Below are 72,089 nucleotides of genomic sequence, written 5' to 3' on the forward strand. Positions count from 1 at the left end.
CACATCCCTACTTCTTCTTAGACCCTGCAAATCAGAACAAATGTGAAAACCACATCATGTATCAAGGACCCAAGAAATAGCATGTGATGAGTTGTTATATTGAATAGTATAAATACCTGCGAAGGACGGCTTTCTTCCCATCCTTGATGTCCTGCAGATACTTCGGGCAGCTTCGTTTCCAATGCCCTTTGTCGTGACAGTAGAAGCACGCTGCTTCTTTTGGGTTGGAAGAGGGGGCAGCAGAACCAACTTTGGTCCCACTAGAAGAGGATCCATCATGGGGTTTACCCTTGTGGATCTTAGAAGGAGCCTTCTTCTTCTTTCCTTTCCCTTACCCAATAGCCAAGACAGGGGCAACAACAGTAGGAGTAGATGCAGTAGATTTGCCTTTCAGACAACTCTCTGCAGTCCTTGAAGCTTGCTCAAAGTGACCTACTCCTTGTTCATATGACAAGTCATACGAAACTGGTCGTAACAAGGAGGCAACGAGTGAAGAATGATATCTATGGCCAACTCCTCATCGAAGTTGACATTCAACTTCAGCAAGCGGTCCACGAATCTCTGCATTTTCTGCAAGTGGGTCGTGATGGACTCTCCATCCTTCATTTCGGTAGTGATCATCGAGGCGATGATCTCATACCTCTCCTGCCTGGAACTTTGATGGTAACGTTCCATCCAATATTGGTGCATCTCGTAGGGATAGTAGTCCTCGTAGGACTTTTGGAGTTCAGCAGTCATTGTTGCGAGCATGATGTAATGAACCTTCGTAGCATCTCGCTCATGAGTTTCTTACGCAACAATTTCTTCAGGAGTAGCAGTGTTCACATTGACTTCCTTCAACTCCTTGTCGAGAACATACTCTTTGTCCTCGTAGCGGGTGACCATGCGAATGTTGCGGATCCAATCATTGAAATTGGTCCCATCAAATATCACCCTCCCACATAAGTTCATGAGTGAGAATGCGCCAGAAGGGGTCGAGCCAGAAGCGTTGTTGTTTTGAGTAGACATCTGAAATAGAAAAGGAACAAAGTTTAGATTAGATAATAATCCCCAATTAAACACCCAAATGAGAAATTAGGGCTAGGATCCAACATGATTATTTACAAGTCAGAAAGAGGGATGTCGTAATCTAATTGCAAATAATATGAAGGTAGGTAAATGACGATTTACCAATTTACACCATGAAAAACGAAAAAGGACTTTAAGTTTTAAATGAATTGAAATTCCTAGACTCTTTTGAGATTCATTGAACTTTTCAATGGCATGTTTAAATCTCAATTATGCCCTTCAAGTTTGTGACTGTGATACCGAGGATCACAAACAAGGTGTGAATAACCATGCAAATGTACTTGACACTCTCGATGTCATTTACCACCTAATCAATGTGCCGGTTAGCCACACACGCTCCATTGATCTATGATAAACATCAAGTTACCCTTTGCCACCTTTGCTAGTCCCAAATTAGTGTGCCAGTTAACCACACACGCTCCACTAACGACTTGGCAGGGTGCTAAGTGTAATTTCATGGAATAACATACATTTTCACATTTTTCCTAAAGTAACTAAGATTGGGAATTTATAAAAACATTTAGTTACTTTATATAATCATTATAATTATTAATGAGGAATTAGTTGCCCTATCGTACCCATTTGGCTAACGACCCTCCACCAATCAAGGAAGCGGTGGGTGAGAGTGGACACCCATTAAACTGTCATTTTATAGGCAGCAACCTTATACCCCCCCCTTTATAGATCGGCTTCGTGAATGGGGCCTACTAACGGTAAGACTAGCTTTATCTTATACATACATACATATATATATATATATATATATATATATTATTACTCTTTTAATATTATAATAATATAAGGGTTGAATTTTAACTTTTAAAACTCTAGGGTTTAGAATTTAAATATTTCAAAATTAAAACTATTAATCAAAAATTTAAATTCCAAAACTTGAGGGAAAGTTTTGAAACTTTTCAAAACATCTTTTTAAATTAAATTTGAAAAGTAATTAATTAATCATATTATTAATCTTTATCACATAATTTGACCTAATCTAATTACTTGACAAGATAATTCAAATCAAAATACAAATAATCAATCTTTATCATATAAAACAAGTAATTATCTTATTTATGACAATTATCTTTGAATTGCATTAGAATAATCAATACCTTATTAAAAAAATCGGATTTTATTAGTCAAAAACGTTTTTGGTAATTATCCTGATTCAATTTCAGTCAAAATCCCGAAAAATCAGCCACCAGACGACCCGACTCGCCGAGTCACTAATTGGACTCGTCGAGTTCATCTGACTCGTCAAGTTCATTAGGTGACTCGATGAGTTCATCAGTCAGAGGCTCAATTTTTTCGATTTTCAAGCTTTGAACAGATTAGCAATGCATCAAATACAAAAGAAAAACGATCTAGGCTCTGATACCACTGTTGGGTTATGAGCATTACATCAATCATATGGTGCACATGCAAACCCTAATGCTTGGATCTAGTTTTTCTAATTGTACATGCAATAATGTCCAAGACTTGCAAACCCTAATCTAGCATACTACAAAAGTCGAAATCAACATAAATAACTAGTAAGAATGTTACCTTTCAATTGAAGCTTGAAGATCTTGAGCTTTTGAGAACTTAGCACCTCAAATACGATGCCTCTAATGAATCACAAACACCAAAGCAATTGGATGATCTTGGAGAGAGAGAGAGAGAGGGGAAAGTCTCAAAATCGGCTCTATGATCTCTAGGGTTCAAGTGGCCGGTTTTGGGATGCTAAAGGGGTCCTTATATAGCTGAAGAATTAGGGTTTCAGTCAAAGACCTCATCCGGTTGCTTAGGCTCTAAGCAGCCCACAAGAATCTTCCAGAACCTTAGCCCTTGGACGAAATCCTTATGGGCTTCCATAAGATTTCGTCCAACCCCTTTCTAAAGGGTTCTTCAGCCCATTATGCAATTATCTTATAATTATAACTTCAGTACCTTTAATTCAATTAACCTCTTTTGACTACAAAATTAATTCTAAAGTAATTCTTGACAAATGTTAATTAAATAATATGATTTCTCTTTTAATATATTATTCAAATAATATATTAATAAACCATAATAACCTCTTTCTCCATTATTCATCCAGTCAAGTTGCTTTGGTGAAGGCAACCCAAAAGGACCATGCTACAACCGAGTTAAGTACATACCAAATATAGTTATGGATTAGACACCTAATCTAACACTTAGTGGCAGACTTAGTTAATCCTCCGACTACCTGATCTCCAGAAGATATAAATCGAACATCAAGAGCTCATATTGCTACCTTTTCTCTAACGAAGTGAAAGTATACTTCTATATGTTTTGTGTGAGCATGGAATACCGGATTTGCTATTAAATATGTTGCACCTAGATTATCACACCACATAACCGGAGGTCTCGACTGTCGAATACCTAACTCTTTTATTAGAGTCTGCAGCCATATTGCTTCTGTTGTACCATTTACAAGTGCCTTGTACTCAGCCTCTGTACTTGACCTTGACACCGTAGGTTACTTGCGTGAACTCCAAGAAATCAGATTAGGTCCAAGAAATATTGCATATCCACATGTAGATCGACGATAGTCCAAACACCCTGCCCAATCTACATCTGTGAAGATACTTAAGAGTGTTGAATTTGAATGCCTAAATCTGATTCCTGTATTTACTGTTCCCTTTACATATCTTAGAATTCTTTTGACTGCCTCCCAATGAATGTTCGTTGGTTTTGATAGATATTGTCATACTTTATTCATCGTAAAGGAAATGTCTGGTCTTGTCAACGTAAGATATTGAAGACCTCTAACAATACTTCTATATTTGAATGCCTCTTCATCATTTAGTTGTTTTCCATGATCTCGATAAAGTTTTTCCGTTACTAACATCGGGGTTGAAATGCTTTTACAATTCTCTATATGAGTATGATGTAAAAGATCAGTGGCATACTTGTGTTGCATAAGAGTGATTCCCCCTGAATTGTGAAGAACTTCAATCCTGAGAAAATAACTTAACCGGCCAAGATCTTTGATTGGAAAAGAAGCGGATAAGACATGAACGAGTTTGTTAACCACGGAAAGGAGACGACCATGTGATGACGATATCATCAACATACACAAGTATGTATATATATATATATATATATATATATATATATATATATATATATATATATTGATATTGTGAAAAAACAAATAATGAAGTGTCCGCTTTGGAAGACCGGAAACCAAGGTGGAGCAACTTAGCACCGAGCCGAGAGAACCAAGCACGGGGAGACTGCTTGAGTCCATAAATGGATTTTTGCAATTTACACACATAATGAGGCCATTGGAAATCTTCAAAACTAGGGGGTTGCTGCATATAGACCTCCTCATGTAGAAAACCATGAAGGAATGCATTATCGACGTTAATTTGTCGAAGTGGCCAATGTCGTGAAATAGTTAAGGCAAGTATCAAACGCACCATAGTTGGTTTAACCACAGGGCTGAATGTGTCCAAATAATACACACCATATTGTTGTGTAAAGCCCCGAGCCACCAGACGAGCTTTATGTTTGTCGATGGTGCCATCAAGGTGTTGTTTTACTTTAAAATTCCATTTGCAACTGACTATATTAACACTAGGTGGTCGAGCAACTAATAACCATGTTTGATTGTGTTGCAAAGCAACAAATTCGGCTTCCATAGCTTGTTTCCAAGTTGGATCAAATAGAGCTTTGTGGTGTAAAGTAAGAGCAGCTAGAAAAGCTCGTTTGTAAGGATCATAGATAATCGTTCCATCTGTAAATTTGTGTGGGAAGGATTTACCGGCACGACCCCGTGTTTGAACGCCTCGTGGAGGCGAGGGAGGAGATGCATCGACAGGAGAAGTAGAAACAGGACTATTAACCTGAGGCTGGGCTACACCGGTGTCTAGGCTACCCGGATTGGGTTGGTTCACATTTGCGAGATGGCTATCGGTACTTGGTTGGGCCTCACTAGTTGTTGATGAAAATGGTGGGGGAATGGTATTGTGAGATTGATAAGAGACCGGTAATAATGTTGATGTCAGGGCTGTAGCTACATCATAATTGTTAGAAAAAAGCATGGATAAATCATATCTATTCATATGGTCATTTAGAATTTCCGGTTCATTTTGTGGGAAGGACACAATTGAAGCTGAAAGCATGGGTGTGGTAGCGTCAGAACCCGCAAATGGAAAACGAGATTCATCATAGATGACATCTCGAGAAATAGAGATACGTCATGTAATCCGATCTAGACTTTTGTAGCCTTTATGGATAGAGCTGTGACCAATAAATATGCACATTTTGGAACGAAACTCAAGTTTTCGTGAGTTGTACTTGCGAAAACTTGGCCAACAAGCACATCTAAAGCTACGACGAAACGAGTAATCAGGTTTGAGTCTGAGAAGATGGGTAATAGGTGACACATTGTTGGTTATACGACTGGGTAGCCGATTGATAATATAGCAAGCTGTGAGAAAAGCTCCGTCCTAAAAACGAAGAGGAATGGATGAGCGAGCTAACAAAGCTAATCCTATTTCAACTATATGACGATGCTTGCATTTAGAAATACCATTATGTTGAGAGGTGTGAGGACATGACACACGATGGGATATTCCTATATGTTGAAAATATTGTTGAAGTTTGTGATACTCTCCTCCACAGTCAGATTGAAAAGTTCAGATTTTTGCATTCAAAAGACGTTCAACATGATTTTAAAAAGTATAAAAAATTTGCTCACCGTCAGACTTATTTTTAATGAGATAAATCCAAGTGTAACGACTATAATCATCCAAGAAACTGACATAATATTTAAAACCACCACTCGATACTTGAGTTGGTCCCCAAACATCCGTGTGGACAAGCTCAAGGGGAGATCAAGTAATATGAATAGAAATTTTGTAAGGTAATTGATGACACTTAGCACGTTGACATGCATCACACACAGAACACTTAATATCAAAAGAACAACCTAACTTATTTGACTGTAAAATAGACTTGGCTATTGTAGAAGTGGGATGACCAAGAAGTTGATGCCATTGGGAAGAGAAGACTCTAACACCAGATGATGCATGGTGATGAGTTCTACTAAGTGGCACCGGGTAAAGTCCACATCTTCTTCTATCGAATAGAAGAGTTCTCTTCGTGACCTTGTCCTTGACAAAAAATCATGTTGGTGAATTTCTATGAAAACACCATTATCAGACACAAGTTTGTAAGAAGAAAGTAAATGCTTGTTAATATGTGGAACATGGAGAATATTTTTGAGATTAAGAGATGTGCCTAAACCAGAAAATTTTGTATGACCAATATGAGAAATAGGCAAACCTGCTCCGTTTGCAACTTGAACTTGGTCCTTGCCCTGATATATTTTTTGATTGATTGTGATTTGATCAAGATCACTAGTGAGGTGGTCTATATCACCGGTATCAACGTACCAAACTGGGTCACTATTGTAGTTACCGATTATGACATTGTTTCCTCTACGATACTCTTCAGATTGATATGCATGATTGAACCTGTTTATGAATTTAGTGTTGTGTGACCCGAGATTCCACATACTTGACACCTTGGTCCTCCATTACTTCTGCCACGGCCACGGTTGCTGCCATTACCCATATAGTATGATCTTTGATTATTGTTGTGATTGTTGTTGTAGTTTATACGAGGAGGGTTTGAGTCCTGTTGGGTTGCATTGTTTGCTGAAGATGCAAACTCCTTGATGTTGTTGGTTACACTAGCTTATATCTCATGAGCGATTAGGTAAGAGTAGAATTCAGGAAGGGTAACAGTTTGTTGATTGCTCAGAACAATGATTGTTGTAAACAAGTCACCGTGACCAGGACCCAAACCGGCTAGGATATAGCCAATCACTTCTTCGTCTGTCATGGGGTGTCCTATGTTTGCCATGGTGTCTATATATCCAGTCATCTTCTGGTAGTACTCTGATATCGTGAGATCTCCTTTCTTAGTGATGGACAATTGAGTTCGAATCTAGATGGTGTTTCCCTTGTGTTGGGCATAAAACATCATGTGGAGCGATGTCCATAATTCTTGGGATGTATTGGTGCAGAGTAAGTTGGGCGATTACATCTTCAGTCGTGGAGGATAAGAGAGCTCCACTGATAGCTTGATCCTGAATAACCAACGTATTGTACAGTGGGTTATCGACTTCTCTTGCTTCAACACTGGCTCCGGTGATGACCTTGGTGGCAGGAGCAGCTGTTTTTCCGTCAATGATCCAAACAGTTGAACACCTTTCAGAATTGGGATGACTTGAGCCTTCCACAATAGGAAATTTGTTCCGTTTAATTTGCAAGAGATGGCTATAGCGATTTTGGAAGAGTTGATATGGGAAGACATGATGAAGGCGTAACTGAAAGAGAGATCAGATAGCCGAAGAAGAAGAGAAAACTCAGAAGCCCTACGATTGGCTCTGATACCAAGTTGAAAGGGATAATTGCCGCAGGAAACCCTTTGGGTATTGATCTATATTTATACATTCACAATACAAGATAAGAGATAACAATACATCTAACAAACTAGATCCCATATTTACAACAAATACATATTCAAACTATTCTATCTCTTATCTACTATGGAACATGTTTACAATATATCTCTTGCCAAGTTTTTGAGAGCTACCTACCATATTAAATAACAAGTAAAACCTAGACATAATATTAGATGTTGTGTATTTATTTGAAAGCATTTATTTGAAAATAAGTATTAAGTTTATTTTATGAGAATTTAAATATCTTCCTACCCATCTTCCTATCACTTTTATATAATGACAAGTGTAAAAAAAAATTATTAATTTTATTAAATATGACAAATGTCACAATCTTAAATGTGTAGGAATATGGTAGAAGAAAAAAGCAGGAGGATATTTGATTTCTTATAGATAAAGTCGGAAAAGTCAAACCTACACAAGATATTATAGGATAATATATCACTGAATTTTTTTATTGAAAGATATGTCAATTATAGAAAAATAATGGAAAGAAAAATTGTGTTGGTTCATATATGTGCATGTGAGACAGTCAATAGTTGTGATTAGAAGGACGTTGTCAAATGCAAGGAAGAGAGGACGCCAGAAAAAGAAGTAAGGGAGGGTGTGATATTAGACTTGAAAAAGATAACTCTTAGTAAGGACGTGACCTCAAATATGAGGGTGTAGAGGATTAAAATAAATGTATGATATTGTATATGAGCAGTTAAGATACTCATTTCATTTAAATTGTCTGTTTGTCTTACAGTTTTTACGTTCTTGTCTAAACTTTTACTTTCATCTTTAAACTATGTGTGAGACCCGTGTATTACACGAGTTTATTAGAAGGGTCAAACGTAACTGTGTGAGCAAAAAAATATCATTCACGTAAGTTTTGGTAACCATAAGGACCATGTTCATAAAAAAAAAATAAGTAACGACTGAGTTTATAACCTTTGGTAAACTACATGGACCATTCATGTAATTCGGTCTTAATTAATCTATACTAATAAAATTTATTAATATGAATTTACAAATAAAATGTATTATCTACATTAATATACATATACATTAATTAATATATTAATGGAAAGAGAAATTCACAAATAAAAAGTTATTATGTGCATTAATTAATCTATTAATAAAATTAATTAATATGAGGTGACATTTAATAGGTGGAATTTGAATAAAAAAAAACTATAAAAATGACAAATGGATATTAAATAATTCAAAAAATCTAGAAAATAACAAGTGTTAAAATGAAGAAGAATAAAACATGTGGCAAAATCATTCTTATTTATTAAGGTAGTATCTACCTCATGTTGTATTGCTAACATCTGTTTTTAATTTTTGTAATATCCTAAAGTATTTACATGTCTATTCATGCCATCTTTTTACTTTAATCTTTGTTACTTATATTTTCATTAATAAGACCCTGATGTTTATTTTTTACATTATGGGGTGATGTGTCACAAGCAAGAAATCATCCAATATGGTATCTTGCTTTTCTTATATATGAGATCATTATTGGGAGTTAGCTTTCTATCTTGGGGATATAGGTTCGATTATTATATCTTACCTCCTTTCATCTACAAACTACACGTGTGAGATGTGAATATTGTTTTTATTAGCTAAAAAAGGGAATGAGTTAAATGGATTAACTCGATTATAAATAATTAAAGTATAATTAAATTTATTTAAAAAATGATTATAATTTTATTTTTTCATAATCATATTTTTATATTAATTAACTTATAATTTTTAAAGTCAATGAAATTGAAAGCCAATAACCTAGCCCGGTCCATCCAGTCCATCATATCTTAAACCAATTCAAGATCATTCATTTTGATATCAACAAGTTTTATATCATCCATGGTGTTTTCAGTCTACTTATTTTACCACTGCTTATTCAAGTACAAAAACAAATGAAAAAACTTGAAATCTAATAATACTCGATCGGGCAATTGGGCTACTTAGGCACTAAGAGTTGAATGACTGTGGGCCAATTGCACAATAACTTATTAATTAATTCTTTATGTAGGGGCCGCCCGTACATAGGCCCAATAGTACGTACAATTAATCTGGGACTCTGGTTGATGATTTCGATTGTGGTTTAATTTCATTTAATTGAAGAATCTCTCAGTCGTGTCGGTTGTTTGTTTAATTTCATTATTATGTATGGACCCTTTTAATTCAAATAATATTGCTATCCTCTTAAATAAATAGCATGAGCAGGTGATTGTAAAATCTTATGGTTCAAAAGAAATAAAATGTTTAATTAGTATTATAAATTGATGAAATATTGTTAAATTCATAAAATATTTGATTAAAATAATATAAAATAATTTTTTGAACTGATTATTATTTATTTGTTTTCAAATGATGATAAGTAATAAAAAATAGCAAGTAAAATGAACTGTTACTATAGTTTCGTATGCCTAGAAATATGGATGCGCAATCCAAACCATTTCTAGAACCCGAACCGATATTGTAACATAGCCAAAAGGAATATAGTATCGGTTCCAATGATTCTTCATTTTCAGTATTCGATACTTTCAGTCTTGTCTCTGTTTTTTTCCCGAAATACCCGAAACTAAAATGTATTCCATAAGTTTCCTAAGTCATGTGTAGGGATGGGATTTAAAACCGGAAAACCGAACCGGAACCAGAACCGTTAAAACTAGAATATATAAAACCGGTTCCGGTTCCAGGTTTAAAGAATGGCTTTATCTGGGTTCCGGCTATTCCGAGTTTGGGTCCACCGGGTCCGGGTAAACCGGGTTTAAGAACCAAAACCGGTGTTAGGAACCGGAACCACTTTTAGGGGTCAGAACCAGTTTCTGTGAAAAGTTTAAAACATGCATATCTGATTCGTTTCAAATCGGATTGATGCGGTTTTTTCCAACGTGTAGTTTAGAGTCTGTACATGATTTTAGACTATAAATATGTCATTTTTAGTTTTATATTCATTGACTTGCAATCCCCCAAAGTCGAGATATCAAAACTGGAAGTTTTTAGTTTTTTAGCTTTTTTGTATTATGTGAAAATTTTAAAACATGCATATCTAATTCGTTTGAAGTCGGATTGACATGCGTTTTTTTTTTCTAACTTGTAGTTTAGAGTTTGTACATGAGTTTAGACTATAATTTTGTCATTTTTGGTTTAATATTCAATGACTTACAATCCTCCGAAGTCGGGATATGAAAGCTGAAAAATTTCAACTTTTCAGTTATTTGTTTTTGTACTTTGTATTCTGTGAAAATGTTAAAACATATACATCTCATTTGTTTAAAGTCGGATTGATATGAGATTTTTTCAGAGTGAGTTTAGATTTTGTACATGATATTAAACTATAATTTTGTCAATTTTTGTTTCATATTCAATGATGACTTACAGTCCCCAAAATCAGGATATCAATATGAAAATTTTCAAAGTTCAACCAGTAAGTAATTATCAAAAACTTTTTGTTTCGGGTTTTCCAGTTCTAAACTCACTTTACCCAGTTCCACTTTATCCACTTTGATGTTTCCGGGTTTTCCGGTTCTAGACTCACTTTACCCGGAACCGAACCAGAACCAATTCATATATACCAATCCGGTTCTCGGTTTTACAAAATCCCGTTAACCGATTCAGGATTTTCCGGGTTCGGGTCCATCCCGTCCGGATTTGGACTCACTTTCATCCCTAATCATGTGTTATACTTTGCTTGATGTCAAAGTTCCATTAATGATTTATTAATCTCCAAATGACATAATTTCCTAATTTATAGGATAGAGGATTGTATAAAAATCTTAGAACCGATCCAGTAAAACCACGATCGAGGGAGGATGAAAAAGGTGATATTTGTTTTTTTTTTTCTTGTTAATCAATACGTAATACATAGTATCTTCATGTTTCAGCCATGTTTTTTCTTTGAGACCTCCATGGACAAATTTCAAGTAAGTTATACGCCTCTATAATCCTTCTTCCGAATTCTTCCTATGTCAACATAAGCTCAATATATTATGTATATAGACAGTTCTTCATGTGTGCATTCATGTACATTTAATTTTACTTTATGGAGTAAGAAATGAGGCAAGATGGTCGGTAGTCATAACCGTATGGTTGGAGAAACTGCATTTGTATAAAACATTAAAACCTCACAAAACAAAAATAAACAAATACAAATGAGTATATAAAATAAAAATAAAATTATAATCACGTCCACCCGAGTTGAAAAATAGATTACAGGGAAGGCAGGATGGTCGACAACCATAACCGTAGGGTTGGAAAAACTGCATATGTATAAGGCCTCACAAAACAAAATAAACAAATACAAAATAAGTATATATAATAAAAAAATTGTAATCACATCCACCCGAGATGAAAAAATTATATGGTGTGTTGGAGACAAGATATTGAAAAATGAAATAATACTTTAGGCGATAAGTGCTACACATGTTGATTGCTGAAAGTGAATAACAAAACAAGAAAAAGTAGGAAGATATAATCCGACAAGCACATACATGATAGGGATATAGACCTTGTACTACACAAATATGACTATGATACTCTGATTCTAAGCATTCACACTCTTATATTTGAGGTCATCTCTTTGGTAAGTGTTAACTCTTTCAAATTTAAGCTAATGTTATCTTATATTTTTTTATCAGCTGACGTCTCATTCTCACAACGTAAACAATAATCATTTCCACTACCCTAACAATAGTAGTCGTTTATCTCCTATGTACATGTCCAAACCACCGTAATCTTTCTTCCATCAATATATATATATATATATATATATATATATATATATATATATATATATATATATATATATATATAGGGAAATGATCAAATGAGAACACCTAAAAGGTTAAGAATGCGAGAACAAGTATATTCATTTGTGATTCCATATATTCATTTGTGGAGAAATGATAAATTTTTACACACAATCAACATGAATATGCTTTTTCTCTTCAGTTGAAATTAAAGGCGTAAAAATTTATCATTTCTCCACAAATGAATACATGGAATCACACATGAATATACTTTGTCATCGCGTTCTCAACCTTTATGGTGTTCTCATTTGATCCTACTCCTATATATATATATATATATATATATATATATATATATATATATATATATATATATATATATATATATATATATATATATATATATATATATGGAGGTTCAAAAGAGAACCAATATGGGTCTAGGAACCAAGGAACTTATTAAGATTAGGAATGGCAACGGGGCGGGTTCGGGGCGGGGCGTGGTTTCCCAAACCCGCCCCGATATCTTTCGGGTATCTTATCGGGGCGCCCCGTTGGGTTCGGGTTTTCCCGTCGGGTTTCGGGTATCTTATCGGGTTTACAGCAATTCATAACGAAATCTTTATTTTGTTTTAAGGTAACCCGATGTCTTATAAAATATATGTGTTCTAGCCTCCCTTTAAATTTAAAACATGATTAATCACTTTAATAAAATTAACTCGACATTGTATTAAAAATTATTTGATTTAATTTTAATGTAATACGTCAAAACATAAAAAATGATCATTCACACCAGATTGTTAATAACGAAAAAGATTGTCCACAGTAAGTATTTTATATTTGAATGTGTGCAATTAACATCAAAAGGATTCAAATATCTATATATATATATATATATATATATATATATATATATATATATATATATATATATATATATATATATATATATATAATCGGGGCGGGTCGGGTCGCGGCGAGGATAACCCACTCCCTGCCCCGAACCCGATAAAAAACCCGATAACGACCTGTTACCCGACCCGAAATAATCGGGTTTCGGGTTTCCCTATCGGGTTCGGGTTTTTTTGCCATCCCTAATTAAGATGGTTGGATCAAAAATATAATAACCATTGGATTTGAGTTGTAAAAGTGTGAAAAACAATAATGTGCAACTGATTATAACCACACACGGAACTTAAGGGGGCATTTTCGTAAAGCTGAAACTTATTAACGATCATGGTGAATTAACGTCGTTTGTGTTCAACAGTATCATCTCAGTGAAATCTATTTTATCCTCTCATTGAAAGCAATCTTTTACTTCACCGACGAACATCGATTTCAACGCATCGCCGACAATGATTCAGTCGATATCAACCGTGAATCTTGCCCGAAAGTTCGTAAAAGTGAATCTAGTAGGTATATTCAACTGCTATTCATTTCTGATTATCTCATTTAATTCATTTTAAACATCATATTTTCCGATTTATAAATTTCAAAACCTAACATCTAGTTTATCTGTTACATTATGTATTCGATGAATCTGTGAATACAATTTTATTAACAAAATTGTTTTACACTAATTTGAAACCCTCAGATGATGAACTTTTGATAATTTGTATAAATACCGAAAACCTAATGATTTAAATTTCTTCAAATCGATACAGAAATTATGAATATATAAATTACAAACCGTAATTTCCTAAATCTTTGTGAATCTAACTCGTGTACCAGTTTATTCATTAAACCGAAACCCTAATTTCATGAACTTTTGATAATTTGTATACATACCGAAAACCTAATGATTTAAATTTATTCAAATCGATACAGAAACCATGAATATCTAAATTATAAATCATAATTTCCTAAAACTTTGTGAATCTAACTCGTTTCTGTGTTTATTCATTACATTGAAAAACTAATTTCACATTGTGAATCAATGTTTGTGAGTATAACATTTTTTTGACAATTCACAAAGTGAATCAGGATTACATATCAATTTAACATAACATTGATTCATATTGTGAATTTACAATGCGTTTTATGATTTACATTTGTTTCTTTCATCATATGCAAATTCACACTATGCATCTGTGCTTGATTGATCTTGTCTCTCTTATTTTGCTTCACATTGTGAATTTGTAAAGAGTTGCATTGGTAATGTTTTGATTCACAATGAATTCACAATGTGAATCAATCTTATGTTAAAGTGATTTGTAATCCTGATTTACATTGTGAACTGCATTCTGAATTATATGTGTAAATCATAACTTTCATACCATGAAACTCATGTTTGACTTATTTTGTTAATAAAAAACAATAAATGAAGAAAAGAAGAACGAAAAAAAAGGATAATAAGAAAAAAAATGAAAATGACAAGAAATGTAAACAATGTTCAACCTTCAACTACAAGTGAAAAAATTGAAGATATGCAATATAAAAAACAGGTTAGAACATTCATATTGAGATTAAAAAAAACTAATTTATCTAACCATATACTACACAAATATTGAAATTCACTTGTTGAACCATAACCCCTTTTGGTATGAAATGCAAAAATTCACATTGTGAATCTGTAAGGTCACACCTTATGATCTGATGAGTTAAACACTCTACATCATCTGTCAGCGTCAACATCAACTACATCGACAACGCCAATGTATCAATCTTATCAGCATCATCGTATAGCGTAGTTATTCTATGTAATCTTTTGTATATTAGGTAATGATATAGATAAGTATAGAATAGATCACAAATCCGGTATATTTTTGATAAGATCGGTTCTTAGTATAGATTAGATACAGTACCTTGAATCATGGGATTGATATGTATAGATTAGTATATATACAACATTAGGGTAAACCAAAATGTTCTACAACACGGCTTGGTGTCATGACCGTCTTTGTGACAAACCGTCTTCTTGGTGAAGACAAAACCCTTTCTTGGTGAAAGAACAATTTGGAGAACTTTCTGTGTCATTTAATTTTTGTTCTTTATTTTCTTAGATTAAGTTTTACTTTTGTATTTATACTTGAAGTGTATCCGATCAATACAAACATTCAATTAGTATTAGAGCAGGTTTGTGATACACTCAAATAACCACGTCGAATCTCAAATCCTTTGGCCTCAACAAAATTCCTCATTTTGATGAACATAATTTCTCTATGTGGAAGACAAAATCCATGGTTGCTCTTGAAACCATTGACTATGAGATGAGAAATATTGTTGAAAAGGGCCCCATGTTTCTATGTACCAACCCATGGTCAACAACGCTCCCGTTGCCCCCTGAAGCAAAAGCCAGGAAAAAGTTATGATGACGGTGACAAGAGACTGCTCAGCCTTGATGTGAAAGCCAGGGCTGCTATTAGAAACTCTCTTCCCTACCACATGTATCGTCTCATATAAAATTATGAGTAAGCACAAGAGATGATGGATACGCTGACAATGGCTTATGAAGGAACCGTAGAAGTCCAGGCTATGACCATCAACAACCTTAATCGAAGATACGAGCATTTATTTGCTCAACAAGGTGAGTCTCTTACCCAAACCTTCAATAGGTTTAACTGCTTGGTTAGTGATATACGTAGGTTGGGAATCGTCAAAAGTTCATCTCAATTGGTTCTGAAATTTCTCGATTCTCTTGGAAAAAGCTGGGAACATCACACTGATGTTCTTAAGAATGGTGAAAAGATCCATACCGTGGATCTGAATTCTTTGTTCGGTAATCTGTGAAATTATGAAGAGACCAAAGCTCTTCGTAAAGAAATCATGAAGGACTCGAACAAGGAAAATTCTGTTACATTGGTGTCTCGAAAGGAAACAATGAAGCACATCAGCGACTCAGATTACTCAGATAAGGGTGAAGAGAGTGATGAAGATCTCACCGATGAGCTTGTTGCAAGTGTTGCACTTACCGTCAAGAGTTACAAAGAAAGCAGAGCAAACGGGGTTAGAATAGCTCAATTCAAGGGAAGCAATTCAACAAGGAGATCCACTTCCGAGAAAAGAAAATCATGTAATTGCTTTAATTGTGGAATCCCTGACCATTTTTCCAGGGATTGCAAGGAGAAGAAAGAAGCCCACAGCCCAGATAACTATGAAGTCTTGTACAAGAAGGTGGTGGCTCACATTAAGAAGAAAAACATCTCTCCGCCGAAAGCTTTCATTGTAAAACAAGAGGATCATAAGAATGGATAGAAGAAGAGGAGACTTCTGAAGATGAGGGATGAATGTCAAGGGTCTTATGGATCTTATAAATGATTCCCCTGATGGCATATGTGACGCTGATAGTTCTCACGCTGTCAAAGGATCAAGTTCAAATCTAGGACAAACTTGGTACCTAGACAGTGGAGGCTCTAGACACTTGACCGGTTACAAGTCCTTCTTAACAGATTTTACAGAGAAGGATGGTCCAATGGTAACCTTTGGTGACAATAATGGAATAGCTGTTACAGGCGTTGGAACTTTTGAATGCAGGGCGATTAAGTTTGAGGACGTGTTTTATGTAGAAGGTTTGAAAGGAAACTTCATCTCCATCAGTAAACTTTGTGATGTTGGTTACAAAGTTCTTTTCAACCGTCATGAGGGAAAATTATTTGATTCTGAAAACAAAATCGTGCTTTCTGCTTTCAGGGAGAACGATATTTATATGGTTTGATTTATTGGTTTAGACGCTGATACTTTATTTTTGTTTTACGCTTTGCTACTTTTAAAATTTTTGAACATAAGCTACTATTTTTATTTACTATATATTTTTGTGCATTAAAATTTTCTTTTGTTTTACCAAAGGAGTATACATTGTAAATACACATTTTGCTACTAACATTGCCAATGTTCGTTCTTATCTTTCCTCTCTATGTGTCAGGACCTTCCGTCTCCATCTCGACAATGATCTTAACTGATAAGATTAGTGTGTCATTACTTGAATGAATCACCTTTCTTGTAAGAGCTAGTTGACGCTGACTCTACATCTTTTCTTCAGCACCAACTACCCTCTCACCGATGCTGACGCACATGCTGATTGACATGTTGCTTCATGTTGATGAGACCAGATGGGGGATAACTATGCCACCAGGTGTTCTTCTGGGCATATATCTCTTATGTATTAAAAAGCCTATTTCGGTTGAAATAAGATGAAGTGGAGTTTCGTGACTTGACACGCCTAATTTGCAGAGACGCTGTCACCGCAACTCCATCACCTCAAAGATCCAAAGGCGTCTTCAACAAGACAGTGATCCCACTTTCTCCTCCTTCATGGATCATAATGAATGAAACCTTCAAGTATTATCTTGGTGACTCTCATAACTCGAAGGTTACAAAGATTGGATCCTTCTAACTCATTGGTTACAAAGACCGGTTCATGTTCTTTTTTTGTTCTTGGTGAACATGAAGCTTGGAATCAATCTGCAGAATCTCAACGATTAAAGGCATTCTCTTTCTTTGTTTATTATGAATTGTGTTGTTTTTGTGTGATATGGTTGATCTTGTTTGTTCACTTTTATAGCTAAAAACTCAAGGGGTAGATATCATGGAAAATGGAAAAGCATTTATAACCATTCAATTCCAAAGATTTGATGGAACGAGTCTTTATCACAATTTTGAAAAAGTTGCACATACTTCCATGTTTAAACTATTTTCTTGTTTGACTAAATCTTTTGTTTGTATTCTTATATTGTTTATTCTTTTGTACCATTTTTTAAAGGAATCTGACGGTGACAACTTTAAGCCTAGTATGCAACTTTTGACACATCATCGTCCCTAGAAGCATGCTTCTGTATGTGACAAAATCTCTCTAGTTTCTCATCAGCGAGACCATCTGTTGAGAACATTGAGTCACCCCATCATGTTGACTGTCTCGCATTGTCTAAACTTTCTAAGTAAGATTTCCTAGTCCAAATAAAAAATCGATATAAAGGCTGGGGTGTTTATTTTTGTAATTAATCATTTCACCTGACCTTGTCCCTGGAAGCATGTTTACCGTATGCATCAAGTCTCATGTTCTGCTGAAACATTGAGCAAAACCCAATGGTTTACCCTGATTGCATAGTCATCAACATAAGAGATACTTGTCTAGTCCTTAAATGACAAAGGGTTACTCATGTCACTGATCTCCTAGTCTGAGGTATACATGGTACCATTATGATTTAACAATGAATATTTGATTCTAGATTGCAACTTACTCTATGATACAGAAGTCTAAACCACTTCTTGTTGATGAGTCAAACTGTTAATGATTCATGCTGATTTTACCTCATCGTGACTAAAACAATACATTCTCTCCACAAGTATTCTAATATCGAACGTGATGATTCACTATGTAAAACCACACACTGAAAAGAAGTTTTCTCAAACATCAAAAATTCATACCCCTTCTAAAGATTATTCAAAATATGTCAAAAGAATGTTGTCAACAAAAGTGGGTTTTCACAAAAAATGAATGTTGTTCAAAATTCGAATGAGAAAAAGAATGTTAAAGGTTCAAATCATGTTCAGAAAAATGTTCAAAAGACGAATGGTTTTCAAAATGATAAAATGCAACCACAAAATCGTTTTCAGAACAATGGAAAAAGGAGTTTCTCACAAAATCAGAAAAATTTTCAAATGGATTCTCATTTTGGTTATCAACATCGATACCAAAATCGTTTTCAACAACGACCAAAAAAGTCATCATCTCAAATGAATTTTATGAAAATGTCAAATGTTGCAAAGAAAAATGTACCATTCAAACCTGATGGTCCACGATTTCCAAATCCTGATTTAAAGCAAAATTCGAATGTATATTTTATCAAAGGAAAAAATTACATGAAAGATCTTAATCGTTGGTTGGAGGGAAAAGGAAGACAATTTCAATCAAAAAAGTATACTCAAGAACAAGTCCAACAGGCTTATGGGAATTACTTGAATAAATTCTTGAATGGAAGCACCTCTTCTCAAGAATCAATGTCAAATGTGTCAAAATGGAAAGAAGTTAAAACGAAGAAAGTTGATGTTTCTCAAAGAAAGGTTGAAAAAGAGAAAGTCAAAGTTGAAACTTCGCCATTAAATGATTACATATCAATGCCTAAAACCGACGAAGTTGACTTAATCGACAAAATCAAGACCAAAGTTTGTAGTTGGATCTTTAGTTATGCATTGCTCACTACTTTTCACAGTAATATCCAAGGACCCAAAAGGTATTAGGAACCTAAATCTCTCTAATTAATTACATGTACTATGTGACGAGCAGTATGCCAACAACTAATATATCGATAGTAGTTCCTCACATCACATGACTGAAAGAAATGAGAATTTGAGAGATTTTTGTAAGTTAGAGAATGTTGGAGTAGTGAAGTTTGGGAATAATCATAAGTGAAAGTTCAAGGGATATGGAAAGGTGACAAATGGAAAGCTCATAGTGAAAATATTCGCTTATGTCAAAGGGTTAAAGCACAACCTAATTAGCGTACCTCAACTTTATGTTTGGAACTGGGAACCAAGTTCTTTTTGATGAAGAAGGAAGTGTAATTTCCAACAAAGAAACAAAAGAAGGCTACATATGACCTCAACTCGCTTTGACATCGAAGACTTTCTCATCTCAACTTCAAAAGTTTAAATAAACTTGTCTTAAATGATATTGCTCGTGGTTTACCTGTTTTGAAATTTAACAACGATTCATTATGTGCAGTGTGTAAACAGGGTAAACAACATCGTCAAGGTTATCCAATCACAACTGATTCAAAGATTATTGAACTGTTGGAACTTCTACACATTGACTTGTGTGGTCCTTCGACTGTTGAGTTTCTCAATAAGAAGAAGTATATACTTGTTATTGTTGATGATTTTTCACGATTTACTTGGGTTTTCTTTCTTAGACAAAAATTGAAAACAACTCAAGTGATGATTGATTTTATCAAAAACAGAAAATTAAGTTTAAAGAAGAAAGTTCACAAGATCAAGAGCAACAATGGAACTGAGTTTAAGACTCAAATTCTAGATTCATTTTTGACAAATTAAGTAATTTCTCATAACTTTTCATCTCCTTACACACCACAGTAAAACGGTGTTGTCGAAAGGAGGAATCATTCATTGTGCGAAGCGGCTAGGACAATGCTCATATATGCGAATTTACCTCAATACTTTTGGACATAAGCAGTTTCGACAGCTTGTTTTACGCAAAATCATTCATCCATCCATCGTCGTTTTAACATCACACATTATGAAATAATTAACAAAATGAAACCTAATGTGAAATTTTCCATGTGTTTGGTTGCAGATGTTTTATAATGAATCTCAAAGATAATCTTTCTAAATTTTAGACGAAATCTGATGAAGGATTTTTCTTGGGATATTCACATAACTCTGTCACATATAGGGTGTTCAAAAAGTAGACACGAAAAGTTGAAGAAACATTCAATCTCACATTTTACGATTACTATGTCAATATTGTTGAACACGAATTTTCAAAGACACTCATTCTTTCTGAGAAAAATGAGGAATCTGAGTAGATGCTTACTTTCGATGTTGATTTTGATTTACACTTTGGTATACCTGACATGGAAATTGACGCTGAGGTTAATATCGAAGATAATCAAGTACCGGAAGCCTCAAAGCACTCAGATGATTCGACAATCACTAATGAAGAAAATGAAGCACATTCGTCATCATCCTCAAGAGTCAATGTTGAAGGAGAACAAAATTCAACACATGGTCAAGTGGAGGGGGAGCACATGATTTCTCCACCTCATGTCGAAGGGGAGAATTTTACTTCTCAATCCCAGGTTGAGGGGGAGTTGTTGACTTCGCAAGCAGATGTTGAGGGGATTTATTGACTTCACAAGCTGGTGTTAAGGGAGATCACCATACAACAAATCCATTGGTTGAGGGGGATCCAAGTGGAAATAATGATGATGATGATGATAATGATGCTCTTGGTAATGAATTTCATGATATTAATGATAATAATTCCATTACAGATGAATTGTCTGAAGCCGAAGAGACATTTGAGGATGCACATTTGGAGTTTGATCCTGAATTTCCTCCTACGGAGAAATGGATAAAGGATCATCCCAAAGAACAAATTCTTGGTGATCCTAGTTCTTGTGTTTTAACACGAGCACATATTCGAGCTAGGAATGAGATTCTTAATATTCACCAAGAATACTGTATGTTCAATGTTTTTATTTAAAAAATCGAACCGAAAACAGTCAAGAATGCATTAGAATATCTCGATTGGGTTGTTGCGATGCAATCGGAGTTGGATGAATTCGAAAGAAACACAGTTTGGAGGTTAATTCCCAAACCTGATAATGTTTCGATTGTTGGTCTAAAATGGGCTTTTAAAATAAAATGGACAAAGAAGGTAATGTGGTTGACAATAAAGTTAGATTAGTCATAAAAGGTTATTCTCAACAAGAGAGAATTGATTACGAAGAAACCTTTACCCCTGTCAAGACTCGAGGCTGTACAAATTTTTATTGCTTATGCAGCTCACAAGAATTTCGATGTCTATCAAATGGATGTAAAGTGTGACAACCATCAAATTTCGGTCAAGTCAAAGTCAAACAAAGTCAACTAGTCAAACCGGTCAACTCCATTAACCATTGTATGATAGGGTTTACGTTATGTAATCACTGTACAATTCGCTATTTTAATGAGAAAACATCATTTGGAAAGTTCATGTGTTTGATTTTCCTTAGCCTTAACAGTGCTAAACAATGAACCAAATCGATAAAACACTATTGCACAATCATCGGGATTGTGTAGGACACTAAATCATGGCTTAACGGGGTCTATGGACCTTGCGTTGCGAAGCCGGACACTCAAAAAGATCACAAACGAAACCTCTCGCAATCTCATTCAAACCCTACTCAAGATTACTTGACGCTAATAGGATCGAAACTCATACACTACGATATAAATTGACGTTAATAGCAACATAGTATAGTACAACGTTATAACTATAATCAAATTAAATTATGATACCATATTAAAATCAAATCAAAGTATAATGCTCTAATTAAATTTAAAAGAATCAAACTTGAATGCTATAATTAAACTTCAAATCAAAGTAGATTGTTATAATCAAATAATACCTCATCTTTTATAAAACTCCATTTTATAAACTTTACATTAAATTTTATAAAACTCTATTTTTATAAACTTTACATTAAATTTTATAGAACTCTTATATTAATTATGTAAAAGATGCTTGTGTTAGTGGGAAATTATGAAGACCACCAAAAGCAAAAAGATTATTCCCATGGTCTCCCACTCACACCTCCCATCCACTTTCCTTTCCTTTTTCTCCCAACACATTATTCTCTTCACCACTTAAACCTTCTCTATTCTTTCTCTCACTCTCAATCTCGAAATTTCCTCCAAGAATACTCATATTCCATCCAAGAACAATCTATTATACTCAAATCTTCATCCCTCTTGAAACATTCATCAAGGTATGTTGTTAAAAGTTTCATATTCATACAAGAAACAAATTAAATCCACCAAAATATCTAAAACTCATTTTATGCATAAACCTGATTTTTCTCAGAATCCCATCAATAAAATAAGAAGTTCTGGAAATTTTCAGAAAATAATTTATTTTTATTGAATTACTATAATTATTGCAATAAAGTAGGGCAATAATTCACATAAAATACTTTTTGCATTCAATAAATTCTGAGAAAATTCTGGGATGACCTGTATACTGATTAAACATGATATATGAAGTTTCATGCATTTATATTACTTTTTACTATTATTTATGATTTTATTGATTAATTAATAATGAAATATATAAAAAATACTTCCCATAGTCACAAATATCTGAAACTTATACACTGAGCTCTACATCATGTTATAAAAGTATGGTTAATTTTACAGATTTTTTGAGAATCATTTACTACTTTTCCCGAATTTTGTGTTGTTTAATCATTAAAATATTAAATAAATACTAAAACAATTCAGAAAAATATACAAATTTTACAGTAATTCATATTGTATGAAATAATGATTTCCTAAAAATTTCATAATTTTTCAATACTGTTTACTATTTAAAACTATTTTCCTAAGTATTTAAGCATGTAAAAATGCATTTTAATGATTATTTCATATAAATAATTGTTAAAATCTGTAAATAATTATAATTGAGCAAGTTATTATTTTAATAAGAAATTATTAAAATCTGGCCTAAATTGAAAATATAAATTAATTATGCAAAGTAAGTAATTCAATTTAAAATTCATTTAACAAATAAATACCTTAATATTATAATCAAAATGAATTATTGTTAATTCATCTAATATAAGAATATGTGTCTAATTATTTGTATTAATACTCCATTCTCGTTTAGCAGTTCCTAAACCAAAACTATTAATTATATTAGGTTCTACGCCATTTTGACCCGAATCGTCTATCGTACGACACACGTATTTCATTTTGGGACTAATGTGAGTAATCTACCCCATATTTTATAATTTTCAATACTTTTGGGGTGTATCATGTGGTTCTAATATGTTCCAACTTCATTTTATTGTTTTATCACAATTGAGACATTGTTGGGACATTTATACGTCATTAATTGTATAACTATTGTTTGTTTACGCTACATGTACTTGTAGTGCATTACCATTTTTAGTCTAATCTCCATGACTATGCCCGTATTCTTGAGGTACGTTATGGACAATAATAGCGCTATTGGGTTGACCACCCCGCCTTGGGACGCTAAGGTGATTGATCGCACGTGGTTGAGTGTGTATGATGATTAGATGCTCCATCCTATATATATTATATATATATATATATATATATATATATATATATATATATATATATATATATATATATATACATATGTATATATAGGGTGATGACTTATTGTTGTTGTTATCATTTGTTAATCAATTTTTGATTTATAAACCGTTATCTCAAATACAATTGTTTGCCGACTTCAAAAGAAAACAAATTTCCAATTATAAAGGTTTCAACTTCACAATTTTCTCCACTAAAATTAGATTACTCACCAACTCTCGTAGTTGACCTGTTTTTACCCATGATGCAGATTTGAAGAATGAAGTTGATGAAAAATAGGTTGTGCCTTAGAAATCCACAAGACTATTTAAATTTGATGTAATAAATGTTGTTCATATTTGGATTTGTATTTGTATGTTGTGGATCTTGTTTGCATACTTAGTACTTAATTGAATCTAATCATATTATAACATAGTTGTCATGAGACTTTGAACAATATATCACGCCTCGATCGATTCCGCGAGGATCGGGGTGTGACAGATTGGTATCAGAGCCCTTGACTATAGGGAATTAGGTTAATTGCCTTGACCTAGTCTATAGCCTCTAGGGTCCTCTCGTATGCTAGTTTATAAAATGCACACACAACTGCATGCAATTCGCACTTAGAAAATCCTAGGAATACCTTTGTGTGTTAATTGCTCCCTTATGTGCATACGTATTACCCCTGACACTTATATGTATGCATACACTTGTGAATATTCTCCACTTTCTCTGAAAATCACACACATACTCAAGTTGTTTAACAAAATGTATATACATATATGTATTCCTTAGAGCTCATAGGAAATTCAAAGTCATCCACTCTAGTTGGGTAGGATCATAGTAATGGACGCGTAGTAACTGGAATGGGGAGGTGCCGGTAGCCCGAAAGTCCTGACTAGGTAAGCATTCGTATACATCCCAATCAACCGAGGGACCAGTTTGCTTATCTAGGGACCAAAGGCGAGAGTTCCCAAACCTATAGGCCAAAGCGCGTCATTCACATTACTTTTGAGCCATCAAAATACCCGACCTTATCAAACGTATCCAAAAGGATACACTCCAAAATGGCCAACTCATTGGACTATTAAGTTCCCTAATGGGCCTAGAAGTGGGAAAGAAATGTGAAAACTTAGTTTTGTGGGGGCCCACGCAAGTGCTACATGTTTCACATTTAGTAACCATGGAAAGCCCAAAAGGTGCCCAACACTCCTAACCATGGCCCAACAAGTGTTTTACAATTATTTTACCCAACAATGTCTAAAAAAAAAAACTTTATTTCCATAATCAATTTACAAATAACTCACAAGTCCATATGCGTGTTTCTCATAGTTGACATGTTCCTTGTTTGGTTGTGGACTTAGGTAGACTCATTAGGATCAACAGTCTAATAAAATTTTAATTACACATAACTGGGGGCATGTCGAGTGAATCTTAGGAGTGGATCAGACATGGAACAAATCATAAGATTATAATCAAGTTATTCCTACTAAATTCATAAGTCTATTTATATAGACCTCTGGTATAGAGTCGTCAGCGTAGTCATGTCGGCAATCTAGAATATAGCTAAATACATAATACAAACTATAATACCCAAATTATACAAAATTTTCTGCATTAAAAATCAATAGACAAACACAATGAAACTAAAAAGGGTATCAATCTATCAAGAGAAAAACACATACAATGTAGATTAAAATCCACTAATTATAACAAAATGGCTAAAAGAAAAGGTAAGGACTAAGGATTGTTAATTCCTCTCTTCTTATAAATAGCTTTGAAGCAAGCTTGCCTAAGCTTCTTTGTTCTTTCTGTCAATTCCATACCTGGCAATTTCTCCATCATCTTCTTGTGCCCTGCTAACGTCTCTACCTCCTCCTTTAATCCCAACTCCTAGTTTTTTTAGGTAGATGCAATATATTTTTCGTGTGAGTTGATAAAATTTACAATGAGTTAAGTTTATGTAAATATAAATCAGAAATCGTAGTAAAACAATTGATTCGATGTGGCATATGCCTAGGGCCTATGTTTATGTTATAAAGAAACTAATAATTAAAATTTTAGAAAATACCAAAACTACTTTGGTTACCAAGTGCATGCATACATGCATGAGTAATGTATAGAAGGTTATTATCGTAGTTTACCTTGGCATTTTGAATGAGGGATTGAAGGCTCTTAAGTTTTCTATGAGGCCATCTGTTTATGTTTAGCTCTCTGCATCTTTTCTTCAACAATGTTGACCCTATCCCTAGTTCCTTTGCTGCCATGATTATCGGCATCTCAAAGTACTTCGCTATCTCTTCAAACTCCAATGGTCTCAATCTATTTGCCACCTTCCGGTCACCGTAATCAGTGGTGGCAGCACTAGAACTACCTGTAGCCTCACCACCGGATTTACAGTCTTCACTGAAACTAACCAATGGTAAATTACCATCCTCCCAACAATCCCATAAGCTTATGTCTTTAAGGGGATCCAAATCGTGAAACTCATTTCTAGAAATGATGTTTTGATCTTTGTTAAGTATTGTGGAAACGTTCTGATCGAGCACTTCATGCAATTTTTCCGACAACTCGTAATCATGATGGTCGAGCATGTCACCACTGCAAAAATCCAAAAAAAAAAAAAAACTCAAGATAATCAAATCCAACATGATGAAAGACTCTTTTTGATCACTACAAATCCAAACCATGTTTTGATCAATATAGACAAAATCACTTTTCTGTGCGAAAGATTGGGTAATGAGTGACGTTTATATATACCTGAAAAGATCTTGATGATCAAAGTACGGAAACCAATCGAGGTCATATATGGGGTTTTGATGATCTGCAGGTGGATCCATTTGAGAGGGAGAAGTTAAAAGTTGCGGTAAGAATGTGATGATTTATATAAGTGAAGTGGGAGAAGTAATTAATAACAAATAAAGAGGAAATGAATATATATGGTCTTTGAGCTGTAACCTTCTTCTTCAATTCACACACATATGCGTATATGTTGCCGCAAATTATGACTTATGTGCCTCATGCATTTAATACATCACATGCCTACTGCATATTCTTGACTTTGAAGCTACGTACCAGTTTCAAATTTCCCCAGTAGCACACTTTTCATTAGAAAGTACTCCAAGTCTTCACACATGAACCAGTTAGAAAGTACTCCAAGTCTTCACACACGAACCAATTAGAAAGTACTCCAAGTCTTCACACATACAAATTATGACTTGTGTGTCACTATAGGTAACTAATAAAACTTTATTTTTTAACCCCTTAAATATCAGTACAAGCTTTTAACCTCGACGTTTAAATTCTAAATTTCTTTCTATTACTAAAACTAGCATCGATTCAAGTATATAAACCATGAATCTTGAGAACACGGCAAAACCCAAATAAGTCTTATCATCTATGTAAAAAAAAACTCAGGGTTTTTACTAGTAAATCTATTAGTGGCGGAGCTTGAACAATTAATTTGGGGGGAGGGGAGAAAATATTATAAACTGAAATTAACATTAAAAAAAAAACAGATTGTTTTCAACAAATAAACACCAAAAACACCTAGAAAAAAGAATTACAACTCAGCCCGACAGCCTTTAATGTATTTAAAAAACAGATTATGAATGATATATTAGTAAGCAGACAACAATTTCTCTTTCAATGTTTTCATCTTTCCCATGATTATATCTAGAAAAATCAAAATGAAGGAACAATTGATCCAATCAAAACAAAATCAAATTCAAAATTAGAACAATAACCAATAACTCATTTAACAATAACCAAATCAATCTTTGTTGTCACTTTTCAGTTTTGTTTGAAGCTGACAAGCTGTTAAGCATAACCAAATCAATAACCAAATCTACAAGTTCATAACTTATAAATCAAATTGGCAAATCGCCAAATCGCAAATGACAGCCAAATTAAAAGGAAACTCAGTAAGACAGTAGTAACGCTTAAATAGGCAACAGATTGACAGAAAACAACAGCAGCAGTGCAATACGCCAACACCAACAATCAACAATCTTACAATCAGAAAAGAAAGAACATATGAACAGGATTTGGGTCTCGGGATTACATACCTGATTTCTGTGAAGTGTGAATGGGGACTTGGGCAGTTGGCGATGGCGATTGGCGAGAGTGAGACCAGGCGACTGACTTGGCGAGACAGCGGCAAATGAACAGCAGGCGAGATTGGCAGCGAATTGGGAAAATGGGGATGAATCGATTTTGATTTCTGGATACCGCTTGGTCGCTTGGAGATTTGGGGGTATTGGACCATTCTGATTAGGAATCGGGAGGGGCCAAAGCCCAAGTTTGAAGATAGCAGGCCTATAACTATTTTATTTTGAACTACAATTCCTACTTCTAGCCCAATAATACTACGCCCCTGGAATCTATGAGGGCTAGTGTAAACATTATGGTCATATATCATTAAGATTCTATGGACTTAGAATGTGTGATTCCGCCTCATTCTCTGTTCCTTGTTTAGTTGTGGGCTTAAGGCAGGGTCACCCATCCAAAATGCCCTTGCAATCTTAATGATATACGACTAGTTTACGTCAATCGACTATAAAAGAACTTGTAGGACTTATAATGCAAATTTCGTCAAAATTTGTTGAAACATTCGTAATGATGGAACTCGCTAACTACGTTATAAAATATTCATAGTGGTAATACCAAGGATAAAACAGGGAGTATAAAAGCACACATAGAATACTCTATCATCCCAAAACAATAAACTCCTTTTAAATTGACTCAGTTCAAGTTACAATAAGAAATTTCCAAGGTCATCATGTGACATCAGGAGGGTTGTTCCTCACCATAATCAATTTCTTGTACTACGAAAAGTTTTCCACATCTTTTTCCAAACTCTTGAAGTCCCAATCAAAATGCAAATTTCGGGACGAAATTCCCTCTAACGGGGGGATGATGTGACAACCATCAAATTTCGGTCAAGTCAAAGTCAAACAAAGTCAACTAGTCAAACCGGTCAACTCCATTAACCATTGTATAATAGGGTTTACGTTATGTAATCACTGTACAATTCGCTATTTTAATGAGAAAACATCATTTGGAAAGTTCATGTGTTTGATTTTCCTTAGCCTTAACAGTGCTAAACAATGAACCAAATCGATAAAACACTATTGCACAATCATCGGGATTGTGTAGGACACTAAATCATGGCTTAACGGGGTCTATGGACCTTGCGTTGCGAAGCCGGACACTCAAAAAGATCACAAACGAAACCTCTCGCAATCTCATTCAAACCCTACTCAAGATTACTTGACGCTAATAGGATCGAAACTCATACACTACGATATAAATTGACGTTAATAGCAACATAGTATAGTACAACGTTATAACTATAATCAAATTAAATTATGATACCATATTAAAATCAAATCAAAGTATAATGCTCTAATTAAATTTAAAAGAATCAAACTTGAATGCTATAATTAAACTTCAAATCAAAGTAGATTGTTATAATCAAATAATACCTCATCTTTTATAAAACTCCATTTTATAAACTTTACATTAAATTTTATAAAACTCTATTTTTATAAACTTTACATTAAATTTTATAGAACTCTTATATTAATTATGTAAAAGATGCTTGTGTTAGTGGGAAATTATGAAGACCACCAAAAGCAAAAAGATTATTCCCATGGTCTCCCACTCACACCTCCCATCCACTTTCCTTTCCTTTTTCTCCCAACACATTATTCTCTTCACCACTTAAACCTTCTCTATTCTTTCTCTCACTCTCAATCTCGAAATTTCCTCCAAGAATACTCATATTCCATCCAAGAACAATCTATTATACTCAAATCTTCATCCCTCTTGAAACATTCATCAAGGTATGTTGTTAAAAGTTTCATATTCATACAAGAAACAAATTAAATCCACCAAAATATCTAAAACTCATTTTATGCATAAACCTGATTTTTCTCAGAATCCCATCAATAAAATAAGAAGTTCTGGAAATTTTCAGAAAATAATTTATTTTTATTGAATTACTATAATTATTGCAATAAAGTAGGGCAATAATTCACATAAAATACTTTTTGCATTCAATAAATTCTGAGAAAATTCTGGGATGACCTGTATACTGATTAAACATGATATATGAAGTTTCATGCATTTATATTACTTTTTACTATTATTTATGATTTTATTGATTAATTAATAATGAAATATATAAAAAATACTTCCCATAGTCACAAATATCTGAAACTTATACACTGAGCTCTACATCATGTTATAAAAGTATGGTTAATTTTACAGATTTTTTGAGAATCATTTACTACTTTTCCCGAATTTTGTATTGTTTAATCATTAAAATATTAAATAAATACTAAAACAATTCAGAAAAATATACAAATTTTACAGTAATTCATATTGTATGAAATAATGATTTCCTAAAAATTTCATAATTTTTCAATACTGTTTACTATTTAAAACTATTTTCCTAAGTATTTAAGCATGTAAAAATGCATTTTAATGATTATTTCATATAAATAATTGTTAAAATCTGTAAATAATTATAATTGAGCAAGTTATTATTTTAATAAGAAATTATTAAAATCTGGCCTAAATTGAAAATATAAATTAATTATGCAAAGTAAGTAATTCAATTTAAAATTCATTTAACAAATAAATACCTTAATATTATAATCAAAATGAATTATTGTTAATTCATCTAATATAAGAATATGTGTCTAATTATTTGTATTAATACTCCATTCTCGTTTAGCAGTTCCTAAACCAAAACTATTAATTATATTAGGTTCTACGCCATTTTGACCCGAATCGTCTATCGTACGACACACGCATTTCATTTTGGGACTAATGTGAGTAATCTACCCCATATTTTATAATTTTCAATACTTTTGGGGTGTATCATGTGGTTCTAATATGTTCCAACTTCATTTTATTGTTTTATCACAATTGAGACATTGTTGGGACATTTATACGTCATTAATTGTATAACTATTGTTTGTTTACGCTACATGTACTTGTAGTGCATTACCATTTTTAGTCTAATCTCCATGACTATGCCCGTATTCTTGAGGTACGTTATGGACAATAATAGCGCTATTGGGTTGACCACCCCGCCTTGGGACGCTAAGGTGATTGATCGCACGTGGTTGAGTGTGTATGATGATTAGATGCTCCATCCTATATATATTTATATATATATATATATATATATATATATATATATATATACATATGTATATATAGGGTGATGACTTATTGTTGTTGTTATCATTTGTTAATCAATTTTTGATTTATAAACCGTTATCTCAAATACAATTGTTTGCCGACTTCAAAAGAAAACAAATTTCCAATTATAAAGGTTTCAACTTCACAATTTTCTCCACTAAAATTAGATTACTCACCAACTCTCGTAGTTGACCTGTTTTTACCCATGATGCAGATTTGAAGAATGAAGTTGATGAAAAATAGGTTGTGCCTTAGAAATCCACAAGACTATTTAAATTTGATGTAATAAATGTTGTTCATATTTGGATTTGTATTTGTATGTTGTGGATCTTGTTTGCATACTTAGTACTTAATTGAATCTAATCATATTATAACATAGTTGTCATGAGACTTTGAACAATATATCACGCCTCGATCGATTCCGCGAGGATCGGGGTGTGACATAAAGTGCGCATTTCTCAACGGTGTTCTTGAAGAGACGGTCTATGTCGTGCAACCATCTGGATTTGTAAATGATAAGTATCATGATCATTGTTATATCCTTGACAAAGTTGTTTATGGGTTGAAACAAGCAAATCGTGCTTGGTATGCTACTCTAACCAATTTTTTGAAAATCGCTAAATTTAAGCAAGGATCAGTTGATCCCACCATATTTCGAAAGAAAGTGGGGGATCACCTAATGCTTGTTCAAATTTATATTTATGACATAATATTTGGTTCTACTAACCCTTCGTTGTCAAAGGATTTTGAGGATCTTATGAAGAGTCAATTCGAAATGAGCATGATAGGGAAGATCAATCATTTCTTAGGATTGAATATTTGTCAAAGCAGGGAAGGAATATTTATAAATCAAGAAAGCTATACACGAAATCCGCTTGAATGTTTTGGAATGACGAATTGCTCAAAAGCTAAGGTTCCTATGGCAATCGAAACTCGCTTAGGTCCTTCATAGGATAAGCCAGTTGTTGATCTCAAGACATATAGAAGCATGATCGGTTCATTATTGTACTTAATTGCACGTCGACTTGATATTATGTTTTCTATGTGCAATTGTGTCAGGTACCAAGCGAATACCAGAGACCACATCTTACAGTGGTGAAGAATATTTTTCGTAATCTTTATGGCACTTCGACTCTTGAATTATGGTATCCATCAAACATATGATTCTTTATTCAAGCTTTCTCAGATGCTGATCTAGGAGGTTATCAATTAGATCGAAAAAGCACTACAGGAAGATGTCAATTCTTAGATGGGAAGCTTGTAAGTTGGCAGTCGAAAAAGCAGACGTGTGTATTAATTTCAACAGATGAGGCTGAATACATTTTTGATGCTGCTTGTGCTTCCCAAGTGATCTAGATTCAAAGTCAATTACGTGACCATGCGATTAACATGAAGACAATTCCATTATATTGTGATTCGCAAAACGCAATTCATATATATCATAATATGGTTCAAGATTCAAAAATAAAGCACATTGCACTTCGATACCACTTCATAAAAGATCATGTTGAAGATGAGAATATTTGTCACACCCCCAAACCGGAACGGCGGAAACGTTCGGGGGTGGTTGACGTCATGTGTAGTATCACAACAATTGTATCATAGCAAGCATAGTAAACACAACCAAACATTGAATACATATATGAAAAAGGTTTACATTGTTTAATACATAGTTTTGTTCATATCAAAAGTAAAATGGAAAGACGTGACTCTAACGCTCCGACTTCTCCAAATTCCTGGAAGTACCTGTCTACTAATTCCCTGAGAATACAAGCAGTTTTGAAAGAATATCAGCATAAAGCTGGTGAGTTCATAAGCGTTTAGTTTTTGGTGGAAAATGTTCTTTGATCCTTTTGAAAAGTGTTCCTCAAGAAAATCCTATATTTTCTTAATAAAAGTATGTTTGAAAATCCATTCCTTCCATGACTTCCAGATTCGTACCAAGATACGTACAATCCAAGGTGTCGTGGAATGAATATGAATATCCGTTGATTACATGATAAACAAATCCGTTTTGAATAGTCGGTTTATCCCGGGAAAATCCTATATTTTCCCTAAAGGTTGATGGTTGATTATTCGTTTTAAACTGAGGTATGCAAGTATCTACCATACTCGTATTAATAAAAGGAGTTTTCTTTTAAAAACCCTGGTTACACCCAGAGAGGTACATTAACTTTAAAAACTAAATAAAAGAAAACCGTGATGAACTAAGTCCTGAAGATATTATTATTAATACCCTCCAGTAATTAAATCGGTTATTACTTTGAGGTTAGTTCACTTGATTCATTATTACAAAAGTAAATCCCTGTTATCTAGATTGTGAGTTTCATGACCATAACTGACTGGATATGGCCCGCAACGGCTGATATCCTTAATGACTTTGTCACCCGTAGACCTGCCGGTCTGACTGTAGCTAGCAGCAAGGTGCGGGATTGTCAGTCCCGTATAGATCTATACACAACAGTCACGCTCTCCCTACAAGAGACTCTGGTCACAAGTGCTAGTCCTACACTCTGATTCTGTGGGAGTGTTGTAAAGGTCGAATTGTTGTAATTAGTCGAAGTATGTTTTGGACTCTTCGAATATTTTGTAATGTATTTTACTAGGGTGCTTTTATTCGAAGCTTTAGAGTCAATGCCTTAGTATATTTTTTGTATGCTTTCAGTTCCCTATAAATAGGGTTATTTACTAGAGTTAGAAAAGAACTTTTACAGACTTGTCTACTGTACTCTGTAAAGAATTCGAAAGCATAATAGAGCAAAACAAGATCATATTTACATCATGTGTTCAAATCTCATATTCTAACTTGAATTCATACTCTGATTAATTCATTACTCGATTCATTGATTCATCAATTGGTATCAGAGCAGGAATCATATCTCTGATCTGATTTTCACGCTGTTCAAAAAGTTTTTGAATCAACTTTTTGATTCAAAAGTTTCCGCACTTTTTGAAAGTGAAAAATTGTCTAGATCTTAATCTGTGATTCGATTCTGCATTTGAATTGTTGAATCGAGTGTTATTCTCATCAATTCGATTTGATTCATATAGTTTGTTTTCAAACTCTCAAATCTTTTCAAACTTCTCAAAATCTTCTTCCGTACAACAATGGCGAGTTTCAATCTCAATTCGATGACCTCGTTTTCTCATCTGCTAGGTTCATCAACCAAAATTCCAATGCTAATCCCTGAATACTATGATCAGTGGGTTGATCGTATGCAGGATTATCTGAATGGTCTGGATGAAGAATTATGGTAATGTATCACTGGAAATGTCAATGTTCCAGTGAATGTTCAACCAATTGGATCATCTTCTACAAATTCTGGAGTTGATAATCAAACTGATCGTCTGAAGAAACTAGAGAAGAGGTGTATGAGGGAACTGCGAGGTGCATTACCTCCAGTTGTGTACAATTACGTTAGGAGTTGTACAACTGCAAAGGAAATCTGGAACAATCTGAAAGATAAATTTCAAGGAAGTTAGAAGACAAAAATCAATTCAGTTAAACAGTGTTTTGTTGAGTTGAAAGATTTCAAACAAAAAGAAGAAGAAACAATTGAATTTTACTATGATCGTCTGAACGAGTTAATCTATCGTTGCAATCGCTATAGAATTACCAGGACTTCAATGGAATTCAATCGCATCTTTGTAATGGGGCTTCGAAAAGAATGGAGAAGTGTGAGTATGATGGTGAAGAATCAGCAAAGTTTTGATACATCAACTCTCAATGATTTGTACAATCTGTTAAAAACACACGAAATTGAGGTAAATGAAATTGCTGAGGAATCGAAGTTGAATTTGGGAGGTCCATTAGCTCTTGTGTCAAAGATTTCTGAGAAAGAAGCTGAAAATGGTGATTTTGAGGAAGAAGAAGGATTCATCATGAATTCGGATGATGAAGCAATAGCATTCTGAGGAAGAAGAAGGAAATTCTGTGAGTAAAAATGTTGTTGAGGAGAAAAAGAAAGTTGAGAAGCAAGATTCGAAGATAGCTGATGGAAAGGGTGAGAAGAAGCTGAAAGGTGATGCAGGAATAGATTGTCATTATTGCAACGGTGCGAATCATCTTGCAAATGACTGTATGCTTTGAAAGAAGGATAAGAGGAAGAATAAAGTCAAAGATGAGGCATACTATGTAGAGAAGCTTGAGGTGGTTCGTGCTAAAGCAAAGAATTTGTCATTGGTTGCAAAGGGTGAGCATGAGGATGAAGATGGAACTTATCAAATCTGGTCATCCGGGTCAGACGATGAAGAAATGAGGAATCCAACGCATGGTGCGTTGTATGCGAAAATGGAGGAGGACTCAGATGATGAGGAATTCGAAGTGAGGGGACGATGCTTCGTATCCAAAGCAGCTGACAAATCCCCAATGACAATAAAGGTACGTAACATTCTCAAATCTTTTAATATTCCTACACATGCTTATGACTCTGAACTAATTTCTTTTGATGAGACGGTTACTTATTTTGTTTCAATTGTTGTATCTGCTAGCAATGAGGCCAACAAATTATCAATGGAGTTGTTAGAGGTCAAAAAGAGATTAGACATGAAAATAAGCAAAATTGAATGTTTGGAATTACAAATGACAAATATAATGTGTGATAGGGATAGGTTATCGAGTGATGTTAAACTTTTGCTAGCACAAAGAAACATCTATTGTAATTCTGCTAAACGACTTTATAGCAAATTAACTGATTTACATCATTCATGTGATATAAGTAAAGAGCAACATAGAAAATTACTACCTTTCCTAGCATTCGAAAGAGCCAAGGTAGATAATATTTCGTATGATTGTGAGCAAATAATAGCTGATTTTGACAAAGTTCTTGATGATAGATATAAATATGGAATTGTCAAAGTTGATGAATGTCTTCATGCGAATGAATTAGTTAACATAGTGAATGATACTTTGACTAAATCTGAACAAATTCAAATTTTGAAAAAGACTGAGAATTCAACATCTGATTCTCAATCTAATTTTGCTGATATTGAAGATAATTCTGACAATATTAGTGAAATTAGTGAACTTGAAGATGTTGATTGTTCTCAGTTGTCTATTGTTAATGTTGCTTCAACATCTAAAGGAAAAGAAAAAGTTAAGGATTTGATGGTTGAAAATGAAACTGATATACCCTCAACTTCGAAAGTTTATGATATGAACTTCGTGGATCTCAAAGATAGCCAAACTGATGATAGTGATGATGAAGATGAAGTGAATATTTCGAAGGAAAAGAAATCTTCAAAGGAAGAAGAAACTCCTCGAATTGTGGTTGATCAGGTGTATGGTGATACACAAAAGTTCGAAAAAGTGATGAATGAAAAAGGTGAACACTATCTTGAAACGAATTCAGTGGTTTATCCTGTAGAGACATAAGAACATGGTTTGACATGCGGAATTAAAGTTTGCACAATGAACATGGTGATTTGGGTGTTCAAGAGATGTATTGAATATGTATGGTGTTACAAAAAGGGACATAGATCTACATCTAAATAAATAACACACACTTACACACTCACTTTTACAACTCTCAAGCACACCACTACAAGTGGTATGAACCCACTATTTATAGAGGTGTTTACATGTCTCTCTCTCACTCTCACTAACACATGGGTCTAAAGGCTAATGCACCACATGCAAGTGGGTCTACAAGAGTCAAACCATTACAAAGTCATACATGAAGAACTTTGCACCCCAACATTCTCCCCCTCAAAGTTAGGAATGGATGACCCACTTCAAATCTTCCAAAATCGAGCAACTACGCGGTTCGAGCCTCAAAGGTGACACATGTCGAAACGAACTTCAATCTTCAATTCTTCCATGATTCTTCAATTTGGGCTCTAGGATGTGAGACCATACAATCCGAGCAGCAACGAATGATTAACTCCAAATAATCACCCAAAAGTTGCGCATAAAAACACACCCAAAAATCTTTAATAAAACCAAACCCATTTCGAAAATAAATCATTTCCGAGCTTCCAATTGCATCATTTCGTAAGCTTCAAAACTTCAAGATCACTTCGGTCTTCAAATCCGCGTAATATGGAAAATTCAAGTTCGAATTTCCATATAAATTTCTCCCCCTTTTTATAATCGAAAATTGATTATAAAACCTTCAAGGAAAGAGAATGTGCTCTATTCAGAATTTTTCGTGTCAAAACTCCCCCTTAACATGTGGCATAAACTTTGTGCTTTAATCCGGAAAATCCAAAAAATATTGAATTTTTAGCTTCGTTCACGGATCGCCTTTGACAAAATTTCTCAAAAATGGGTAGAAATTGTCAATTTCAAAATTCTGCAGTGACCCGGTGCGCTTAAAACAGCAAAATATGCAAAACACTCCCCCTTTTCCAAAGCTAGGTAGAAAGCGTCAATTTGCACAAACTGCAGGGGCCAGAAATGCATTTTCTTTAATTTTCAGCAAAAACAGTCCTTTTTCGAAAATGGGTATGAACCGCCAAACATTCGAAGCCTCAGGGACTATTTTCGAAAATTCTGCCATTTGTGTTCCAAACATACGAAGAGTTGTCCCAAACATTCGAAATTTCAGAAAATTTTCGAATTTGGGTGAAAAGTGTCAAACATTCGAAACTTCAATTATGGAGTTTGCCAAACATTCGAAATTTCAGGGGCTGAATTCGAAAAATCTGCTTTTTGAGCAAAACATACGAAGACTTGATCAATCATACGAAGAGCTTTTCCATTTGTCAAACAGTCAAAACTTGAGGGACTACATTCGAAAATTTTGGTTTTGCTTCCAAACATACGAAATTTTGCAACCAAACATACGAAAATTTTCCTTCTCTCTCCTCTTCGTATGAAAATCATCTTCCCAAACACACGAATTCGAAGCATTCGAAGCCACTTAATGCACAGTAACCTCTTAATCCCTCTGAATCGTATTTTCCCAGTTCGTTCTTGATCCCTAAACTAACGAAATTACTCTTCCAAGCTTTCGTTAATACAAGCCTTCTTCCCAAAATTATCGACATCAACAGCAAACACATCGACTGCAAAATCTTCAGGCTTCGTCCAATCAACAAATAAAAACCTTTGAAATCAAATTCCCGATCCTTCATTTGCTTTTTCATCACCACGAATCGTCATCCACCCCAAATAAATTCCAAAATCGACTTTGAGTATAATTCCACGATCCCCAAACTTTCAATTTCCAGATCTTTCGTTATCTTCATACACGAACCCTTCGTACATCAACAATCAACCCAAAATCAAAATTTCGTTCTTTTGCAAACATCGATTTCCCAGTCGACTATCTGCAAACAACTTACAGTGAACTAAGGCATCGTTAGTTTTCAAGAAATTCGTTCTCAAAAATTCGTTCTTCCAGTTCTTCAAAAATCATCGACTCCCAAATCTTTGAATCTTAACCCAAATCGATCTAAAACCATCGACAATCACTCGTAAACAGATTCTTCACCGATCGACCTCCCAAAACAATTTCACAGTCTTTGTTCAACCGACTTCCAATATCGACTTCGCGACTCAAAATTAAGCAGATTTTGTCTTTTAATCAACATCTCAGCAATGAACTCAAAATCAAAAATCAATTCATTGATTCCAAAATCAAATTCGATTCCTAAACAGTCGATTTCCAGGAATCAACCCAAAACAAAATGATTTGGACACTCAAAGAGTAAAACGAAACTAACACCGATTTGAAATTGATTCCATCACCGTCTTCAAAACCCAAAAACGAAATCAAGTGGTTCACACTTTGAAATGGCAGTTAGCACATCGAACGATTAGTCAAATACGTGACCTCAAGAATGCGATCAATTTCGATTCATATGTCAAAATTATCAATCACATCTCGACATTCAAAACCTGATTGATTTCAAATCCTGGAATCATAAGAATCAAACTTTGACTTATCTTGTTTGACTCTTCATCCATCTTCAAGAACATCATTTGACCAGCCAAGAACAGATTCAACCATCGATTCAAAGTAAGAGTAGTAAAGATTGAAAGTCATACATAGAACACGAATTCAACACCATCAAAACTCGATTTCAATTTATCATTGATTATTAGGAACAATGAAGTGAAATCAGAACTAAAGATCAAAATGATGATGATCCGATTGTACAACTCAGTAAAGCGTGTGATAAAGTCGACTGAGAATCGTATTTCTTTCGGATTAACTCACATAGATCGGATCTTTTAATTGAACGATTGGGCCCCAAATGATTTATCAATGAACAGTGAGATTGGGCTTAAGATTTGGACATGAACAGTAAAGGATCTTGGGCTTATTTTGTTTGGCTCTAAATTTTGATAAACAAAGGATCGAAGAATCAAACTCATTTAGAATTAAAATTTGGATTCAAGTGAGCAATTTCAAAAATTCGAGAATCGAATCAAACAACAAATATGATTGGATCGAGCTTGATCAACGAAAATTTTTATTGGATCACAACAAATGGGTTTTTCAAAAAAAAAATTGATCCAACGAATCAAACGATCAAAAATCAAGAACGCAACGCACGATTCAATGAGATTAAGAGAGATCATAGAGAGAGACTCACCAAAAATTCTTCAATTGTGACAAATGTTGCCAAACCGAGAATCGTTCTTCAAAAATCACCTTGATCTTGAAGACCCACTCTGATACCAATCGTAGAGACATAAGAACATGGTTTGGTATGCGGAATTAAAGTTTGCACAATGAACATGGTGATTTGGGTGTTCAAGAGATGTATTGAATATGTATGGTGTTACAAAAAGGGACATAGATCTACATCTAAATAAATAACACACACTTATACACTCACTTTTACACCTCTCAAGCACACCTCTACAAGTGGTATGAACCCACTATTTATAGAGGTGTTTACATGTCTTTCTCTCACTCTCACTAACACATGGGTCTAAAGGCTAATGCACCACATGCAAGTGGGTCTACAAGAGTCAAACCATTACAAAGTCATACATGAAGAACTTTGCACCCCAACATATCCAAATTTCAAATGTACAGATAATGTCATTTTTCCAAATCAAGTTTTTGTAACTACTGGAAATGTTGAGAAAATCAAACCATAATTAAAGAACTGATGAAGGTTTTTTCGCAAATCAAAGCACAGTTGAAAACAACTTAACAAAGAATTCGTATGTTTTCCAATGTCAAAAACCACAAAGAAAATGGGTTGAAAAATCAGAAATTGAAAAAGAGAATTCAAAACAAGTTGAAAAGGAATGTGAAACAGTTGTCAAATTAAACTCCAAGGAATTCAAAGATCAAATTGACAAACTTTCGAAGGAAAACAACATTTCAAAAAGACAAGCAAGAAAGAAAATATTTTGGCAAAATGTTGAGTCTCAAAAGAAGTCTGAATCACAATCACCCAAAAATGTTTTCAAAGCTAAAAATTCATCTTTTTCAACAAAACCTCAACACTCATCTCAATCAAATCATTCAAAGTCTGAAGTGAATAAACAACCAAGGTTTTCGAAAGTTTCAGAAACTAAAATTCCAAGAAAATTTTCAAATAACTCAAAACCAAATCAAAAATTCTTTCAACGTCAACATTTTAAATCAACAGTTGATACATCATATGCTAAATCTTTTATAACAAAACCAAAAGTTGATTTTGTTCCTATAAAGCCAAATTTTCCAAATCAAACGAAGAAAGAAACTATGAAAACTTCACGAGAAAAAGGAATAACGTCAAGGAAGAACATTGATCATTGGCTTGAAGGAAAAGGAAAGATGTATCAGTCAAATACATTTTCAAATGAGCAAATTCACGAGGCATATGAAAAGTATGTGAATAATTCATCAAATGGCAGTTCATCGTCTAAGGATTCGAACATTTCAGTCAAAGCATGGAAACCAGTTATAAAAGCAAAGAATGTTCATTCACAAACTCAGAATTCGAAGGGTAATGTCAGTGAACATTCAAAACCATCAAAAACTTATGTTTCGGTTCCTTTAAATGAAGAAGTGAAATTAATTGATAGTCTCAAAACAAAAGTTTGTGATTGGGTTTAAAGTTCTTCATTACATTCGAAATTGAAATCTAATTTTCAAGGACCCAAAAAGCCATGAGTACCTAAATTTTTCCATTGAATGTAGGTACTATGTGATGAGCAATATGATAACAAGTGGTACATCGATAGTGGTTGCTCTCGTCACATGACTGGGAAGAAGGAGAATTTACATGATTTTCGAAGTCTCAAAAATGCTGGAGTAGTGAAGTTTGTGAACAATCAAAAATGTCAAGTCAAAGGATATGGGAAGATCACGAATGGTCAATTCACAGTGAATCGGGTGGCATATGTTGAAGGTCATCAACATAACTTGATAAGTGTTTCTCAACTTGTTGTGGGCACTGGCAATCAAGTTCTTTTTAACGAAGAAGGAAGTATTATTTCGAATGTCACAACAAAAGAGGTGTTACTGAAATCCAAAAGGAAAGGTGACATGTTCACTTTGGACATCAATCCGATAGTAGGGAAACCTGCTATATGTCTTCTTTCGAAGGCAACATCAGACTTAAGTTGTCTTTGGCATCGAAGACTTTCTCATCTCAATTTTCGAAACATCAATAAACTTGTGGTACAAGATCTGGTAAGAGGTTTACCTGTACTTAAATTTGACAATGATTCTTTATGTGCAGCCTGTGAAGTTGGCAAGCAACATAAACAAGGTCATCCAATTACGATTGATTCGAAAATAGTTGCACCTCTGAAGCTCTTACATATTGATTTGTGTGGTCCTTCGACTGTTTGAACTCTCAACAAGAAATGGTACATTTTAGTGATTGTTGATGATTTTTCCAGATTTACGTGGGTTTATTTTCTCAGGCTTAAATCTGAAGTTGCACAAATCATGATTGACTTTATCAAAAAGATGGAAACAACATTGAAGAAGATTGTTCGAAAAATTAAGAGTGATCATGGAACTGAATTTAAGAACAATGTTCTTGATTCATTTTTGGTGGACAAAGGGATTTCGCATAATTTTTCATCTCCATACACACCACAACAAAACGGTGTTGTTGAACGAAGAAATAGGTCTCTATGCGAAGCGGCAAGGACTATGTTGGCATATGCGAATCTTCCACAATATCTTTGGGCTGAAGCCGTATCAACCGCATGTTTCACTCAAAACAGATCGTTCATTCATCGTCGTTTTAACATTACTCCATATGAAATTCTCAACAATCGAAAACCTAATGTCAAATTTTTTCATGTTTTCGGATGCAGGTGCTTCATTATGAATCTCAAGGATAATCTTACGAAATTTCAAGAAAAAGCAGATGAAGGGATTTTCTTGGGATATTCGCATAATTCAGTTGCATATCGTGTGTTGAATAAAAGAACACGAAAAGTTGAAGAAACTTTTAATCTTACATTTGATGATTACTACATTAAACAAACAACAACTCAGTTTGAAAATCATTCAATTCTGAAAAACATACAAGATGAATCTGAATCCTCACAACCATTAGATGTTGATTATGATTTAATTTTTGGAATTTCAGATCATGTTGTTGATGCTGAAATAAATGCAAGTGATAATCATATCTCTGAACTAACAAAACTTAATGATGATTCAACATCAAATTCTCCAGAGAAAGGCGAAAGTATGCAAAACAATCCAGTGGAGGGGGAGAACTTGGATTCGAATATATTAGATGACAACATGCATTCTTTCGAGGGGGAGAAAGAAAGTTTGAATGATGATGTTGAGGGGGAGCATAATGTTGAGGGGGAGCATTCAGAAAATATTGAAGATAATAATGATTTTGATGATGCTTGTTCGATTGTAGGCTCAGAAAACGATGATATATACGAAGATGCATCTTTGGAATTTGATCCAGCATATCCGCCAATGGAAAAGTGGACAAAAGATCATCCGAAGGATCAAGTAATTGGGAATCCACAAGAGGGAGTTTTAACAAGAGCTCAAATTCGTGCAAAGAATGAGGTATTGAATACTCATCAAGAATTTTGCATGTTCAATGTTTTCATCTCTAAAATTGAACCAAAAACAGTTAAGATTGCAATGGAACACTCAGATTGGGTTGTTGCAATGCAATCTGAATTGTCTGAATTTGAACGAAACAAGGTTTGGAGGTTAATTCCTAAACCTGAAATTTTTTCGATTGTCGGGTTAAAATGGATTTTCAAAAATAAAACCGACAAAGATGGAAATATTGTTCGAAACAAAGCCAGACTTGTTGTTAAAGGATATTCACAACAAGAAGGAATCGACTATGGAGAAACTTTTGCCCCTGTCGCAAGACTCGAGGCGGTTCGTATATTTCTGGCTTATGCAGCTAACAAAGATTTTGATGTTTATCAAATGGATGTGAAGTGTGCATTTCTAAATGGAGAGCTTGAAGAAACTGTTTACGTGGAACAACCCCAGGTTTTATTAACGAAGAATTTCCAAATCATGTTTATATTTTAGATAAGACAGTTTATGGTTTGAAACAAGCACCACGAGCATGATATGCAACTCTTACCTCATTTTTGAAACAATCTAAATTTAAACAAGGATCAGTTGATCCCACATTATTTCGAAAGAAAGTGGGGAATCATCTAATGCTTGTTCAAATTTATGTTGATGATATTATTTTTGGCTCAACTGACCCTGCTTTGTCTAGAGAATTCGAAGATTTGATGAAGAGTAAGTTCGAAATGAGCATGATGGGAAAAATCAATAATTTTCTTGGTTTGAATATTCGTCAAAACAGAAAAGGAATTTTTATTAATCAAGAAAAATATACGAAGAATCTGTTGGAAAAGTTTGGATAGACGAATAGCACGAAGTTACGAGTTCCAATGGCAACGGGCATAAAGCTTACATCTTCGTTAGATAAACCTGCCGTTGACATAACTTTATATAGGAGCATGATTGGTTCATTACTTTATCTTACAGCAAGTAGACCTGATATCATGTTTTATGTATGTAATTGTGCTAGGTATCAGTCTAATCCACGAGAACCACATCTCACTGCTGTAAAGAATATATTTCGTTATCTTAAAGGAACAATTTCGTTAGGATTGTGGTATCCTTCGAAAACTGGGTTCTATGTACAAGCGTATTCGGATGCAGACTTGGGTGGTTGTAATATTGATCGAAAAAGCACAAGTGGTGGATGTCAATTTCTTGATGGCAAATTGGTAAGCTGGCAGTCGAAAAAGCAAACATGCGTATCAATTTCAACAGCTGAAGCAGAATATGTGGCTGCTGTTGCTTGCACTTCACAAATAATATGGATCCAAAGTCAATTGCGTGATTATGCAATAAATATGAAAAAGATTCCATTATATTGTGATTCTCAAAGTGCAATAAGAATTTGTCATAATCCTGTGCAGCATTCGAAGACTAAACATATAGCTCTTCGTTATCATTTTATCAAAGATCACGTGGAGGATGGAAATATTGAAGTACATTTCGTGAAAACAATTGATCAGTTAGCTGATATTTTCACGAAACCGTTAGATGAAAAATCTTTTGTGAGAATTATAGAGGGACTTGGAATGATCGATGGAAATTCTGTTCCATGCGAAAAAGAAGAATGATGCACGATATGGAATGAATCAGAGGCGCTTAATAAAAGACAAGGCACAGTCATTCAGCATTCAGAGATTACTGTTCATAGTCAACGCTTCGACCCCTTCGAATTCGCACATTTGTTAAGGGTTGATTCAGCTGTTACTGTTCATAGTCAACGCTTCGACCTCTTCGAATTCGTACATTTGTTACTTATAAGGGGATGATAAAATTTTGCATATTTGCATCAAGTACTATTTCAATTTTCGAAAATTCAAAAATCCAAAAAGATTTTCGTTTTTTTGGTCATTTAATTTTCGAAAAATTTAAAAATCCAAAAAGATTTTCGTTTATTTTGTCATTTAATTATCGAAAAATTTAAAAAATTCAAAAAGATTTTGGTTTGTTCTGTCTTTATTTTCGAAAAATCAAAACATCAAAAATATTTTGATTCTTATTTCTTTTTAGTATTTTGTTGCAGATTCTCATGAAGATACAGAGGAGATTATGCTTGCAGTACTCGGGTAAGGTACATTTTTCGTATGAATCGATAATTTTTTTATCAGACGAACTAGTTAGGATGTCCCTAGAAGCATGCTGCTGTATGTTGACCAAAGCCTCCATGACTCAATGTGTGTGTACGAAAGCCTTAATGAAGTTATTCATACGAAGATTTCTTCCCAATCAGGCTTATATTCACATTAGTCTCTGAGCTACCTTACTCTTCTCAAAATGAGTTAAGAGTTTACTGTTTGGTCCAAACATAACAGAGGTACTTTTCGTGTCTTACATCAATCTTTTTCATCCATAAAGTTCTTACACGATCACACACGAAGACATATGTCCGAGAGGTCTCTGATCAAATCCATCGAGACTTAGATATATCAAAACTCTGTGTTTATGATCTGACATCATGAGACCGTGATGAAAGTGAAACCCAAATTTCATTATCTTTTTTAAGGAATTGACGGGGAACTAAGTTCCAGATTTTCACGAAACTTTTGTTTTTGTACCAAAATTCGAAACTCCAAATCATATTCATTTCGAATGAGTGGTCTTGATCAAACATTCGAAATCCACGATTTTTGTTACCCAACAAGATCCAGAACACAAATTTTTTTCTTGAATATGATTTCCGTGTGAGTTTCATTCAAATGTCCTAGTCATTTCAAAATTTTTCAATGCCAACTTGTCACTGACTACACTGGTCAAACAAGTAATTTCTGTTACAATTTCTCACCTTATGTTTAGGATGACATGTAACGAAATTTTGAACTATCCACGATGCATTATAAAAGAAGCCCTTTGATACTTATCAACAAGTATTCAATTGTAATTCACGGGAACCCACACAAGCTATTGATCATTTTTCTTAATGATTAATGAAGTAATCTTTGCCCGGGATTTCATCTGCTTTTGTGTCAATGGTTTGACATCAAAATATCCCATATTTTTCTTATATTTGTTTCACGTCTCTATTCTTTGGAACACAGCACTCACGAAATCCTTGAGGTTCTGAGTAATACCAACTCAGGCTGATGATTTCGAACTTCTGGCGTATGACTTCGCTTTTCATCCCAAAAGTGAAAGAGCCTTGCTTCCATTCGAAGGGTTCTGACGGTTACAATTTTCTTGGGGATTACAAGACAGACTGTTTATAAATGACGTATGGTATTATGTCTGTTTCTCAAGGCGATGTGACAGCTACTTTTTGACGCATGGCTACTTTTACGCAGTAATGGTCCGATTTTCAAGGTGCCACGTCGGATATCATTAAATACATATCCCGCTTCAAATTCAAATTCAAGGGTTACATATAAAAGGGAATTCCAGGGGTTCATTGTCAGTTTACGCGATCAAAAAGCAAATTTCCCAAAATTCTCTGTTCATCATCATCTTCAAACCCTAACAATGGCGACTTCTGCTCATATTGATTCTCATACCACTGAAGATGCCTCTTCATTACCAATAATGAAGATTCAAGCAACAAACTACTACTTGGAGGGTGAAGTTTCTCAGTACCCAGAAGAATTAAAGATGCTCATAGTTGCTTTGAAGAACTCGGTTTTGGCTAAAGCGATGTTCAACTCTTTCTCTGTTCCATTGTCCTGGCTTTCTCAAGCAGGATCAACTGCGACATACAACAAAGCATCTGATACGATTACTTTTCATCTGGTGAACGACAAAAAGGTCAGGCTAACCAAGAAACTATTTTGCCAAATTCTTGATATTCCGAATTCGCCTCCATTTGTTTCATTTACTTTTCCACAAATCGTTCACATGTTTAATGAGATGGGATATCAGCCACCATTGTCCAAGATTAGTGATTTTAAGAAATCTGGACTTCCACGACTCTGGAATTTCTTATTTGGTATTTTTCTACGATGTTTGACTGGGAGATCATCTGGCCTTGATAAAGGAAGAATGGAGGTTAATGCCATGGTTGCTAGCATCTACTATGATTTTCAAGTAGATTATTCTACACAGTTGTGGAAGGAATTCCAAAAGGGTGTAGAACACACGAATGCTATTCATGGTATTTCGTGTGCAAGATACTAGAGTTTGATTTTGCAACACTTTTACAATAAGGAAGGGATTTTGGTACCCAATGATGAAGACAAAGCAGTTTTTCAATCATATCACTATCCGAAGGATGTCACAGATAGTGTTGAAGTTTTTCCATCAGTTGCTCGTATTCTAGATGCTATGCTTAAAAGAGTTGATCCTTCGAACTATGTATTGGTGGCATATTTGAAGACTATCGATTCTTCAATCACAACTGGCATAATCTTGGAGAGAGATGATACGAAATCCAAGAAGACGAAGAAGAATGAAACTGAGTCAAAATCTTCGAAATCTCCAAAGCAGAAGCCTGAAACTGATGTAGTGTCTGTTGCTGAGACTCAAGTGATTGAGCCTATTCTTGAAGAAACCCAAGAAAATGTTATCATTCCTTCGAAGACTGGAATGTTTCGAAGAATTAAAATGCAGTCAACCCATAAACGCAAGTCTCCCACACAACAAGTGATTCGAAAACCTCAAATCACTCATCAAGGCGTTTTAATTAGGGAAGTACTCGCACCTGTTTCACCGGTGTCCAAGAAACGAAGGGCTGAAGACATGGCAAAGCATTTGTCAAAGAAAAAGAAGAAGAAGACTCGAAAACTTGTAATCTCTACTGAGTCAACAGAAGATGATAGTGAAAGAATTCCAGAAACTCCAGAGTTTACTCTTATCACAGAAAGTTTCACTCCTGAGAAGACAGTGGTCATACCACCCGAAGATTCGATTGCCAAATCAGTTCCTGAGGAGGTTCGAACTTCAGGCATCCCTGCACACGTATCTGATACGGATGCAAATGTCAATATGGGTGAAGGAGGTTCGAAAAATGAAGCTACAGGTCCATCTACTTCTGCTGCGTTTGCAAATATTGTTTCTTTACCGTTATCTTCTACTCCTCTTACTTCAACAACTGATTCCCCAACATTCGAACACATTCTTGATCAACCCTTTACGTCTATTTTTTCTTCTCAATCTACTGAGCCACCTAAAACAACTTCACCTGTTCAAGAAACCATTTTTGTGGAGACAGAGACTGATAATGAGGGGTTTGGTGGTATGTTTGATGAATTGGAATTTCATGAAGACGAAGAACAGTTTCCTGATCATATTCTAATGACTATGAAACAATTTAAAATCCTGAATCAGAAGTTGAATTCTGTCATTCAATCTCAAGCAGATCTAGGGGTTGGTTCGTCTGTTTCAAGTGTTGAAGTTGATTCGTTGCTGAAGGTGTTTGAATCCAGAATCATAAGTAAAGTATCGGGGATGATTAAAGATTCTGAATCTCGAGTCTTGGAGAAAGTTGATCTCAATGATCAAAATAATGAAATTCGAATCAATTCTCAAAATTCAAAATTTGCTGGTGATCTGAGAGAGTTGAAGAATGTTGCAAAGGAAAGACATGTTCTTTTTATTCAAGATGTGAAGAAAGTTCGAGAGGATGTCAACTTGCAAATTCACGAACTTCGTGAAGATATGAAAAGAGAAATAGCAACTGTTCAACATGACTATGCATCATTGCATCAAAAGGTTGATATCATTTGTGACGCAGTCACTCGATTTGTTAAGTTGTATGAAAATTTGAGTCCTCAAATTACTCAACTTTCAACATCCGAAAGTGCAAGCTTTGAAGAAGTGGTTAAGTTGCTCAAGGAGTTAAAAGAGATTTCTGATAGGCCGGTTTCTTCTCCATTGATTACTCCTGAATTTTTATCTCAGAAATTTATCCAATTCGAAGCCATTCTCAACAAGCAACTTGCTCCTCTCTTTCGCATATCAAGTCTTCTTCCAACCACAAATGCCCCACCTGTTTTCACAGGGGTGCAAGGGGGAGAAAGAAAAACTAGTGAGTCGAAGACTAGTGGAGAAGATGCGAAGGTTGTGGGAAAAGTCTTTTCTTCGAAAATCCCTACAACAAAACCAATAATTGTTTCTGCTGAACAGGTGACTTCAACAGTCGTAACAACAATGTCAATTGCAAGACCAATTTCGAAAGGAATTGTGATTGGTAAATCTCCGAAGACTGGTGGGAGTGGTTCAAAACCAAGAGAGACAACTGACAATCAAGCATTGAAAGATAAAGGGAAATCGATTGTTGTGGAAAAATCAAAAGAAGAAAAGAAGGTTGAAGTTGATGCTGAAATCGAAAAGCTCAGAATAGTTCAAAGCATTATGGCTCAGCGATCAAATGATCCGAAGGGAATGGATAAAGGGGATCCAACTAAACACTATAACTACGAAACAATCGAGGCCAAGGTTGCATTCAATCACATGTATTCATTTGAGAAGAAACCAAAGTAGAGTTATTTGGTCACAAATACTGATGCAGGCCAGCTGGATTTTTCTATAAACGAAATGATGTTTATCATGCCTCAGTTCAAAGCAGAAGGGAATTTTAAAAATAAAGATGAAGGTACACACATGAAAATTCGTTTTCATGCTGTTCTTGGAAAAGCCCCTGAGGAAGTTTGGTCTTCAATAAAAATCAAGAAGGTCATAAGTATGAAAAAGGATGTGGTTTTCGAAAACACAGTCCAAAATGTTAAGTATGTGGTTGCCAGGTCAAATGGAAATATTTGTGAATTCACTGTTGCAGATTTTCCATTAATGAACTTGTATGATCTTATAAAAGTTGCATTACTTTTGAAAGACAAATCATTCTCATACCTTCAAAATACAGAACCAGATGAATTCAAGCTTGGAGTAGCTCACATCAAGATTTTTATCGAAAACTATTATGAGTGCTTGGCACTAACAGATGTTGAATTAGCTACTGCCAAAGGAATGGAAATTAAAGCTCCGATGGCTCCTACGAAGACTCAGGCTGAATTGAAGAAGTATGCTGATGGTGAAATTTGCCTGAAGCCTTTTGGAATTGTCTTCGTAGGAAAAGACAAAGCTGGAAAGTCTAAACGCTTCTTATTCCAAGCAAGTGCAGTCGAGAGATATTCAACATCTCAATATACGAACTTGATTGTTCGTATGAATCATTGCAAGAAGAACAATGAAGGTGACAAGAAAGAGCTGAAGAAGATTATCTCCTGGTACACGGAGATTCGAAGAGTATTACTGTATTCCATCACACTTCTTACAAATTGAAGTCTTCGACTATGATTACAAAGGGGGAGATTGTAAGGGTCGAATTGTTATAATTAGTCGAAGTATGTTTTGGACTCTTCGAATATTTTGTAATGTATTTTACTAGGGCGCTTTTATTCGAAGCTTTAGAGTCAATGCCTTAGTATATTTTTTGTATGCTTTCAGTTCCCTATAAATAGGGTTATTTACTAGAGTTAGAAAAGAACTTTTACAGACTTGTCTATTGTACTCTGTAAAGAATTCAAAAGCATAATAGAGCAAAACAAGATCATATTTACATCCTGTGTTCAAATATCATATTCTAACTTGAATTCATACTCTGATTAATTCATTACTCGATTCATTGATTCATCAAGTGTTACCAAGGACGTGTCTCCAACTTAGACTAACAAATTTACAAGTAATAATATAAACAAAAATCCTTTTATGATTAACATGAATTCTTTATAAAATGATACATTTTACTACAGGATTCATAAGTTCATTGCTCTAGTTTTGAAAACTGTTTTTGCGAGTTGATTTCTTAATCGTTTGGTAAAACTGTTTTCCGTGGTTAAAAACATACTGAAAATATAATTAACTTATACAAAATAATATACTTTGAGCACAAGTTTCCTTGTACTTTTGCTTGTATTCCCCCCTGAAAACATGAAAAACTCGGAAAAAGAGTAGGGGTATGAACTCACCGGTAGTGAGTGGTTATGACGTGTGGCTGGAAGAGGAGTGCAGAGTGTCAGGTGTAACCTTGAGCACACAATGATCCTAATAGACACATATAGACATGTATGTGTATGAATTTAGTGTATAGACGACTAAATAAGAAGGGTAACACCCTTATTGGCTAGGAAACTCTAAGATTTTTGGGATACAATCACATATGATTGCATAACTAGGGTATATGGCCACCCTATAGAGTTTATGGTCAAAGAGGTATGACCATTGGAGTTCACGGTCTAATGACCTTACGGTCATAAGGTTTACGGTCCATGGGTTTACTGTTCATGGGTTTACGGTTCCATGGGTTCACGGTCTAATGACCTTACGGTCATAAGATTTACGGTCCATGGGTTTTCGGCCCATGAGTTTACGGTCATTGAAGGGTGTACGGTCTAAGGAGATACAACCGTAAACTCATCAATCTTGCACAAATGATGGTTTTCAAGGGCTTCATTCAAAGGCATCGGATTCTAGGGACCATGCTTAGCCTTAGGAAGGGTAAAGGCTATAAGAACACCCTTTATAAGGGTTTACGGTCTATGAAGATTCATAGGACCGTAAGCTCTTTTGTTCATGCAAAGAGTGATGATATTAAGTCCAAAATGAAGGATTGTAACTAGATAGATGTAAAGGAGGATGGTACTTACGATTTGGAGGCAAATGGGGGTGTTTTCGGCCCCAAAAAACACTTAAGTGTTCTTGAAGTTCTTGAGGATCTTGAAGATCTAGACTCAAAAGATGAGATTTGTGGATGAATTCAAGAGTGAATCAAGAAGAAGAGATTTATTAACTCAAAAAGGGAAGGAAACACTTACATTATTGGGGATTTGCAAGAAGATCCTATGATACTTGAGAGAGTTTTCGAGATTCTAGGCTTGAAATGGAAGAAATGATCAAAAATGATCATGAAATATATATATATATATATATATATATATATATATATATATATATATATATATATATATATATATATATATATATATATATATATAGGAGGGAGTTTACGGTCACCCGACCGTAAACTCAAGGGTCCTGACCGTAAACGGGTTTACGGTTTACACGAGTTTACGGTCGTAAACTCGTCCTGACCGTGAACTCGGTGATTTTCAAGGAAGTTTCAAGTTTGTCGCGTGATTCCCGGTTTATTCCGAATCGTATAAAATACATATTATTTATTTAAAACTTAAGGTCTTTCCCAAATTAAGAAATTTTACGGAATTAAATAAAAAACCCAAATTTTATTAACGGAAACTGGGTAAGGATAACGGGAAAAGTTTCGGGTTGTCACATCATCCCCCGTTAGAGGGTATTTCGTCCCGAAATTCGAACATAGAATACAAATCGTGAATTAGGAAAGAGATGCGGATACTTCTGTTTCATCTGATCTTCGCGCTCCCAAGTGAGTTCAGGTCCCCGCTTGGCATTCCAGCGAACCTTCACTATCGGGATGCGACTTTGTTTTGTTTGTTTGATTTCTCGATCCGTGAGTTCAGATGATTCTCACACAAAGTGTAGACTCTCGTCTAACTCGAGATTGTCAAGGGGAAATCGCAGGTGTCTCATCGGATAGACACTTCCTTCGGTTCGACACGAGGAAGACGGGATGAACGTTGCTAAGCGCTCAAGGTAACTGGAGTTTGTACGCTACGGGACCGATCCTAGCAAGGATCTCAGATGGTCCAGCGTATCTTGGATTTAGCTTTCTACGCTTTCAGAAACGTATCAGGCCTTTCCAGGGTGAGACCTGCAAAGAACACGTCCTCCAATCTGGAACTCCAATGGTTTTCGTCTCTTATCGGCGTAGCCCCTTTTGGACGATCCTTTTCATTCGTCTCTCGGATGGTTTCAGGACTTGTGAGGGTGCTGTCGGGGACTTGACTCTTGTCTAGTTGTGTCTCGCCCACCTCAGCCCAGCACAAAGGGGTCTGTACTTACGGCCATAGAGGGCTTCGAACGGCGTAACCTTTATGCTGGAAAGGCCGTCGTTGTTGCAAGAAAGTTCCACTAAGGGTAGATGAGTGTCCCACGACGTATTTACAATTGTCTGGATTTTTCTTTTACTTTGTCCATTTCTTTGTGGATGATACTGTTCACTTGAATACTTTCGGGTTTCGAATAGAGATGAATTTTCGAAGTTCACATCTAGCTCGTCGATACGAGCGACGAGAGTTTTGTGATTGAACAATTTAAGGCCAAAGGGTTTGGCATATCGTAGACTTAGTCAGACTAAACAGGATGACGTCGTAGAATCGTGCGTTATGTTAATCCAGGAGGATCGTTTTGTTAGCACATTGGTATCCCTAGCTGAATGTCTCTGGTGTTTTCTGTGTTTGATTCGAAATTGGTGGGTACTACTTGTTGGGTTTTGAGAAAACTAACACTCCTAAGGTGTTCATGCAACCCTAGAAACCTTGGATCTATGTTTGTCTAAAATACATGCAAAATAATTTTCCAAGGTTCATAACCTATCTAGCATACATGGGGTACTTTTATACATAAAAGATACTAGAAGAATTACATACCTTTGTTAGTGAGTTGATTCCTTGAGAGTTTGAGAGCCAAGCACCAATAATGTGAATGCCTCAAATGGAAATCACAAATCACCACAAACTTGGAAAACTTATGAGAGAGCACTCTAATACTCTAGAAATCGGCCACACCTTATGCACACACACATAGTGCCTTTTCAAGCACCATAAGCCTCTTTATATAGTGTAGATGATTAGGGTTATGAACCATGCAAACCCTAATAACCCATGTCTTTTCCTATTCCAAGGATCCATGGGTTAAAAGCTCCATGGATCATCCATGGACTCCCATTCAAGCTTAGCCCATTTCCTTATGAGTGTTAGCCCACACTATATAAGTACAATAGCCCATTATTTAATTAGTCACCTTATGATCACTAAATTAATTCATAATTAATTTAAGATCAATACTAATTAAATAATACAATTTCATATTAATATATTATAACTTATAATATATTAGTAGGCCGCAAATATACTCTTCTCATAATGTTATCCATATAAATAGTTCGGGTGAAGTGCAACCCAAATGGACCATGCCGGGTCGGGTTAAGTATATACCAAATAAGTTATGGACTTAGACACCTTATCCAACAGTCTCCCACTTGGATAAGTCTGATAACTGTATTTGCCTATATAGCTTCAGGAACCAACCGACAATCGTAGCTCTCGAAAACTCTGTTGAACTATGAAGTGCCATTTTAGATAAGTGATCACATAATCCTCTGCTCTCATGATATCAGCCGGACAAATACATGGAACAATGTCTTACTTATTGTCCAGCAGTTTGTTTCCCGATTTCCGATTTGTTTGACAAAGAACTTAATCGAACACATCAATTTAGTTCTGACCGGGCCCGGTACATAGGTCAAAACAAAATCATCGAGGGGCCCAGATATCGCTTCTATTTCTAGAAGGAACATAGAAACTTCGACTCATATGCTTGTTCTACTACTTATTGAATTGCACACAAAGACATGTTTTATAACATCAAGTTACTGATGCATTTACGTGCAATCAATGCACAACCAACTCATAGGTAACAACTCATATCTCTAGGTTTGAAGACTTATATGATATTACCGTCTCACGATCACTCGAGATAAATTCCATGAAGTGATACAAGTGAGCGTGGGTTTATTCCAATACTCATAACTTATGAGTACTCATGAATGTTGTAGCAACCATTGCTATGGCTAAACACCTTTAGTCATCTACAATCCCAATTCATGACAGTCTTGATTCATACCTACTTCCGACATATGACCGACTGTGGAGAGTTTGAATAAACTTATTATTCTGGAATTCAAAACATTCAAAGCTGAAACAATAGTAAATAATTGACAATGATAGCAACACCTTACTCATAAATAAATCACAACTTTTATTCATCATCAAACGACGATTACATTTTACAAGTTTCAGTAATAACTATCTAATCTGTAAAACTAATATCGTCCCTCAGCCCGATGCGTCTCGCATGCTGCAAATGCTTCACCCTCGTCAGTCCCTTCGTAAGGGGATCCGCAGGGTTCTCATCTGACGATACCCTCTTTGCCACGAGGAGTCCCTCTTCTATCTTGTGTCTTATGAAGTGATATTTTCTGTCAATGTGTCGGGATCTGCCATGATCTCTTGGTTCCTTGGCTAAGGCAACCGCACTATTGCTGTCACAGAAAATCTCCATAGGCTCCTTAATAGCTGGTACAACTCCAAGGTCTCCGATGAAGTTCCTCAGCCATATCGCCTCCTTTTCCGCTTCACTCGCTGCTATGTACTCTGATTCACAAGTCGAATCAGCTACAGTATCCTGTTTGGAACTCTTCCAAGTAATTGCCCCTCCATTTAAGGTAAAGACCCAGCCCGACTGAGAGCGGAAGTTATCCCTATCAGTCTGAAAGCTAGCATCACTATACCCTACTACTCTCAAGTCATCACTCCCACCAAGGGTAAGGATCAAATCCTTAGTCCTCCGCAGGTACTTGAGAATATTCTTTACCGCAGTCCAATGAGCCTTGCCAGGGTTCCCCTGATATCTGCTGACCATGCTCAAAGCAAAGGCCACATCAGGACGGTTACAAGTCATAGCATACATGATCGAACCAACAACGGAAGCATAAGGTAATCGACTCATCTCAGCTATCTCATCTTCTGTACTCGGGCTCTGAGCCTTGCTCAGTTTGGCATTGCTTTGGATCGGTAATTCTCCTTTCTTGGAATTCTGCATGTTGAACCTTTTCAACACCTTATCCAAGTAGATACTCTGACTAAGTCCAATTAGTCTTTTACTCCTTTCTCTTAATATCCTTATCCCTAGGATATAGGCAGCTTCTCCAAGGTCCTTCATAGCAAAGCACTTCCCAAGCCAGGACTTAACCTCCTGCAAGGTTGGGATGTCATTTCCTATGAGTAGTATGTCATCCACATACAGTACCAAAAAGCTAACTATACTCCCACTAGCTCTGACATACACGCATGACTCATCTTCACTTCTTGAGAAACCAAACTCTTCGACCTTCACATCGAAACAAAGATTCCAACTTCGAGATGCTTGTTTCAATCCATAAATGGTTTTCTCAAGCTTGCACACTCTATTGGGGTACTCTGCACTGACAAAACCTTCTGGCTGATTCATGTAAACATCCTCAGCCAACTTTCCATTAAGGAAAGCGGTTTTGACATCCATTTGCCATATTTCATAATCATGAAATGCAGCAATGGCTAGCGTAACCTTAATAGACTTAATCTTTGCTACTGGTGAAAAGGTTTCATCATAATCAATACCCTGAGTCTGAGTAAAACCCTTCGCGACCAGTCGAGCCTTATAAGTGTGCACTTTCCCATCCATGTCGGACTTCTTCTTGAAGATCCATTTGCACCCGACTGTCTTACGGCCTGGTACATTGTCAACCAAGTTCCAAACTTGATTGTCATACATGGACTGTATCTCGCTGTCCATAGCCTCCTTCCATTTAGCAGACTCTGGGCCTGCCATGGCTTCCTTAACACTGTTAGGTTCATCCAGATTTACCAGTGTACTGTCACTGATAAATGTATCACCTTCCGTAGTAATATGAAATCCATAATAAAACTCAGGTGTGTTCCTAACCCTTGTGGAACGCCTCGGAAGTATAGACTCGTCAGTTGGATCAACATGAATTTCTTCCTCAAGTTGATTGCTAGTGTCTGAGGTTCCTTCACCAATTGAGTCTTGAATTTCTTCAAGGTCAATTTGCCTCCCACTGTCTCCTTGGTTTATAAATTCTCTCTCTCGAAAGACCCCTCTCCTTGCCACAAAGACCACATTCTCACTGGGTCTGTAGAAGAGGTAACCAAAGGATTTTTGTGGGTAGCCGATGAAAATACACCTTTCACTTCGAGGTTCGAGCTTGTCATGAGTCTCGCGCCTCACGAAAGCCTCGCAACCCCAAATCTTGATATGGTCCAAATTGGGAACTTTCCCAGTCCACATTTCATGAGGTGTTTTGGCAACCTTCTTTGTAGGGACTAGATTAAGGATGTGGGCGGCAGTCTCTAAGGCATACCCCCAAAAAGAGATTGGTAGCGAAGCTCGACTCATCATAGAGCGAACCATGTCCAACAAAGTTCGATTACGCCTCTCAGCCACACCATTCAGCTGTGGTGTCCTGGGAGGTGTCAATTGTGAGACAATCCCACACTCCTTAAGATAGTCGAGGAACTCAGTACTAAGATACTCACCACCTCGATCGGATCGAAGCATCTTAATGTTCCTGCCCAATTGATTTTCTACTTCTTGTTTAAACTCTTTAAACCTTTCAAAAGTTTCTGACTTATGTTTGATTAAGTGGACATAACCATATCTACTAAAATCATCAATAAAAGTCACATAATAGCGATTAGCATCCCTTGTGGCGGTTTTGAATGGTCCACATACATCAGTATGTATAAGGTCCAACAAACCCTCACCCCTTGCACAAGTACCAGTGAAGGGTGATTTTGTCATTTTTTCAAGTAGACAAGACTCACAACTATCATCCGACTTGAGGTCGAATGACTCCAAGACTCCATCCTTTTGGAGCTGGCCTATGCGTTTCTTGCTTACATGTCCAAGACGACAATGCCACAAAGATGCTTTATCCAAGCTAGTAGAAGAATCAATACATAATACATTATTTCCTAAATTATCTACAACCGATACAACTTCATACACACCATCACAAGGTAATGCTTTAAAATAAAGAACATTATTAAAGAAAGCATTAATACTACCAACTTCATTATCAAAAGAAAAGGTAAAACCTTGTTTGTACAAAGCATGAAAGGAAATAATATTCCTCGCCATTTCAGACGAGTACACATCTATTCAAATCTAACTTTAACCCACTATCTAGCAACAAAGTATAAACTCCAATCTTGGCAACAGGTGCAACCTTCTTGTTCCCCATGATTAAGTTTATCTTTCCGTGCTCCACATCCTCACTTCTTCTTAGGCCCTGCAAGTCACAACAGATGTGAATACCACAACCTGTATCAAGAACCCAAGAATTAGAATATGGTGAGTTATTAGACAATATAGTGTAAATACCTGCATGGGATGGTTTCACTTTCCCATCCTTGACATCCTGCAAGTACTTTGGGCAGTTTCGCTTCCAGTGCCCCTTATTTTGACAGTAGAAGCATTCAGCATCCTTAGGGATGGCAGAAGGAGTGATAGAACCACCTTTGGTTCCAGATGAGGAGCCTTCAAGGGACTTTCCCTTGGTACCCTTAGAAGGGGCTTCCTCTTCTTCCCTTTGCCTTGCCCGATAGCCAAAACAGGGGTAGTAGTAGGAGTAGGAGTAGTAACCGACTTACTCTTAAGACCACTTTCGGCAGTCTTCAGAAGTCCTTGAAGTTTACTGAGTGTGACTTCCTCCTTGTTCATGTGGTATGTCATACGAAATTGATCATAACACGAGGGCAAGGAGTGCAAAATGATATCAATTGCCAACTCCTCAGGGAAGTTCACATTCAGTTTAATTAGACGGTCCACATACCTTTGCATTTTCTGCATGTGGCTCGTGATTGGTTCGCTAACCTTCATACGGGTAGTGATCATGGAGGAGATTATTTCATACCGCTCTTGACGAGCACTCTGATGGTACCTTTCCATCAGATCCTGATGCATCTCAAAAGGGTAATAGTCCTCATAGGACTTTTGGAGTTCAGCTGTCATGGTGGCCATCATGATGCATGCCACCTTGGTGGCATCTCTTTCATGTGCCTGATACTCAGCGACCTCCTCAGGAGTAGCAGTGGACTCATCAAGCTCCTTTAGCTCCTTATCGAGGACATATTCCTTGTCCTCGTAACGAGTGACCATCCTGATGTTCCGGATCCAATCCATGAAGTTGGAACCATCAAAGATGACCCTCCCACAAAGGTTCATGAGGGAAAAGGAGCCAGTAGGGTTAGAGCCCGAAGCATTGTTGTTGGAAGACATCTAAAAAGAAGAAAACAAGTTTAGATTAGATATATCGAATCCTTAATAATACACCCAAATGTAATATTAAGGCTAGGATCCAACACAATATATTATAACTTAGAAGAGGGATGTCGTAATCTAAGCTATAACATATTTGAAGGTAGGTGAATGACGATTCACCAATTTCCACCATGAAAACGAAATGAATTATTAGGTTTAATTGGTTTTGAAATTCCTAGATTCTTTTGAGATTCATTGAACTTTTCAATGGCATGTTTCAATCTCGATTGTTCCCTTCAAGTTTTGTGACTGGGATGCCGAGGATCACAAAACAAGGTGTGAATAGCCATTCAAATTCACTTGGTACCCTTAATATTATCACCTAATCAATGTGCCGGTTAACCACACACGCTCCACCGATCTATGATAAACATTAAGTCACCCTTCGTGATCCTTACTAGTCCAAGTTAGTGTGCCGGTTAACCACACACGCTCCACCAACGACTTGGTAAGGTACAAAGTGTGAATTTCATGGGTTAGCACCATATTCACATTTTCCTAAAGTAACTAAGATTGGGAATTTATTAAAGGTTTAGTTACTTTATAATATTCATTATACTTTTAATGAGAATTTAAAGTCATTGTCCTACCCGTTCGGCTAACGACCCTCCACCGATCAAGGAAGCGGTTGGTGAGAATGGACACCCATTAAGTTGCCATTTTATAGGCAACAACCTTATACCCCCCTTATAGACCGGCTTCGTGAATGAGGCCTACTAACGGTAAAACGACTTAATCTTATACATATATATACTAATTAACCATTAATGTTATAAATAGTATAAGGGTTGAATTTTAACTTTTAAAACTCTAAGGGTTTGGAATTAAAGTATATTAAAGTGTGTGTAACTTTATAAATTCCAAAACTTGAGGACAAGTTTTGAAACTATTCAAAACTTTTCATTTCATAACTTATGAATTAAAGGTTCATAAAATGAAGACTCTTCATTTTCATGTAACTTATGTGTTTTAAGTGTGCATAAATGAAAGTGACCTTTGGAAATCCATAACTTGAGGACAAATTATGGGCTCTATTAAAACACATAAATGATCAAGAATTATCAATAAACACTTTAGCAAATAATTCCTATGATCTAACAACAATTCATAAGAACATGAACATCATATCAAAAATTCCAAGAACATATGAACACATATTATCATGCAATTTTGATATAAGCCATTGTAAATGGATTAGCATAAACATTACACCATCTAAAACAGGTTTTATAACACCAAAACAGTTTAGGGTAATGTTTCTAGTCCATTTCCAGCAGCAAAACTCGAAAATCTGCATTCTGAGGCTTCTACTCGTCGAGTGCACGAACCTACTCGACGAGTAGGATGAATTTACTCATGGACTCGGCGAGTCCCCCCATGGACTCAGCGAGTTCATGCTGCAGAATGCAGAAAACTTGAGTTTTTCAACAAGTTTGCATCAAGTATCAAACAAACAAGCCTAGGCTCTGATACCACTGTTTGGTTTTGAGCAAACTAACACTCCTAAGGTGTTCATGCAACCCTAGAAACCTTGGATCTATGTTTGTCTAAAATACATGCAAAATAATTTTCCAAGGTTCATAACCTATCTAGCATACATGGGGTACTTTTAAACATAAAAGATACTAGAAGAATTACATACCTTTGTTAGTGAGTTAATTCCTTGAGAGTTTGAGAGCCAAGCACCAATAATGTGAATGCCTCTAATGGAAATCACAAATCACCACAAACTTGGAAAACTTATGAGAGAGCACTCTAATACTCTAGAAATCGGCCACACCTTATGCACACACACATAGTGCCTTTTCAAGCACCATAAGCCTCTTTATATAGTGTAGATGATTAGGGTTATGAACCATGCAAACCCTAATAACCCATGTCTTTTCCTATTCCAAGGATCCATGGGTTAAAAGCTCCATGGATCATCCATGGACTCCCATTCAAGCTTAGCCCATTTCCTTATGAGTGTTAGCCCACACTATATAAGTACAATAGCCCATTATTTAATTAGTCACCTTATGATCACTAAATTAATTCATAATTAATTTAAGATCAATACTAATTAAATAATACAATTTCATATTAATATATTATAAGTTATAATATATTAGTAGGCCGCAAATATACTCTTCTCATAATGTTATCCATATAAATAGTTCGGGTGAAGTGCAACCCAAATGGACCATGCCGGGTCGGGTTAAGTATATACCAAATAAGTTATGGACTTAGACACCTTATCCAACACTACTAACACGAGGGTCCTGACGTTTTGAAACTATGAACTCTTATGAAATGGTTCTTACTAGATCTCTTTATGATCGTTCGGTGTATACAAGCCAAGTAATACTACAACTGAACCTAACATATTCACTAAGCTATCATAATTACTCATTAGGGCTTTAAATCTTACAATAATGTCGTGATTCAATTTGGACGAGGAAGTAATCACGATTATGAGCAATTATTGGGGTTTTCGAAAACGTACTAAAACATAGCAGGGTTCTTCGATGTTTCCTCATCCTCTGGGGTCAGACTCTTCCTGTTTCCTCATTGTTCTTCTCCGTTGGGCAGTCTCTTTTGAAATGTCCCATTTCGCCACATGTACAACACACTCGAACCATGCTAGCGTCGGTAGTGGAAGTGATGTGTTGAGTCGGGGTCTTTACAAAGCGAGCTTCCTAGCCATCCTTAGCCTTTGGACAATTTCTTTTGAAATGTCCTACACTACCACAGAGGTAACAGGTTGGACTTGTCCCAAATTTTGTAGTCGGAGTGATGAACTTGACTAGGGTCCTACAACTGCGGGAGGTGTGCCCCTTCCTGTTGCATCTAGTGCAATGCAGCTCTCGGCAGACTCCGTGATGGTGGTAGTTGCATTTGCTGCAGTGCGGGAGATTTCCAAAGTAGGGTGTGGTTGGTGTTGGAACAGCAGGGTTGGTTGGGGTGTTAAATGCCCCAGTTCGTTGCCTTTCAGTGGGTCCTTGGTTTGAGCAACTTCCTTGGAACTTTCGTTTCAGGATGTTAGGTTGGAGATCAGGTGTGACCTTTCTAGTAGGCACTTGTTGTTGAGATTGGTTAACACCAAGATTTGGATTGCCATTAACCCTTCCGCCCATATTTGTGTTGTTAGCGTTAAGAACGGCTAGGGCGGCTGCTACGGCTGCTGTGACAGTGGCTTGGAACGTAGCTGAGTCCATCTGGAGGATTGGTGTCTTACCGGTGGGTTGGCTACGTTTCTTCGAAGGCATGATCTGTTATATGTCAAGAAAAGAAGTTTGTGAGCAACAATGGTTGCCTCTGGATATATCCTAAATGTTTATCTATGCATCGAGACTGTCCGTTTTGCTATCTGAACCTCAATGATTCGACCCACATCCCCATGATGTGGTCCTGGCAAGGATAGAAAAGATTTGAACACAATAAAGTTCACATATAATAAACTTACGAACTCCTCGTTGTTCAGCTCATTGTGCTGGCTGGATAACTCTCACATTTTCGTCGACTCTAGACGATATGAAGGTTTAGCTATAAGGGTAGTTCCGGGGATCAAGTCGACACAAGATTCAACTTGACGCTCGGGAGAAATTCCTGGAATGTCTCTGGGAAAGACATCAGGAAAGTTTCAGACTTCGGAGATGCTCTTGAGGTCTGTGACTTTTTGCGTCACGTTGACAAATAAGCCGGGAATGCATAGCATCTGTTTCGCAGATACTTATGGGTTTTGACGCATGAAATGCTACGAAGGTTCGAACAAATTTTTACCACTGTAACCAGTGAGGACTTCGTTAGAGGGAAGATTGCGACAAATCGCTTTCTCGGAGCAAAGGACATCAACACGATTTGGGGCTCAACCATCTCATGCCGATTATGACATCAAAGTTTTTCATGAAGACTGATATGAAATCGATGGGGAAAAGGGGATGATCGTCTCAGGTAAGAGTACCTCCTATAATACATGCTTTAAAGACAAACAGCGGCAAGACTTTGATAAATTTGCTTAATTTGCGTGATACCGATCTAAGATATACTTTGACAATGATAATCTTTAATCGAAAAATGATTGTAGCCATCATAGTGGAAACTGAGATTACATATTTCAGAATCCTCGACCTAAAAATAGGCCTAAATTATCCTCACATAATAGAATCTAGAAAAGATGTCCACGGATAAGGGCTACTCAGAACATAAACATGAAAGTTATTCCTTAGACCAAAAAGGAAGAACGAGTAAAGTATTCCTTTATCGGCGATGGGTACTCCTCAAGTGAAACCTTAATTCGGCCAGCTGGAGTTCCACACCAAGCAGGCGTCTCTCGTACCCTGACTGGCGTGCTCGGAGCTCTGTGACTTCGTCTTGGGTCGTAGCTAATTTTCGTTGCAGAGCTTCATTGTGCCTTGCAGCTCTTGCATGAGCAATCTCGAGGCGACGAATGCGATCTGTGCTGGTGTCCGAATCTGCTTCGGGCTCCACAGTTCGCTGAAGGGTTGCCATACCTAGCTCCACATTGCGAGCCACACGTCGTATCAGGATTGGAAGAGACCTGTCTGCGGGTCCTCCTTCGTTCAGATTGTAGAAGTTGCGGTTTCCGTTGTATGGGAGGGGTTGGTCTTGCTCGTGGCTCCACCTATTCAAACTCCCGACCCACATAGGCGTTGGACCTTGGAATCCAACTTGAGGGTTAGGATTTGGTATTGGGGTCACTTGAGGTAGGTTCTCGACTTCTGGTTCCGAGTCAGTCTCTTCAGGAAATGGTTCGGCAAAATCATCGTCCAAAGGAATTTCATGGTTTCCTTCTGGCTCTGGCTCGATCCATCCGCCATCTCCTTAGTTGGGAAAGTACGGGTCGCCAGGGAGGTGGAATCCAGCCATGCTATCTACGTGAGGTGATGGTAAATGGATAGTTAATAGGCATCGAATCTATAATACTTCCAATGTATTATAGTTACATGATTGATTCTCCTGGGTAAGTTTCCGGTTCGGTCGTTATTGCATCCTAAAATACTCCTATAGTATTTCAATCCTTATGTTCGGTTCTAGAACTCTTCTGGTATCTAGGTAAGTTTTAGGCTTGTTGCAACACCACAGTCACTCCCAAGCACATGTTGGTCATGTCTCGACTGAATATAGTTGATCAGGCTATATTGACCCTAGACATGATTACATAACTGCCCAGGTTTAACCGCGATGTCCAACATCCAAATACGTTTGTTTTCTTCTACCTATGACACGAATTCTGGTTCTGTTATGTATGTATGTTCGTATACTTTTTAATAAAATACTTATATTTTTGAAAGTATACTTTTAGTTTAGAGCACTTAGGCCCCTTAGTATTTATAGTTGTATACCATGTATGGTTCGGTATACTTAGTTCGCTATAAACAAGGGCTCTGATACCAATCTGTCACACCCCAAACCGGAACGGCGGAAACGTTCGGGGGTGGTTGACGTCATGTGTAGTATCACAACAATTGTATCATAGCAAGCATAGTAAACACAACCAAACATTGAATACATATATGAAAAAGGTTTACATTGTTTAATACATAGTTTTGTTCATATCAAAAGTAAAATGGAAAAACGTGACTCTAACGCTCCGACTTCTCCAAATTCCTAGAAGTACCTGTCTACTAATTCCCTGAGAATACAAGCAGTTTTGAAAGAATATCAGCATAAAGCTGGTGAGTTCATAAGCATTTAGTTTTTGGTGGAAAATGTTCTTTGATCCTTTTGAAAAGTGTTCCTCAAGAAAATCCTATATTTTCTTAATAAAAGCATGTTTGAAAACCCATTCCTTCCATGACTTCCAGATTCGTACCAAGATACGTACAATCCAAGGTGTCGTGGAATGAATATGAATATCCGTTGATTACATGATAAACAAATCCGTTTTGAATAGCCGGTTTATCCCGGTAAAATCCTATATTTTCCCTAAAGGTTGATGGTTGATTATTCGTTTTAATCTGAGGTATTCAAGTATGTACCATACTCGTATTAATAAAAGCAGTTTTCTTTTAAAAACCCTGGTTACACCGAGAGAGGTACATTAGCTTTAAAAACTAAATAAAAGAAAACCGTGATGAACTAAGTCCTGAAGATATTATTATTAATACCCTCTAGTAATTAAATCAGTTATTACTTTGAGGTTAGTTCACTTGATTCATTATTACAAAAGTAAATCCCTGTTATCTAGATTGTGAGTTTCATGACCATAACTGACTGGATATGGCCCGCAACGGCCGATATCCTTAATGACTTTGTCACCCGTAGACCTGCCGGTCCGACTGTAGCTAGCAGCAAGGTGCGGGATTGTCAGTCCCGTATAGATCTATACACAACAGTCACGCTCTCCCTACAAGAGACTCTGGTCACAAGTGCTAGTCCTACACTCTGATTCTGTGGGAGTGTTACCAAGGACGTGTCTCCAACTTAGACTAACAAATTTAAAAGTAATAATATAAACAAAAATCCTTTTATGATTAACATGAATTCTTTATAAAATGATACATTTTACTACAGGATTCATAAGTTCATTGCTCTAGTTTTGAAAACTGTTTCTGCGAGTTGATTTCTTAATCGTTTGGTAAAACTGTTTTCCGTGGTTAAAACAAACTGAAAATATAATTATCTTATACAAAATAATATACTTTGAGCACAAGTTTCCTTGTACTTTTGCTTGTATTCCCCCCTGAAAACATGAAAAATTCGGAAAAAGAGTAGGGGTATGAACTCACCTGTAGTGAGTGGTTATGACGTGTGGTTGGAAGAGGAGTGCAGAGTGTCAGGTGTAACCTTGAGCACACAACGATCCTAATAGACACATATAGACATGTATGTGTATGAATTTAGTGTATAGACGACTAAATAAGAAGGGTAACACCCTTATTGGCTAGGAAACTCTAAGATTTTTGGGATACAATCACATATGATTGCATAACTAGGGTATATGGCCACCCTATAGAGTTTACGGTCAAAGAGGTATGACCATTGGAGTTCACGGTCTAATGATCTTACGGTCATAAGGTTTACGGTCCATGGGTTTACGGTTCATGGGTTTACGGTTACATGGGTTCACGGTCTAATGACCTTACGGTCATAAGATTTACGGTCCATGGGTTTTCGGCCCATGAGTTTACGGTCATTGAAGGGTGTACGGTCTAAGGAGATACAACCGTAAACTCATCAATCTTGCACAAATGATGGTTTTCAAGGGCTTCATTCAAAGGCATCGGATTCTAGGGACCATGCTTAGCCTTAGGAAGGGTAAAGGCTATAAGAACACCCTTTATAAGGGTTTACGGTCTATGAAGATTCATAGGACCGTAAGCTCTTTTGTTCATGCAAAGAGTGATGATCTTAAGTCCAAAATGAAGGATTGTAACTAGATAGATGTAAAGGAGGATGGTACTTACGATTTGGAGGCAAATGGGGGTGTTTTCGGCCCAAAAACACTTAAGTGTTCTTGATGTTCTTGAGGATCTTGAAGATCTAGACTCAAAAGATGAGATTTGTGGATGAATTCAAGAGTGAATCAAGAAGAAGAGATGTATTAACTCAAAAAGGGAAGGAAACACTTACATTATCGGGGATTTGCAAGAAGATCCTATGATACTTGAGAGAGTTTTCGAGATTCTAGGCTTGAAATGGAAGAAATGATCAAAAATGATCATGAATATATATATATATATATATATATATATATATATATATATATATATATATATATATATATGAGGGAGTTTACGGTCACCCTGACCGTAAACTCAAGGGTCCTGACCGTAAACGGGTTTATTCTCGAGGAAGTTTCAAGTTTTTCGCGTGATTCCCGGTTTATTCCGAATCGTATAAAATACATATTATTTATTTAAAACTTAAGGTCCTTCCCAAATTAAGAAATTTTATGGAATTAAATAAAAAACCCAAATTTTATTAACGGAAACTGGGTAAGGATAACGAGAAAAGTTTCGGGTTGTCACAATATTTAATTTCATTTCGTTAAAACAACAGACCAACTGGCTGATATCTTTATAAAAACACTAGATGAAAAATCATTTTTAAGAATTTTAAATGGGTTGGGAATGATGAAAGTTTGTTATATTCCTAATTCTAACTAATTTTTCTTGAACTTGATCTACGAAGTTTTGGACTAACATTCGTTAATTGGAAAATTTTCATTCAGAGGTTATTATTCACATTCAACGCTTCTACCTAGGGATGTCAAAATTACCCGAACCCGATTAACCCGACCCGAACCTAACCCGAATAAGATAGTTAGGGTCGGGTTTAATGGGATTTGAAAGTCAAAATCGGGTTATTCGGGTTAACACGTTAAACCCGAAATATATTTAGGGTCGGGTTTCGGGTTGTTTTATTTATATTTTTTCGGGTTCGGGTTAACCCGAATAACCCGATTAAGACCCCTCCGACCATTAACTTTCACATATATGTTCATTGTATTATCATCACATGTCAAACTGAACCCTATATTATATAAACTGTAATGAATAATCCTCAAAATTTAACCTTATTTGTCTTTTTTATGGCATAGATGGCTAGGTACTGTGATGTCGAAGGTACCTTTGGCATTAGCTATATATGTTAAAATATCTACATTCATCTTGTTGACACATAATTACCTAAGTTTCTAGAAAATCAATAGGTTTGATTTTTAGTCGCGAATTTAATCATTTTAGTGGTGTTCTAAAATCGTAGTATAATGCTTTTCATATACATCATTGGGATCATGAGTTGCTGGATACACGGATAAAAATAATGAGTATAGAACCGTAATGGTTATTTAGTTGCATGTTTAAAAAAAGTTAATAAATAATATTCGTTATATATATTTCTTCAAGTGACAAAACAATCAAATGCCTAATTTATAATTAATCCGACTATAACACGATTGACTTGACCCTATTAACCCGAAATCCGATTGACCCGAACCCGACTAACCCGTAGCATAATAGGGTCGGGTTTCGGGTCAGATTTTTTTTTTCTAAAAAAACCCAAATAACCCGACCCGATTAACTCGAAACCCGACCGGGTTGACCCGATTAACACCCCTACTTCTACCCGCTTCACTTTCGACATTGGCTTTGACTCGTTCAAGAGACATTGACATCTAGTGAATGGGAAGTGTATCAAAAATGGAAAGCGCATATTTCTGGGAAGTGCATGTTTCTGGGAAGCGAATACTTCTAGGAAGCCCATGTTTTTGGGAAGCGCTCATTTCTGGGAAGCCCATATTTGTGGGAAGCACTCGTTTATGGGAAACGTATTCTTTTGGGAAACAATACAAAATGGGAAGCGTTGGTTCTCTTTCCAAATATTTGTTATCATTAACGAATGAACAATGCTGGTGATATCCTTATTTTCTTATTTTCTAGAAAACTCAAAAATCCAAAAAGATTTTCTTTATTTTTGTTCACAAAAAATTTCTTTATTTTTGTATTTTCTTTATAAAATTCTAAGAACTAAAAAGACTTTCGTTATGTTTGAATTTTTTTTTTAAAAATCAAAAATACAAAAATATTTTCCTTATTTTTTTTTAGATTGGGAAGTTCATTGTAACAATGTGTTGATCTTATGCGTGCAAAAAGCAAAGCTCCATAGGGAACATGTATCATTCGTAACTCATGCGCTAGTTAGGGGTCCCTAAAAGCATGTTGCAACATGTTGTCCAAAAACCTCATAGACTCATTGTGTATAAAGCCTTAATGAAAATTTTCTTACGAAAATTTCTTCCCATCAGGCAATAGTCCTAAAGCTACATTTCTCTTCTCATTTTTAGTAAAGAGATGACTGCTTAGTCAAAATATTTAGCAGAGGTACATTGTTTATTTGTAACCAATCTTTTTCACCCTAAATTTCTAATACTCGCATATACAATGATGCATGCCCAAGAGGCCAAGACATCTCTGGTAAAAAACAACCAGGATGTAGGTATGTCACAATTCCGTGTTTATGATCCTAAATCATTTTTCAATGATGAGGGTGAGATCCAACAATCCTAACCAAAAGGAATTGATAGTGAACATTTGTTGTGTAAGATTTTAATGAAACTTTATGTTTCAATATACCATTTTCGATGTTCAAAATCTCATTTTCATTTCTTTTGTGTGATCTTGATGAAATGTACTAATCCCAAGTCATTTCTTCTCAATAGATCCAGATCTTTATTTTTTATGAAATGAGATTTTCGTATGAACATTTGTCTTACTCCTTCGTTACTTAAATTTTTTCCAAAGCTTACTTGTTCTTGATTACACTGGTCATACATGTATTTTCTTACAACTATTTGCACTTATGTCAAGTTGCGAATTTGTATGAAAATGAAGCCACCTATGAAGCTTATTAAAAGAGGACTGATGTGTTATTTTTAATGCACTAATTTTTTATTTATAATTACTAGTTTATCGCATCTAAACCACATCTTACAGACAGTGAACCCGATCGAGTATACTATAGTTTTGATAAGCAAGGATGTCGAACTCAAGGGGAACGATAGTGAATTAATATTAGAATATTTGATTATAGGTTACATTAAATAAATGAAAGTAATAAAAGAGGGTTTTAATAAATTAAATCTCAAATAACCAATTAAACTACAAACCTCCATAAACTAACTGAAGACAAATCTATTTAGGTACTTTGGTTTAGACAAATTACATCTCAAAATAATGGCTAACTACTAATACAATGGATATTTATTCATTATTCATCGATTCCTAATATGATTAGCATCATGGTCAGACTACTAATCCTTTGATTTTAACACAACTATTAATTCATTGATCAAGTGAACAAACAATCATGCAAATCAATATTTAATTCGTATTAAGCAAGATTTGATCTTATTTAACCCTTATGGTCATAGAAGTTAAATCATGTATAGAATGGTCATCTACTCATGCACACAAATTAAAGTTCATCACTTTATTTCCAAACCCTAGGTTTTGGTCCAACACTAGTCATAATTACCAATGGTCATGGACAACTATAATTCAAATTAACACAGTTAGAATGGTCATCTAGACTCTATTAATTCAGCAATAGGGAATAAAGTAACAATCTTTAATACATATGGATCTTGCAATCAAACTCAAAGATTCATCAAATCATAAACACAAAGTAAAAGGTTTTAACACCTAAATCAGAAAGTAAACACATAATGGAATCATAGTGGAATGCTAATCATGGTCAGAACAACAAACCACATGATCTCTGGCATGAATCCGCTCCCTAATCCTTCAGATCTTCGCTCCTGTCAGCTTAATGGTCTTCCGGCCGCCTTCTAGATCCTCAAAATGGCAGAAGATGTGTTTCTTATCGACCAAGGAAGTATAAAATTCGTAATCTCTCTTCTGGTCCACCCTAGATCGCAATATATAGGTTTTGGAACCGACTTACGTACACTGGGCGTAAGTTGTAAAAAATCGCGTTTTCTGACTTAGCGACTCAACCGCGAATGTTGGGCGTAATGGGCCTCTTTAGCCACATCTTCTCTTTTTGCAATTCAGCTCCAATTCCAATCTTTTCGCTTCCTTTTCGTGCTAGCAACAATTTATACCTGTAAAATGTAAATTTAAGCATTATAAGTACCTTTTAGTTCTAAATAACATAAAAACATAGTATAAAATAATAAGAAAACGCCATGAATATGTGTATAAAATAGACGTTATCAAATTACCCCATACTAGTTTTTTGCTTGCCCCCAAGAAAAACTGATTTTATTATCATATTATCTCATCAAAACCCTAGTCACCAACATCACACATAACAATCCATTTTGAGCCCATCCATTACATCAAGACTACAATGCATATATTTGTGTCTAAATTTCCTAAGAACTTCCCCATTCCTAAATACTAACAATCCTCATAAACACTTCTCAGTCAATTTGAACAACATTCATTTTTGGCATTCTTACCTCCTATGCCATTTTATTTAACCCTTTCATCTCAAAAGTTATTGTCAAATGCCAAGTGACTTAAAAATGAAAGATAATATATAATATAATTATCCTAAAAATATAACTACAGTTTTATTTATTGCAACATTATTTCTTTGTGGAACTTTTTCTCTTTTTCACTTTTTTTCATTTTTTTATTTTTCACTTTATTATTATTATTATTATTATTATTATTATTTATTTATTTTTTTAATTTTTTTATCTTTTCTCAATATTTCAACTTCCCATAATAACATATAAGCAAACAAATAACTTAAACTTAAACTGGGTTGCAACTTTTACTAATACTATAGTTCGTGAGTTTCTAAAAGATTCATTGGAGTACTCGGAATCTCTTAGGTCACTAATGGAACCCATGACTTTTCATGAAACCCGTGTAGTGGCATTCTTCCAATTCTGATCTGCGTTAATGTACTGTGGGTGGACAAATATACAAAAATATCCCTCGGGGAATAGTGGCCAAGTCCCAAAGGTTACAGATTGGCTCCACTCCTGAACTGTTACTTTATTTATAGACTCACTCCGACCCATATTAATAGTCCATGTTTCCTTTTTGGTTTGTCCCAAAATTTAATAGTCTTCTTCTAAAATTAAATATTCCTTTTACCAAAATACCCCTCATTATTAGTTAAACTATTATGGAATTAAATGCAACTACAATGGAATTAAATAAAACAAAAGGGTAAAGCTGTCATTTCATTTAATAAAGTTAGTGGTAATTAATTTTTCTTAATCTGTGTGTTTTTTGTTTGTGGACAATAATTTTTGGATGGAGGGAGTAACAACTAGACTCAACAATACAGGAAAGTAAACTGATAAACTTGATAAACTGACTCGCTTTATTTTGACAGAAATGACCGAGGAGATAAATCAGTCACTGGTAAGTTTTTTATTTGGTCTAGGTTTTCCCAAAA

Source organism: Lactuca virosa, chromosome 4 (genome assembly GCF_052849685.1).
Source record: "Lactuca virosa cultivar CGN04683 chromosome 4, Lactuca_virosa_CGN04683_v6, whole genome shotgun sequence".
Taxonomy (NCBI): domain Eukaryota; kingdom Viridiplantae; phylum Streptophyta; class Magnoliopsida; order Asterales; family Asteraceae; genus Lactuca; species Lactuca virosa.